The sequence below is a fragment of the Ceratotherium simum genome, chromosome 22 (assembly GCF_057802395.1).
Source record: "Ceratotherium simum simum isolate JZ-2026a chromosome 22, ASM5780239v1, whole genome shotgun sequence".
Lineage (NCBI taxonomy): Eukaryota > Metazoa > Chordata > Mammalia > Perissodactyla > Rhinocerotidae > Ceratotherium > Ceratotherium simum.
In genome coordinates, this window is record NC_141921.1 from 32,877,209 (window position 1) to 32,948,123 (window position 70,915).

General features: G+C 49.9%; 1 protein-coding gene, 1 long non-coding RNA gene and 1 pseudogene across 3 annotated transcripts; 2 read left to right on the forward strand and 1 right to left on the reverse strand.

The window, feature by feature from the left end:
- Positions 1–22,924: 22,924 nt before the first annotated feature.
- Positions 22,925–23,327, reverse strand: LOC101403751 (bolA-like protein 1; annotated as a pseudogene).
- A 31,071-nt stretch (positions 23,328–54,398) lies between these two features.
- On the forward strand, positions 54,399–55,995 carry ID3 (inhibitor of DNA binding 3). Its single transcript, XM_004425716.3, has 3 exons — positions 54,399–54,769; positions 54,886–54,968; positions 55,504–55,995. Exons 1-2 carry the CDS (start codon positions 54,470–54,472, stop codon positions 54,943–54,945), a joined length of 360 nt encoding a protein of 119 aa, XP_004425773.1. The 5' UTR covers positions 54,399–54,469; the 3' UTR covers positions 54,946–54,968; positions 55,504–55,995.
- A 3,406-nt stretch (positions 55,996–59,401) lies between these two features.
- On the forward strand, positions 59,402–64,409 carry LOC147914128 (uncharacterized). Of its 2 annotated transcripts, XR_015555828.1 has the most exons (5): positions 59,402–59,877; positions 60,329–60,531; positions 62,095–62,280; positions 62,448–62,550; positions 63,438–64,409. It is a non-coding gene; the product is annotated as an uncharacterized LOC147914128 (long non-coding RNA). The 2 variants fall into 2 exon arrangements; XR_015555827.1 differs by lacking the exon at positions 62,448–62,550.
- Positions 64,410–70,915: the final 6,506 nt, after the last annotated feature.

A 70,915-nucleotide genomic window follows, 5' to 3' on the forward strand; every position in this document is an offset into this window, starting at 1 on the left:
GAACTGACTGCCGGATTGGGCTGCGTGAGGTCATCGATGACCTTGACAAGATCAGTTTCAGTGGCGTAGTGGGGATGAGAGCCCAACCAGAGGCAGCTGAAGAGAGAAAGGGAAAAGAGCAATCAAGACTGTCAATCGGAACACTCTTGAAGAAGTTTTACCGTAAGGAGAGGCAAAGAAGAGTGTCTGTGGCTGTGTGTGTGTGTGTGTGTGTGTGTGTGTACGACTGGGAGAATTGCAGCATGAGTGTGTGCTGATGGGAACAAACCAGTAAAAGGGGAGGAAACTGATGCTGCAGGAGAGACAAGAGGAATTGCTGGCCGTGTCCTGGAGCAGGCAAGATGGACGGAGGGCGGCGCCCAAGGGGAGGGCGCGGTCTTAGAAGTGCACACAATGTAGCGCATCAGAGGTAGAGAAAGGGCACAGAGCCGGCAGGTGAGCGGAGGGCAAGGTGGGAGTCTGAGGAAGTTTCCTTCTAACTGCTTCTGTTTTGCCAGTACAATAGGAAGCAAGGTCATCCATCAGCTGATGAATACCTGGCAAGTACGGCAGGTTCTTTCTCTGGTGTTGTCACAGATAGCTGTGGCTTCCGCTGACCGCCAGGTGAGATGGTAGGCTTGAATTTAGGGCCACACAGTATAAAAAACCTTTGAATGCCAGGATCACACTGGGTGGGCATGGCGAGAGCTCAGACTCTGCTGGGTATGGGGGGAACTGGGACCGACTGGGGGACGGTGGCAGGTCACATCAGGTCACATCCCCCATCAGGGTGTGAGTGCTCACGGGGTGGGATGGGAGTGTGGACCTCATAGCAGTGCTTTGTGCATATCGCTTCTCCCTCTTCTCTCCTACGTGTGTGTTTAAATGTGTGTAAGTTAAATGCACTGTGATGGGGACTCCGCCGTAAATGGCACAGCTGGAACCTCAGGCCTCCTGACTCCAGGCCAGTTTTCCCTCTACCATCTCTCGTCACATGTCAGTAGGGAACAACAAAATTGCAGGGAAGAGAGTAACAACTCATGCTGAAAGGCGGAAGAGAGGGTCTAAATCAGAGAATTCTGAGACATCATAGGTGGACAGTTCCCTACAGACCATCTGGTCCAACACCCTTATTTTATTTTATCTCTCAGCTCAGGCCGGAGAGGTTCAGTGACTCGCCCAAGATCACACAGCAGAATCCCCATCATCTCCATCATCCCCATCATCTCCATCATCCCCATCATCTCCATCGTCGTCGTCTTCATGGCAGCTGGCCTGTATTGGTCACTCCTTGCTGCCAAGCTGCATCTCATTTCATCCTCACAGCCTCTCTGAGGTGGCCACTCTCATTATTTTCATTTTACACGTGAGGGAACATCACAGAGCAGGTAAGCTGCCTCCTGGGAGACCTCCCTCTCACCCCCTCTGTAAAAATCTTGACCGGAGATCTCACACGGCCAATAACCCTCCGATACAAGGCAGAAGGGGGCTCCCCTTGAAACCCGAAAGCAGTAAATTTAAGACCAATAAAGGGAAGTTTTGCTTTGCACAGAGGGGGTACTGGCTAAAAATACTAGTGGCTACGAGAAGTATTTAGATGAATTCATAGATAGTTGATCTTCACAAGGCAGTGGGAGTGGTCTTTTAAAAACATAAATCAGATCACAACACTTCACTGTCCAAAACCTCCCACTGCACTTGGAATAAAATCCTGACCCTTCAACCTGGTGGCTTCCCGACCCGCCTCTCCTGCCCCTCACCTCCTTGCTCCCTTGGCTCCAGCCATGCTGATCTCCTTGCAGTCTCTTGGACATGCCATGCTCTTCCGCCTCAGGGCCTTTGCATGTGTCCTTCCTTCTGCGGAGGCCGCTCACCTCTCTGCTCTTTGCCTGAGTGGCTCTTTCTCGTCCTCCACACCTCAGCCTAAATGTCACCTCCTCCAGTGGGCTTTCCCTGCATGACCGCTCAGCTGAGTCAGTGTCTGGTCACTCTGTTTTGTCACCTTGTGGTTTTCTTCCTCGCCCTTCTCACAAGCCACATTATTTTATTAATTTATTTACTTGTTTTGTGTCCATCTCCTTCCACTGGACAGTGAGCTCCATGAGGGCAGTGTCGTTGTCTGTCGTTTCATCCCTATGTCCCCAGAACAAGTGCTCTGCTGGCCTAGTGCCTGGCATATGCTGGTTATTTACTCAGCACTGACTGTGCTGGGTAGAGTCCTAAACGCTTTTATGTGAATTAACTCATCCAGTCCCTCACATCAACCCTGTAAGAGAGGTACTCTTGGTATCATCCTTGTTTTATAGAGAAGGAAACTAAGGCTAAGATTGGTTAGAAATTCACCGAAGGTCACAGCTAGTGAGTGACAGAGAAGAAATGAAAATTCAGGCAGAGGGGCTCCAGAGTCTACACTCGTAACCACACTCTCTACTCCCTCTCCAATATTTACTGAGAAGGTCATCAGCAGGCATTTGAGGAATGAATGAATGAATGAATGAGAGGCAAAAGGATTGGTACAAAGGGGCCTGGAATCAGAGGGATGTGGTTTTGGGACCCAGCTCTGTCCCCTGTGAACTTGGGTCTCAGAGTCTAACTCTATTAAGAAACAAAAACAGAAAACTTCCCTGAGAATGCCTCAAAGCAACAAGAAAAAACGAAACAACCTAATAGAAAAGTGGGAAAAAGGCTTGAACAGGCAACTCACTGAGAAAGAAACCAGAATGCAAAATAAACTAATGAAAAGATGCTTCATCTTATCGGGGAAATGCAAATGCAGACTGGCATATTAGGAACAATGAAGAAGCCTGATAATACTAAGTGTTGGTGAGGACGTGGAGCAACTGGAAGGCTCATCCACTGTGGCAGGGGAAGGGGAGAGTGTTCACTGGTATGAGCACTTTGGAAAACAATTTGGCAGCACTTATAAAGCTAAACATATGCATACGTGGTGACCCACAATTTCAATCTTAGGTGTGTGGCTTAGAGAAACTCCTGCATGTGTGCACCAAGAGACATTATAAGAATGATCATGGCAGCCCTAGGAGTTACAGCAAAAAAAACAGAGACAACCTACGTGCCCATTGACAGGAGAATGGATAAAGTAACTGAGGTTTGTTTAGACAATGGAGTACTAGACAGCTGAAAAAATGCAAAATCGTGTATGTATTCTAGAAACATAGTGATGCATGGAAAAATCAAGTCAAGAGGAATGCCCACACATTGTACTATTTATATCAAGGTCAAAAAGCAAACAAAACAACATGTTGTATAGGATCCATCCCCTTATGGTGATACGATTTTTTTTCAAAGCAAGTGAAGGGTGATCACAAAATTCAGGATGGTGTTGACCTCTGGAGGGAGACAGGGAACAGAATTGAGGAGCACACAGGTGGTTTCAATGGTGCCAGTGAAGTTTTAGTTCCTAAGTTGGGGCAGTGGGTTCACAGATGTTAGTCTTCATAAACCAGACATTCATCACACATTTTTTGTATTCATCAAATATTACATAATAAAAAAATTTTAACTTCTGTAGTTCCAAGGGTGGTTGAAAGAATCAAATGGGAGTGTGGATAGAGTTGTTCATTCCTTCAACAAGCATCCACCATATGTCAGGCACCCTCGTAGACACCAGAGAAGATACAAAGAATGAGAACACAATCCAACTGGGAGGAGGTGGCTCAAGATCAGAGCAGTGAAGAGCACCAGCTTCAGAGCTGGAGAGACCTGGGTACAAGTCCCAGCTCTGCTACTTACTAGCTATGTGACCTTGGGCAAGTCACCCAACCTCTCTCTTCCTCAGTTTTCTCATCCGTGAGTCGGGAATGACAATCATGGGAATGCTACGAGGCTGAGATAAAGCTATAAAGATAACTGGCTCTCCATGGTACTGAGCATTTAGTGAGAGCTCAGTAAATGTCGCTGTTTGCGCAAAGCGCCAAGGAGGTGGGGTGCAGAGGAGGGTGTCACTCTGTGAGCGCTGAATGGGAGGAGAAGGAGTTTGGCTTGTATACTGAAGTCTCCGAGGGGTCACTGAAGTTTTGACGCAAGGCAGGGACAGGATTTGTGTCTCAGAAAGATCCCCCTGGCTAAAGTGGGGGTAAGACCAGAGCCAGGAAGGCTGTTTAAGAGGCTGTTAAAACGATCCGGGTGAGAGATGATGGAGTCCTGAACTAGAGGGCCTGGGGTGCACAGGGACAGGAGGACTGGAAAGAAGGGGACAGACTCTAGAGCTATTGGGGGGATAAAATGGATTGGACTGGAAGATTGTATGAGGGGGCAAAGGAGCAGAAATCACCTGGGACAGTATCTGGGTGGTGCCCTGAGACAGGGAACGCAGAAGAAGCAGCAGGTTGGGGCAGAGAGCAAGATGATGAGTTCAGAGTTGGTAGAGCTGAGTCGTGGTGCTTGGGGGTTAGGAAGTGGAGATGTCGCTTTTATACATTGGGAGCTCAGGGCAGAGCTCAGCCTGGAGAAGGTAACTGGGAGTGGGTGAGGTTGTCCGGGGAGGGTGTGGAGGGTGCACAGTAGGCCAAGGTGCCCATGATCCCAGGGGCAGGAGGAGGAGGAGGGGCCGGAGAGACTGCAAAGGAGCTGCTAGGGAGGTAGGAAGAAAACAGGAAGGTGAGGTCCTCCTGACGCTGAGGGAGGTGAGAGCTTGAAGAGGAGGGTGCGGCCTGCCCCAGAGTCAGAAGTCACAGAGAGGCTGAGAAGAGGCCACCAGATCTGGCCATCAGGGATTGTCAATGCCCTGGGCAGGGACATTTTCCTGGCAGGGTGGGGACTGAACTTTGGGAAGCTCCACAGTGAAGTGCTTTTCTCAATCTTCCCACAGCGAATTATGGCCCCTCCGATGTCCCCCCCAACAGCTCCCATCCACCCTGCCTGCCCCTGAGTTCCTTCTCATTATATTCGTTCAGTGTTTTTTTCCCAGTAAACTCCAGGAGCAACCACCAGGAATCTTGCTAAGCCTATTATGTCGTTTGAGCCTTGTTTCAGTCCCAAGAAGTCTGTATTTTTTCATCCCAACTTTACAGACAAGCAAACTGAGGCCCTGAAGTCAGAAACTTACACGGCTAATATTGCCATAGGTTCCATCCCCAACTTGTGGGTAGCAATCGGGGAAAGACAAACCCACATCATCCGAGCCTACAACATCTGAACTCTTGTTCTCAAACTGTAGTCTGCGTACAGATCACCAGAGATTGGTATGAATTCGCAGACTCGTAGGCCCCACGCGGCAGAGATTCTCATTCAGCAGGTGCGGAGCAGCGTCTGGGAACATGTGCTGTTAACCAGCACCCCTGGCCATTCCCATACAGGTGATGGAGGCCACCCTGAGGGAGCATTAACCCAACGGTGTGCCGCGCACACGGCGGGATTGCAGGCCGCGGAGTGGTCCTGGACCCTGAGGCCGCTGGGTTCTGGCGATCATTTAGGGCTCTGGCTGCAGCTGGGAGCTGGGCCCGGGCTGGGGGAGGCAGAGGGTGGTGATAAAGAAACAACAGGAAGCCAGCTTTTATTAGCCCTGGGTAGTCGCAGCTGCAGGTGAGTAATCTGATTTCTGCGGCGTCCTGTTTTCTCCGCTGCCTGGCGGTTCCTCGACACCCACTCACCTGCCACCAGCCACGGGAGAAAGGGCGGGCGGGAGGGAGGATGGGCGTGGGGCTCCGCCCGCCTGGGTCCCTCGCCCGCGCCCACGCGGGCACACCCGCCGCGCCGTGGCCACCGGCCGGCCGCGCACCTGGCGCGCTCCGCTGCAGGGAAGCTGGGCTCCACGCTGCGGCGGGAAGGTGACGCGGCCGCCCACTCGCGGCCCCGCCGCAGCCGCCCCAACCCCGCTGGAGCTGCACCCCCTGGCTCCAGGCGCGCTCCCCGGCATCAGAAGGCCTGGTGCCATCTCCCCGCTCTGCCGTTGACTTCTGAGTCTCAGTTGTCGCCTCTGTAAAATGGGAGAATGTCCACTTCACAGTGTCAGGCTGGTGAGATGGGGGAAGAGATGTGAACGTTATAAACTCTAAAGTGCTGTACCAATACCCAGGCATCAGGAAGAACCTAAGAAAGGCAAATCTCTTAACTGCTCTGTGCCTCAGTTCCCTCATGTGTGAAATGGGAATGATTTACCCTTCCTCATAAGCAGATAATGCTCATGAAGTGTCTAGAACACTGGTCCACAAAAAGGGCAGTAGCTGTCGCTTTGGTTATCATTGTTGTTACTATCAGCCCAACAATGCGTTCTCTCTTCTCACCCAGGGCCTCTGGTTTTCCTTGGTTCTCCGCTACCATCTGGGAAATGGGGAGGTTGGGGAAGGCTTGCATCAGAAAAGTCTGAGGCTCTGAGCGAATCAGGGGCTTACCCAAGACTGGGGATTGGTTCCATCCCTAACTCTCTGAACCAAGTTTTCCATCTGTAATATGGGGTTGATAACACCTTCCCTGACAGTCCGCAGAGATGTCAAGACCAAATGAGAAAATAAACCCAAAAACATTTTGTAAACTATAAAGTGCTGTCCACATGCAAAGAACTGCAGTTACGATTTCTTCTAGGTGCCTTTGTCATCAAGGGTCAAGGATTAGTCAAGAACCAAACTAGATTTAGCCAGTGAGTTTCAGAGGACCCCAGGAGAAGGGCCATTTAGCCCTCGCCCACGCTCATAGAGCCCCCCACATCAGGCCTCGCTGGCACAAGAGTGGAGAGGGCGGTCCTGCCCTCGGGGGTTCATGGTCCAGTTAGCCCGAGAGGGAAAGGTATCGTGGGAGCACAGAGGAGGGAGGAAGTGGACTCCCTAGGGGTGGGGCAGGGTTACAGAGAGGAGGCCTTCTCGGAGGAGTCGTCCTTGAGAGGACTCTTTGAGGAATGGTTGTAGTTCACACGAGGAGAAGGGGAGGCACGTTCCAGGCAGAAACAAATTCCAGCAGAAAAGTCCAGGATCAAGAAAGCGTGTAGCGTGTTCAGGGAAAGGGCGTGAAATGTGGCTGAAATGCAGGGTGGGAAGAACAGAGAGGTTCAGGATGAAGGCAAACTGGGCGGGGCTTCTAGTGCCACCCTAGGGAGCTCGGACTTTATCCTGAGGTTGATGGGGAGCCATGCAGGGTTCGAAGCAGGGGAGCCACGTGGTCAGGTATGGGTTCTAGAAAGGTCACTGTGGTAATAGGTACAGAGGATGGATAAAGGGAAGGAGGAGGAAAGGGAGGACAGATTGATGTCATTGCCTTGAGTTGAAGGTGGCCTGAACCTAGCAGGCGGGAGGAGGGGACAGATGAGCGAGAACTTTCTGAAAGAGAACAGCAGCACTTACAGTAGGAGAATTTGAGGGAGAGAAGGTAAAGATGACTGAATTTTCGGTCTCTGGAGCCTGAGGTAGATGGTGACAGCATTGATTGTAGTGGGGAACTCAGGAAGGGAATAGGGTAAGGTCACCTTTGAGGTACGTGCCAGGCATCCATTTCTTCAAGAGCTGTCTGCGCTAGACCCCTAAATGTGGGAGTAGATAAGACCCAACGCCATCCAGGGAGAAGCTAGAGAAAGAAGCGAATATTGTATTAGTCAGGAATCTTTGGGTTGTAAGTAACAGAAACTCAATTCAAACTAGGTTAAAAAAAATTTAAAAAGAAAAGAGAGAGATTAAGAATTTAGTGGCTCCTTTATCTTGGAGCTTCAAGGGTGTGTCAACTTCAGGCATTGCTGGATCCAGGTTCCCAATAAAGTCATTGGGTTATCTCCCCAGCACTCCCATCAGTCAGCTGTGTTTGTTTCTGCCTTTCTTTAAGAATGGCCCTCTCTAGTCCCCGGGAAGATGCTCACATGTTCACATTCTATCACCTCACATTCCAGAAGGGAAAGCCAATGGTCCTGCTTGGCTCCATCAACAGTTCCAGGGAGGGCCCTGATTGACCCAGCCTGCGTCACATGCCTAGGCCCAACCCAATCATCTTGTCGAGGAGAATGGGGCACTGTGGTTGGCCTACTTGCTCTCCCCAGTGGGTGGGGCCCTGCGATGGACACCTCACCACCCCACATGGACAAGAAATGAGAGGGGATGGAAAAATATGCCAGACAGACAAAATAAAATACATCTTTGCCTCGGTTCACTACGAGGCTTGAGAGCAGAACTCTGGGGAACACCAACATCTAAGGGATGGACAGAAGTTGGGAAGGAGACTGAGGAGTATGAGAGAGGTTCTGGGAGAAGCAAGGTCTTCAGGGGAGGAAAGAAGTTCTACAAGGACAGAACAGTCAAAGCAAATACTGGGAGGAGTGACAGGCTCCCCTGTCCTGGGCTCCAACCACCCACCCTCCCTTGGATGGAGAGGCTGTGGGCCGCGGTTGGGCCAGCACCGGTTCCACCACCTCCCCCAGCAGAGCCTGTTTCCTTGTCTGTGAAATGAGGAACACCCACCCCGTAGGGTGGCTGAGAGGTATGAGTAAGATGGCCTGAGAAATGCTTACCCCAATGCCTGGCATACAGTAAATGCTCAATAAATGGGAGCTACTTACAGTGCTGGTAGAAGAAACAGTAGTACTGGTAGTAATGACATCCAGAATCCTGCTGTCTGGAAAGAGTAGAAAGTGTAGCCAATAAATTCAGCACCACTGAGGCATCATTCATTCATTCATCCAACAATCTTTGAGCACCTGCTGTATACCAGTCCCTATGCCAGACATTGCAGATATCAAGAAGACTAGAGCACAGCTAGTGTGGGATACAGACATGATGGCCAACAGAAACAATACAGGGCGATAAGTGCCATAGGGCCTGGGCTGTAGCCCAGAGAAACTTGGTCCATATGGCAGCACTAGGGCAGCCCCCTAAGAAGGCACTGTTTGAGATGGGTCCGAAGGACAGCTGATGAAGACAAAAATAGCCGATGTTCTGTGCGTGCTCACAACGGGTCAGGGGCTGGGCATGCTGAACACGTCCACGTGTGAGGTAGGGACTCTTGTCCCCATTACATGGATGAGGGAATGGGGCCCAGAGAGGGTAGGTGGCTTGCTCAGAGTCACCATGCTTGTAAGCGGGGGCACAGGCTGGCCCAGGGGCCTGAGCCCACTGGATGAGTTTACCAGGTGGAGAAGAGAGGAGCAGAGAGTAAAGACAGTGTGAGCCCCCGCTCTGGGATGAGGGGAGGGAGCCAGTATGCTCACACCAGAAAGGTGGGGCAGGGCACAGCAGGACAAGGGCAACCTGGGAGCCATGACCTCCAGTAGGTCCTGTGCCTCCTGGAACCTGAGTCTCCTTATCTGTACAACGGGGGTAAGGAAGTCTATTATCTTCATCCCCACTTTACAGATGAGGAAACAGATTAGATCAAGGCCTTCTGGCACGTGCCGGGCCACAACACTGGCTCTGCCAGAGCAGATGAGAGGTGCGAGTTCGCTGCAAACCCTCTCCTTTCTCTCCAGGGTCCCAGAAGACAGTCCTGTGCTCCTTTTCAGAAATTCAGTCTCTTAAGGACCTTAGAGACAATTTCATTCATGCATGTGGGGGACAATGTATGCAACTTGCAAATAGAGAAACTGAACCCAGAAAGCTGGGACTGACTTTTTCAAGGTCACACAACGACTGGTGGTAGAGATCCATCTAGAATGCAGGTCACCTGACACCTGGTCCTGTGCTCTTTCTCCATTCCAAAATCCACTCCTCACAAATGACATCCCACCTTGCCTCCATGCTAGCAATCTCGACCGCTCCTGAACAGTTCGTATGGACCAGGCACTTCACCTATCTTTATCTCTGGTCCCCCAAACCACCCTATGAATTGTTATCCAGGGCACCCATGAAGTCTAGAAACAGAGGCAACTATACATACATAATATATGGTTTATTGATAGTACATTACAAAACATGTAAAATAATAATGCATTCAGACTCTATGGCCACCCTATGAATTATGCAATCCTATTTTAGGATGAGAAAACTGAGGTTCAGAGATATGAAAAGTCTGCCTCAGGGACTCACAGCTAGGAAGTGACAGGGTGAGGATGAGTATCCAGGCATCTCTGACTCCAAAGCCAGGCTGCCTTGTCCCCACCCCAAGCTGCTGTCAGGTAAGAGAAGAGAGGGCCTACAGATGAGAGATGAGCGGGCTTGCAAAAGGAGGCAAAAAGTGATGACAGGAGGCTCCGATCTCCAGTGATGAGGGCAGTAATAGTTACCGTAGTGGCTAAACACACGGTCCCTGAATCGGGTGCCTGGGTTCGAATCCTGCTCTGCCACGTCTTAGCTCTGTGCCCTCAGGCAAGTCACTGGCCCTCTCTGGACCTCAGTTTCCTCATCTGTATAATGGGGATGGTAATAATGTGCTCACCTCATTGGGTGGTTGGAAGGGTTGAATTAGAAGAGTGTGCGACATGGCAAGCACAACAGAAGTGTTGCCTCTTCTTCACCGGCATCTCGTATGGCATTTTGCAGTGACTGCCTCATGTGAGTTCTGGAGCTGGCCACTGGGGCTCTGCCACTTGCTAGCAGGGTGGTCTAGAGCTCAGAGGGAGAGTTAAGGTGAGGCTCATCAAGTTTAAGCCTCAGATCTCTCAGTTGCATGGCCTTGTACCTCATTTTATTTTATTTACTTATTTTGTGTGTGTGAGGAAGATCAGCCCTGAGCTAACATCTCTTGCCAATCCTCCTCTTTTTGCTGAGGAAGACTGGCCCTGGGCTAACATCCGTGCCCATCTTCCTCCACTTTATATGGGACGCCACCACAGCACGGCCTGACAAGCGGTGCATCGGTGCGCGCCCGGGATCCGAACCCGGGCCGCCAGCAGCAGAGCGCGCACTTAACTGCTACGCCACAGGGCCGGCCCCCTGTACCTCATTTTATATTCATAATTTTACATTATTTTTCTTAAAGGCATCCCCCAATGTTGTACAAGCTTTACTGACATCCTGCAAAATATATATCTGCCCTTCTGTGTGCAATGCTTTTAGCCTCTCCCTGTGCCTCAGTTTTCCCATCTGTTAAGTGGGGAGAGTGTTATTGTGCTGATTAAATGAATTAATACGTGTAGAATGCTCTCAAAGTGCCTGACACGTAGGAAATGCCCAATAACTGTTGGCCTCTTGAGTAAATCTCCAGCTAGTAAATATCTAAGTGCTTGCAAATGTGCTAAATGCTTTACGTTGGTCATGTTGTTTAATTATGTGTAATCTTCACAAGGACCCCTCCCATTTTACAGGTGAGAAAACAGAGGCTCAGAGAGGTGAGGTCACAGAGCTTGGAAGCCGAATGGGTCTGACTCCAGAGCCGTGCCCCAAACCCCTGCCAGACTACCTCCCTGTTTATGAGGGGCTCCCTGTTCCTGGCAGCTGAACCCAGGGACTCAGGTCAGACCTCAGGCAGGCACTGCCTGCCGGGCCCCAGTCACCTGAAGGTGGCCCATGAGGCCCCTGCCAGGAAAGAGGCCCCCCGTGTCCTGCTGGGCCTGGGCCCTGCCACCCCGAGCACCCTTGTCCCTCTGGCCCCCTAGAGCTTCCTCTTGAGCCCCCGTCAGCAGAGGCCCTGGCCCAGGTGGGGTGGGGGCCAACGGGTGACAATGACCGATTTAGAAAGTAAAGTTGCTTCTCAAACAAATAAGAAAGAAGAGGAAAGAAAGAAATGGCCTGCCCGCTTCCTGCCCCACTCTCTCTCCCAGCACCTGGGGCCCAGCTGTGAGGTTTTCACTGCCTGTTTGTTCATCCTGCCTGAGGAGTCTCTTCTCAAAACCCCAGGCCCCCTCCCCATGGGCGGCGGGATGATTGTGGAGCCACTGGAAATAAGCACCCTCCATGATTGTTGTATTGTTGTTGTCTCGAGGATTGTTTTGGACAAGAATACCAATAATCATAACAATCTGGGTTTCCTGCAGTTGGGAGAGGAGGAGTACCAGCTTCAACTTAGGAGTGGCCATCCCAGCTCTGCGCTTTCCTAGGTGTGAAGGCCTGGGCAGGTCATTGCTTCTCTCTGGGCTTCAGTTTCCTTGTCTGCAAAATGGGGATGGGATTATGGTGGAGGCTGGATGGGGCAAGCATGAACATGTAAAGCACAGCACACTGCCTGGGGGCGGCTACTCAGTCGATTACTATGAAAGCTGGGATCACACAGGAACACAATTTTTAGAGCCTCCTCAGATATGGTTGGAAAGCTGAGTGTGCTCAGAGGTAGAATAATCATCAAGCCCTTAGTATGTTCTAGCTGCTGGTTTGTTTGTTTTTTTCAGTGAGGGAGATTGGCCATGAGCTAACATCCATTGGCAATCTTCCTCTTTTGCTGAGGAAGATTGGCCCTGAGCTAACATCTGTGCCCATCTTCCTCTATTTTGTATGTGGGAACACTGCCACAGCATGGCTTGATGAGCGGTGCGTATGTCCGCACCCAGGATCCGAACCCGTGAACCCAAGGCCACCGAAGCGGAGCGCGTGAACTTAACCACTATGCCACTGGGCCAGCCCCTCTAGCTGCTGTTTTAGCTGCTTTATGTATAATAGCTCATCTCATCCTTACCACAACCAAATGAAATAGACACATTGTCATCCCTAGTTTACAGATGAGGAAACTCAGACACAGAAAGGTGACTTGCCCAAGGTCAACACAGCTGGTGGGTGCAGAGCCAGGATGACCCCAGCTTGTCTGGGTCCAGAATCATGCTCTGAGCTGCATACACTGCCCTAGGGGCACAGGTCTGGCTGTGTAGCGTCTGATTTGCTGCGTGAACATGGACATGTCATTTGCCTTCTAAGCCTCGGTTCTTGATCTGCAAAGTGAGCAGCCCATAAAACCTGCCTACAGTTATCATACAGTCCTAAGGGAGAGTTGTGGTCAGACTTAGTGACAACGTAGAGAAAGACAATGAATGAACAGGCCAGGGACTCAGGAAGCCGTGGCTGTCACTGCTATAATTATTATTCGTTTCAGGGTCACAGGCGAGAGCCAGCCTAGAGCGTACTGAGGGCTCTGCCCAGCTCTGAAAGTCTAAGTCCTGTGGTTGCAGCTGGAGAGTGACTCCAGGAGGCACCTGGCGAGAGGTGGCTCCACCCGTTAGGGCTAAAAAAATCTCTGAGACCGCCACCGTGCAATCTACCAGTCACCTGCCTCAATTAATGGCAAACCCTCCAACCTTGCTTCCCCCTCCACCCCGCCCCCATGAGCTGTGTGGCCCTGGAGAGATCGCTCGACCTCTCTGAGACAGGAAAAGGACTTGACCTTGCAGAGTTTTGTTGGATTACAGATGATGTAGATAAAGAGCTTGGCATAGTGCCTGGCACACAGTCCCGAAGAGGCAATGAGAACCTGAGTTTGGGGGCCGACCTCTGTCCCAGTCCTGGCTATGCTATTTCCTGTTATGTGATCTTGGGCAAGTTCCTTGGACTCTCTGAGCCTGGAAAACGGATTAGCATAGCACCTGACACACAGTAGTTGCTTCACTAATGATTGTGGCTGTGACCATTTCTTGCACTTTATAAGGATGTCCAAAGGCCCTCAAAGATCCTGGGGGGACAGTGTTCTCTCTAGGGCCCCTCCAGAACTCCTGTCTGCCCTTCTCCATCCTGATCTGTGCCCTGATCAGGTCAAAACAACGTGACCTTTGTTGACAGTATTAAGGGCCTCCTTGGTCCTCTAGCTTCTGGTTAGGTGGGGCCAGAGGGCAGAGGGCAGGTGGAGAGTGGAGACCACATATTTATTCCCCCAGCCCCTTCCTGCAGAATTGTGACAGGTTGGCTGTGTCCCTCACCCAAAGGCTACAGCTCCCGTCAGGCGGCCCTATGCATACATCTCTGGACCTGGGTCTTGGGTCTGGGTAACCTCTCCCTCCCCACCCTTCAGGCCATGGGTGGTCACAGCTCCCCACTGTTGCCAACCCTGGATGCTGCACCATCCCTCCTGGTTTCCCTAAACCCTGCCCACATCTTTGTTCATAGTCCCTTAATTAAACACCTTAAATCACTCAGTTTGAGTGCACCATCTGTTTCCTGCCAGGGTGCTGGTCACGGTTTTATTGTGACGCGTACCCTGTTATATTCATCTAGGATTCCAGGTATGGTAGAGTAATAAAAATTCACGCTGCTCTCCCATACATGTATTTATCTGTTTGACTTTTTGCTGAGTATCTGTTGTGTACCAGGCTCTGTGCAAGGAGCCAGGAGCAGAGGTGACCAAGACACAATTCTTGAGCTCATGGGCTAGTCAGAGAGACAGACCCCTAAACAGACAACCACAGTATTTGCTAAAAGCCATGATAGAGGCGTTGCAAACCCTGCAGCGAGGCAGAAGAGAGCACACCAAGCTCTGGGTGAGGCTGGGAAGCCTGCACAGCGGAAGGACTTTTGAGCAACATCTTTAAAAAAATTTTAATAACATTTTATTGAACCCAATATTTCAAAATGTCATCAACATATAATATTATCAATTAAAATTGACATAAAAATTCTTGAGATTTTTACATTTTTTTCTGAGTCTTTAAGATCTGGTGTGTATTTTACACTTAAGGCGCATCTCAGTTCAGCCTGGCCACATTTTAAGCGCTCAGTAGCCACGTATGGCTGGCGGTTGAACAGCCTCTCATTTAAATGGTGCCCTTTCTCCCATTTTGCAGAGAGGAAGCAGAGACTCAGAGGAGTTAAGGTGCTTGCCCGAGGTCGCCTGGCAGGGCAGGATTTGAAACTGCATCTGTGTAGCTCCGAGGCCTGTTTCTTCCTGCTACCCTGTTGTCCCTGGGTCAACCCTTTCTCCCTAGAGTAAAGCAGCTGATGAAGGCTGAGAAGTCAAAACTTCAACCGAGGTCCTCTGATCCCAAATCCTGTAATGTTTCCACATTAACTGATTCTATGCGACAGACTGGGGGAAGGTAACAACCCTCCAAAGTGGTTCTGACCCCTATTCTTCTGAGGTCCCTGAGATGCAGGGGGATAGGGTGGCAGAAGAGAACTGGGGACCGCTGGTGAGCTGTTCAATTCTTTTTTGGGGGGAAGGGAGTTGCTAAGGGTTGGAAGGCACAGGCTGTACTGGACGAGGAGGCAGTAGTGGCAACTGGACCAGGCACACTGAGAAGTAGTCGGCAGGGCATCTTGGCCTCCCTGCCAGGGCCATAGTCAGCAACTCCTGCCTGGTCCAACCACTAGAAACGCCCACTCCTGGAGCCTAGCAGAGTACATAGAGTTCACAGTGAATCAGTCACCATCCTCTTCACACTGATGCTTCGGAAATTAAAGTGGGATGATAAAGGTATGACAATCTGATGGGCAGCTAACCCTGGGCTCTCATGTGGAGAGAGTCATGGGACGATTCTCAGACCCACATCCACGATTTGGAGGGGACGCTAGAGCGATGGGATAATGGAAACAAGGGGAGTTCCCTGGCAAGTCCAGAGGGTGTGTTTGCTGAGTCCAGAGATATTGTGAGATGCTAAAAATAATGATCAATAGCTGAATATTCCTGACCTATGTACTATTCATCAATTATCCATCCACTCGGAATCATCCATCCAACCATCCATTCAGGCCCCTGTATGCCCGTCCATGCATCCAGCCCTCAATTCCTTCAGTTCTTCATCCACCCACTCATTCATTTTGCCCCCATCCTGTCATCTACCCATCTATCACCATCGACTCTGCACCTAACCCTGTGCTGGATACTCGATGTGCAACAGTGAGTAAGACTCAGATCTTCCTCCAAACCTGGTGAGGCAGACGGACACTTAGTCTAAGCAAGGGAGGTAAGTGTGGTGATGGAGGGTTCTCGGAGGTGCAGTGGGAACTCCGAGGAGGAAATGCCCAAGTGAGTCTGAGACAGTCAGGGAAGGCTGCCCCAGGAAGGAACACCCAAGGTCGTCTTGAAAGAGGAACAGGAGCTTGTGAAGCCCGAAGAAGGAAGCCTGGCTGATGAGATGGGCAGTGATGCGGGCTGGCCAGTGACACAAAAGGACCTGTAGCAGAAGCTGGGGGGAGGAAATGAAGGAAGGCTGGCCTCGCGCCAAGATTTCACCCCAGGTTCTCAGGAGTGGCTTAAAAATGCTGACAGCTCAGAAGTCTGCCCCGCCTTACCTGGCCTTGCCTTCTCTTAGCGCAGCACAAGTTCTGGGATGTCAGACCTGGAAGACCTAGAAAGCATCCGAGTTAGTCTCCTTATTGCATCTTGGGGAAATTGAGGCCTAGAGAGGAGAAAGGACGTGCCAAAGTCACATAAAGAGTCGGGGGTCCCCAAGTCCAGGTCTCTAACTCCAGTGCGTTGTATGTTCTTTCCACTTAATCTAGGCCCAACTCCCCCCAACTTAACAAACACTGGAGTCTAAAAACTTGCAACCCCTCAGTGCCTGGCAGTGCTGGGCCCAGAAAAGGGGACCTTCCCTGTGGTGCCTGGGCCCCTGCCCTGTCCCCACAAATAATCAGATTGGTAGTGCTCATTCGTGCTCTTTCCGTTGTCCCATTTAATTCCCACAACAATCCCAGGGCATGGAATTGCTACTCCTGTTTACAGATAGGGGAAAGGAGGCTCAGAGAGGGGAAGGGCTTGGCCCAGAGCCACACAGCTCAAATGCAGTAGAGCCAGCATCCTGACTCCTCGTCCTGTATCTGGTCTGAGACACCTCACGTAGCCTTGAAAGTTCTGGACCCTGACTGACCCTGTGCCGTTGAAGTCAGGGGCTGTGGACAGGTAGGTTCAGCAGGGACGGGAACCAAACCAGGGTGGGGGGCAGGGAGGTGGGGAAAGGACCCTGGGAAGGAAACCTCGAAGATTGTTTTCACCTGTAACCTGCTCTGCCCCACCCAGCAATGGAAAATGTGTGTCAGAGGAAGCTGCAGGCTGGGGACGGGGTAGGTGTGCGTGGGCGGTATGTGGAGGGGCACCGTGGGGGGCAGGATGTGCTGGGGCTGGGGGGCAAGTCGGGGGTGCTGGAGCAGGGTTCTCGTTCTGCCCCCTGCACCCTGCCCGCTGCCTTATTCTTTCTCATTCTCACTTTCTTTCTCACATTCTCAGAACTAACGGTAAGACTTTCACTTCCAGAAGGATGGGCAGACTGTCCTACGAAAGCTGTCCCCAGGCTCTGCTTCCCAGATCCCCTTGGCCACTGCCCATTCTCTGCTCAGTAGTTCATTCAATGAGCATTTACTGAGCACCTTCTGTGTCCTCAGACACAGGATGGCCCCTTCCCTGCCTGGAGAAGTGCACAACCTGATGAGACAGAAACATGACGAGACAGGCGCACTTGTGGGTGACACAATCCAGCGGGGACGGGGCGGTGGTCAGGGGGTCTTTCTGGAGGACAGCACACCAAGCATGAGGGAGGTAATAGTAACCGCTCTTCCGTGAGCTTACTACAAGCCAGATTAGAGGGCTAAGCGCTTTAAAGGTTTTTAAACCTTTCCATCCTCAAACAACCCTGTGAGAGAGAAACTGCTAGTATTCCCATTTTACAGGTAAGGAAGTCAAGGCATTGAGATAAGAGAGGTCTCCCTGCTAGACGCTAGGAAATGGCAGAGCTAGGATTCGAAACCAGGCAGTCTGCTCTTAATGGCTCCACCAAGGGAAAGGAAGAGGGAACAGGTGTTGGGGGCAGGAGGAGAGATGTGCTGGGAGCAACAGGAGGAGATGGTGTGCTGGTGCTGAGAGAAGAGGGGCAGGTGCTGATGGTGAGGCTGGGGAGCAGCCAGCGCCCAGGCAAGAAGTCCTTCAAAGCATGGCCCTGGGCACTGGGGAGCTATGGACAAGTTCTGAGCAAGGGAGTGACATGGACATGTTTGTTCTAGAAAGATACCCTCCTTTAAAGTGGTTGATCAGGGCCGGCCCCGTGGCTTGGCGGTTAAGTGCGCGCACTGTGCTGCTGGCGGCCCGGGTTCAGATCCCGGGTGAGCACTGACGCACCGCTCCTCTGGCCATCCTGGGGCCGCGTCCCACATACGGCAACTAGAAGGATGTGCAGCTATGACAGACAACTATCTGCTGGGGCTTTGGGGGAAAAATAAATAAATAAAAAATCTTTAAAGTGGTTGATCAGGGCCGGCTCCGTGGCTTAGCGGTTAAGTGCGGGCGCTCTGATGCTGGCGGCCTGGGTTCGGATCCCGGGCACGCCCCAAGGCACCACTTCTCCGTCCAACCCGAGGCTGAGTCCCACGTACAGCAACTAGAAGGATGTGAACCTATGACATACAACTATCTACTGGGGCTTTGGGGGGAAAAAAATGAATAAATAAAATCTTAAAAAAAAAAAAAAAAAAAAATAAAGTGGTTGATCAGTGTGGACCTAAATGGACAAAAGTTAAATGTGATTTTTTTTTCAATGTTTTATTAGTTTCCTAGGGCTACTGTAATAAAGTACCACAAATAGGGTAGCTGAAGATAACAGAAATGTATTCTCTCACAGTTCTGGAGGTTAGATGATGGAAACCAAGGTGTCAGCAGGGCCGTGTTGTCTGAGACTCTGGGTGGAGTCCTTTCTCGCCTCTCCCAGCTTCTGGGGGTGGCCGTCAATCCTTGGCATTCCTTGGTTTTCAGCCGCATCACTCCCATCTCTGCCTCTGTCATCACGTGGCCTTCTCCCTGTGTGTCTCTCCCCTCTTCTTACAAGGACACCAGTCATATTAGATTAAGGGCCCACTCTCCTCCACTATGACCTCGTCTTAACTAATTATATCTGCAATGATCTTATTCCCAAATAAGGTCAAATTCTGAGGTACTGGGGGTTAGGACTTCAACACATCTTTTTTGGGGACACAATTCAACCCATAATAGATGTCATTAAAGTGTTTGTCATTTAGATAAATCTCGAATCTGAAAAAATCCTATGCAGATCGCATGTCCCAGTTTGAGATTCAGAAAATATGGCCTCACCATATCTGTCCCCACCACTAATACTTTGCTCTAGTGAAGACTAAATAAATGTTTGAGAAATACTTGACTTGTGGTCCCCTAAGGCCCTCAGGTCTTTCCTTAACAAGTTAGAGAAATAGAATAAAAGTCCCCAGAGAACAAAGTCAAGCTGCCCTCTGTCCTGGATTCCTGGCAGGCAGTTGCTCCACTGACCTGGGCACCTCCTTCCCCTCCTGCCCTGACACCAGCTTGGAGAATAGCCAGTCTTGAGAAGGATAGAGAGGAGAGGCCTCCGCTCCCTTCCTCCTTGGATTAAGCAGAACCCACTGTTCTCAATCCTCTCTCTTGCTTCCCCATCCAAACAGGCTCAGACTGCTGCATTCAGACGAGTGTTCATGCTCCATCCCTGCCTCCTTGACCCTGTCAGGGCTTTGTCTTTACCCTGTACGGAGACTATTGCCCCAGTTTTTAAACTGCTGTCCCTGCCGCCAGCAGCCCATTGGGTCGCCCTAAACATGAATCTGATGACTGCTCTCACTGCCATAAAACCCTCCATGGCTCCCTATTCTCTCAGAATGAAGTCCAGATTCCTTAGCCTACATTTCAGGCCTGTACAAGTCGGTCCCTAGGTAGCCATCCAGGCTTGTTTTTCACTATTTTCCTACATGTGGTCTAGCCTACAGGCAGTAGAGGTTCCAGAATTTCCATTTAAAGAGATTGGGAATGTACGTTCCAGGCGGAAGGGGAGGCAGCTGGGGGCTTGTCTTGAAGTTGTCTCTATGAGCAGGAACACCTAAGCGTGCTGTGCGTTCCTCTTGTCTGCACCTGCTCCTTGGCACATGCCGTTCCCTCTACGTGGAATGTTCTCTCCACATCTCCGTTTTTCAACATCTGACTCAAAGGACATCTTCACCCTGATCTCATAACCGAAAGGACCTCCCCCTGCTCCAGATACGGAGTCTGTTGGTTGAACTTCCTTATGAAGCTTATTCCAGTCCACCCTGTGTTGACCAGAGGAGGCCCCTCCCTGCCCTTAGAGCTGGCTTCTACCCCAGGCCTGAGGCTGAGTGGCAGGAACAGCAGGTGAGAAAAGTGCCAGAACAGAGACCTGGGGCTGTTCACACACTTTGCCAGTTCTTGCTGCGTGACCTTGGGCAAGTCACTTTCCCTCTATGGGCCTCAGTTTCCCCTCTGTAGAGTGGGATGTGGGGAAAGACATCCAGCAGGGTGAAAGCATGAGCTAAGTTTCTCCCTCCACCCCACTTTGGTCCTGTGAACAAGAGCTGCTGGGGTCCTTTGGTTTTATGTTAATTTGCATATATTTGCATGTGTGCTATAAGAGGCACCGACTACATTTCATTCATAGAAAGAATTGGCACTGTAATCTAATTGATGTCCAGGGATGGAAAAGACCCACTGGCTGATGGTTCCACCCAAATCTTAGCAGTCAGTAGTCTAGTAATTAACCCTGCAACCCCCTCCTTCTACAGATGAGTAACTGAGGCTCAGAGAGGGAAAGTGATGGGCCCAAGGTCACACAGCTAGTGAGGAGCATCAGGCTTCCTCCCAGGCTTCCCCCTGTCTGCCACCGGATTACACTAGGCACCTCGTTTCTCATTCCATGCAGGGTGGAAGAAGGTGCGGGGTGGGGGGGCTTGGTTTTCTTTTGAGGCCTTCTCTGCACCCCAGAATAACAAAGCCTGCAGTCTTGGCAGCCTCCGCAACCACCACAGGAAACCAAATTGTCGTAGAAGGCAGATGGGAGTGGAAAATCCTCTCAGAGATGTTAGATCGTTGCTTTCACCTGTTCTAAAAATAACCCGGTTTATTAGAGATAGATAGATGACAAGATAGCCCAGAAGTTATTCCACTGAGGCTGGGGAGGGAGCGAGTGCGGTTCTGTCTGAACAGAAGGGGAGTGGGGAGATGCTGCAGAGGATTGAGGAGGTGGCTAGACCCATCCAACTCAGGATTTGGCCAGTGTCGATAGAGGGAGCAAGACAGACGTGGAGGCTGCCTTCAAGGGATCCTAGTCTAAGGAGGGGGAAGACAGATAAGGAAAGTCACAGAATAATTGCAAACTGGGATACGTGCTATGAGGGAAACAAGCAGTGCTGAGATAAAGACCAGGATGGGCAGGGAGACCTCTGGAAGGAGGGGACACTTGAGCTGAGACCTGGAGAGTGAGAAGGAGCCAGCCCAGCAAAAAATGGAGGGCAGGGCATCTCCAGGAAAGAGACCAGCATGTACAAAAGCCCAAAGTGGGGAAGGAAGGAGCTTGGCAGTTTAAGAAAGGCCAGAGCGGGGGTGGGGGTGGGGGGGAGGTGCTGACTTGCAGGAGGAGGTTGGAAGGGGGCAAGGCCAGACCTGTGCTGGCTTCGAGAACTTGCGCAGCCTTATGGTTTGGATTCCAGGTCAGTGGGAAGCTACTGAAGCAAGGCTTTGAGGAGTGGAATCCTGGGGCGTGGTTTGCCTCTTGGGAAGCTGGCTCTTGCCTGTTGTGTGGGATAATGCTTGGAGGGAGGGGCACGCCGCAGGAAGACCGGTGAGGCAGCGGACATGGGCCAGGTAGGAGTGCTGGTGGCCCGGACTAAGATGCGAAAGGGAAATCAGAGAGAAATGAAGGGATTCGAAACGTGTTTTGGAAATAAACGTCATGGGAGCTGCAGATAGACGGGATGCGGGCTGGGGTGGAGGTAGAGACAGGGAGGGCACTGCAGGAGACACCGGGTTTCTGGCCTGAGCACCTGGTGGGTGGCAGTGGCGTTTCCTGAGGTGCGGAAACCTGCAGGCAGGAGGGGCAGGTGTGGGAATCCGGTCTGGCTGGCACATGCTAGGTTTGAGAAGTCTGCAATCGCCTAGAGAATGTGCCAGGAGGCCGCTCCAGAGGCCCTGGCATCTCGGGCCATCTGTCGAAAGCAGACAGTTGGTCCTTCCATCATTAACGGAGTCTGGACGGTGAGCGCCAGGGGACCAGGGCCCAGCTCTGCTTTGTTGTAGCTTCAGTATCTAGGAAGGTGCCTTGCATGTAGCAGGTGCTCAACAAGACGGTGGTGTATGAACGAAGCTGGACCGCCAGCTGATCGAATTGGCTCACAGACGCAGTGAGCGCTCAACAAACATTGAAGGAATCTTTGACTCCTCTTCTCTCACCCCCGCATCCAGTCAGTCCAGGATTCCTGAAGGTGTGACTTTCTCAAATCTCCTACTCCAGCCCTCCCACTGCCCTAGTTCAGACCCTCAGCATTCAACTGTATTTACGGCGACCTTTAACTGAGTACCTACTGTGTGCCAGGCCCTTTATGAGTGTTATTCTCATTTAACCTTCAAAACAACACAAAGGGACAGGCCACCTTCCCCTTTTCACTACCCGTGGCAGTAACACACTAACCTCCTCGGTGATCTCACTGCCTTCGGGCTCCGCCCTTCCAATCCATCCGCCGTACTTCAACCGGGGTCGTGTGACAAAAATCAAGATCTGATCCACCCCTCCTCCGCTTCACACTCTCTCACCATCCACAGCATCCTGACCCAACACCTTAACTCAGCCTGCAGGCCCCAGAGCCCCCGCTCTGCCTCGTCTCCCAGCCCGCATCTGAGTCTGCACGTGCAGTTCGCCGAAGCACCCGCCGCTGTGTCTCACCTCCACGCCTTGGCTCACGCCGTGCCCTCTGCCAGGACTGCCCTTCCGGTTGCTGGTTCATTCACGCTCGCCGTTTAAGGCTCAGCTCTTCATCCAGTCTTCCTCGACTCCAAGACCGGCTGGGTTGGGGGCCCCTCAGGCCACCCCCTCCCCACTCCGCGTTGACTTCATCAGCACCTATGATAAGGAGAACTTTTTTTCATATGATAATTTGTCTTTTAATGTACAGGATTATTTCCATTTCATTAGGTCTGGTGGTTCCTTAGCCACAATTTAACATGAAACAGCCAGGCAGCTTTTCCCAGAGAGTCCAGGGCGAGAGCAGCAGCCAGTGATTCCGCTCTCTCCTTGGGTTAGCTTTGATCAGAAATGAGTTGCTACCTCCGGAGAATGTGTATGTGCGGGAGAATGGGGCCTACAGGTCCTCATCCCTTACAACCCTGGACCGTACCGAGGGGAGGAAGGCCCCAGTAGTTTATTCTCACCCAGTGCATTCCGATTCTGGTCTTCCCTCTCTCTTGGGGTTCAGGGGGTTCCTTGAGTTTTCTTACTCCCACCCAGACAAGGGGGGCTCGCTCCACTGGGCACGGGTCTGCTCCTATATGGCCAGCGCGTGGACTGGCCCAGCCACCTCCTCAGACAGCACGGTGTGGACCAGCCGGTGCCCTTGCAGGGGGCTCAGTCCCTCGAAGAGAGAGCTCACCACTGCCACATATCTCGCTGCCTGGTGGGACCGCATGGCTGCCACTCTTGTTGCACAGCTCCAGCACCTCGGGCTTCAGGGCCTGCTCCAACTTTGTGCAAATGGCGGCCTCGATGGGACCGATGGTCCCCAATCCCACGCTGCCCCTTAATCCCGTGCTGCCCCAGGACAGACAGACATGGTTGCCATGGAGAGCAGATTCCTAACCTGCTGCCCACTCAACATAGGCTTCTGTTTGTCCTTGGCAACTGCAGTTTCACTCAAGGACGGGACTCCTGACAATCTGGGTGAAATCCAGTTGCTGCAATAACGACAACTTTTGTTTATTGAGACTTACTGTATGTCAGGCACTGTACTAAGTGCTTTACAAGTATTAAATAATTTAAACCCCACAACAATCTTACGAGGTGGGTAATTATTCACCCCAGTTGACAGATTTAGGAAACTGAGGCACAGAGAGTTTAAGTGACTTGCCCACAGCCACACAGCCAGTAAGTGGCAGAGCTGGGATATGAACCCAAGCAGGCTGGCCCCAGAGCCAGACTCTTGGCTGGTATGTTCAAATGCTTCAACCAATCACATGATGCATATCTGTTTGCTTGTCTATCTCACTTAAGGACAAAAACTGGGTCTTGTTTCTCCTTATCTTCAACACTAGCACAGCAGCTGCACACAGTAGGTGCTCAATCAAGCCCCACCTTAACAGGAACCAGTTTGTAACCTTCCTACTTTGGATAGGAGAGCCCAAAGGGAGAAAACGCTTTTTATTTTACGGCGTTTTGCAACCATCTATCCTACATGATCACATTCATTTTCTCAACACTGCTGGGCACGCGTTAGTAGACCCACCTGTCAAATGAGGGGACTGAGGCTCAGAGAGGCTAAGGAATTTGCCTAAGTCACCCAGCTAAGAGTTGGTGGAGATGGTACCCAGGACTCCTGACTCCAAGCCCAGTGCTCATTCCATACGTCAGAAATGCGGCCACGGAAGATGGTGATGAACCCAAACCCAGTCCAAGGGGCATGGAGGCCCTGCCGTGTCAGGGGTCATTAATCACTCCCTCCCCCAGTGTGGGGGAGACTTTGGAGACAGAGGCCCGCTTCCCGTCCTCCCAGCCCTCAGGGTCTGACACCTCTTCAGGGCAGGAAACTCTTCCTTGTCACAAAGCTCTAGCCCCCCCTCTGCCTCTCGCCCCCACCCCGGGCCACGCCCCTCCCTGTCCCCCTCGAGGGTCCTGGTAAAAGCATCCGCTTGTCAGTGTAAATCTGCAGGGTTCAGACCAGCAGCTGGAGATGGATGGGCAGGAAGCAGTAACAATGGATGAAAGACCCTCTGTGCCCAGGTGGGTGGGGGAGGGAGAGGCAGGAAACAGAAGCCTCCCTCCCATGCAGGCCAGGAGCCTCTGGCTGGCGGGAGGCCTGGGATGCCAGAACCTGCGGGGTTTATTTGGATTCCCCAAGGATCCGAGCTGGGAGCACTTCACAAACATCAGACCAGCTCCTCTCCATGGGGTGCCAGGACCAGGATGTGTGTGACAAGAATGTCGCTTTCATGCATCACTATTTGTCCCCAGGGCCTAGCGCAGGGCCAGCTACACAGTAGGGGCTTGTTTGTTGAATGAAGAAATTCATCTGGCACGACTAATAACTCAAGAATTGCAGTTTTATATTGATTTTTAAAAAATAGAGCGCATCCATGATTATCCCTTTCCTCCTTCAGAGCTTTTGCACATACTGTTCCTTATGCCTGGCATGCTCTTCACTCTGCTTTTTGCAAAGTCAGCACCTTCTCATCCTCTAGTTGCAGCTCAAATAAAGCTCTTCAATGAAGCTTTGGGGGCCAGCTTTGACCCCCGACCCCAACTCAGGTAACCCGCCTTCCCTAGCCCCTGTAGCCCAGCACTCTGTGGATTTCCTTCATGGTGCTTACTGTAATCAGAAATCTTCTCACTTAATATGCATCCTTATTTGTTTATTCCGTCTCTCCCCACAGAATGTCAGCTCCAAAGGAGCTTCTTGATCATTGTTGTATCTCCAAGGCCTGGTACTTAGATGATGCTCCATAAAGAGTTGTTAAATAGATAAAGAGATGAACAACTGAGTCCTCGTAACAGTGTCATTCACACCCGATGCTCTGCAATCTGCTTCCTTGAAGAGAACAAAAGGGAGACTTGCTCTTGCTCTGGGGATTTAAAGCCCCAACTCTCAGTGAGGGGCTGGTTCCCAGGCCCATCATCGTGATGACTGCACGTCATTTTAAGTCTTTGCTTCCCCTACAACAATTTCTAAGGTTCATAAAAATCTGGGTGTGCACAGAGGGGGAGGCTGTATGTGGGAATGTCCACCGTCTGTCCAGCATGCTGCAGTGGACACTGGGATGGACGGGGCTGGTTCCATCAAACCTACCCATTTCAAAGGTGGCAAGACCAAGGCCCAGAAATGCCAGAGTCACACACATCAATCTAGAGCTCTGCCAGCGGAGAGCTCAAGGGAGCTGCAGATTTGTTGAATTCTGAGATTGGTTCATTCATTTAACGTTTATTGAATTGAGCACCTCTTACGTGTCTGGCGCTGTGCTACGAACTGGGGATACAGCAATGACTCAAGATTCAGAGACTCACAGGAATTAAGGGAAACACCTAGCCCACCTGACACCGACCTACTTCAGTGACCTGGAAAGCAATCCCTGCTCTGCCAGTGTGAGAGCAGGGCATGGTGTGGGGGAGTCTCAGGAGGGAAGGGGAGGGAGAGTGGATCTGGGGCTGGACAGAGAGAATCCCCAATGGAGGAAGTGTTGACTTAGGCCAGCTTAGCCTCAGTAGCGACCCTGCTTACGTGCCTGCTCTTGTCACCTGGGGTTGGATTGGTGCCCAGAAATTAGTGCCTTCAGGTGAGTAGTTTGTGCCATCTCAACAGCGTGGGACCCAGCCACCAGAGCAGGCCGAAGGCCACTCATTCACTCGGGAAACTCATGTTAATCACCCGCTGTATGCCAGACCCTGTGCTGAGCCCTGGTGAAGGTGAAGGAGACCAGGCCCTCCCTAAAAGTCCTCAGGACACAGACACGCAGACAGGCCATCACAGTCCCGAGATCCTGGCCACCTCAGGGCAGCACAGATCAGCAAGGAAACCCGCTAGCAGTGCCTTCCCGACTCCCTCTTTTGTCCACACCAGTGATCCTGGGGACCACTAAGAACATCGTGAGGCCAGACACACCTGAGTCTGGTCTCTGCTCCACCTCTAGGTCAACACGTGACCATAAGCAAGTGACTTAACATCTCTGAACCCCAGCTCCCTCATCTGTAAAGTGAGGATGATAAGCGTCCTGCTTATGTGTGCTGTGAGCATTTGTGAAACAAGCACACAGCTCTCGGTGCACAGGTGCTGAAGGAATGGTAAGCCAAAGCCAGCTTCTCTTTGGGGTCGGAACAGTGTGTACTCAGACAGCCTGTGGCCTACTGTCACAATTACCACTATTCAATCTCACGAGCTCCAATCTTGGGTGGAGTCAGTCAGTCATGTGACACACACACACATGTAGGGAGCGCTGGCTCTGTGCCATGCCCAGGGCCCAGCAGGGGGAGCAAAAATGAATGAGACCCAGCCCCAAACCAGGAGCTGCTCACCATCCAGGGAGAGCAGATATGGTAACGTACCTGTAACAACATGGGATCAGTGTTATCACAGACATAGTCCGAGGCACAGTAGACAGTCCTCTGAGGCAGCCTCATTTACACCTCACAATGTCCTTGACAAGGTGCACATTGTTGTCCCCATTTTACTGATGAGGAAACTGAGGCTCAGAGAGGCAGATTCGCCTGCCCAGGGTCACATAAACTCGTCTGCCTGTCTGTCTCCAGAACCCACGCTCTCTCCTCACAAACACCCCTCACACAGCAAATTCAGTTTCTCCCAAGTCCCGTACATCCATTGGCTCATTCAGTCAGTGAACGCTCCTTGCACCCCTGCTATGTGGCAAGCCTGGACCTCGGCATACTGGGGGGGAACGGAACAGGACATGGCCCCTGCCCCACCTCCAGCCAGCACAGAGGTAGATTTGGGGCATGGTGGGGCTCTGCACTGAGTCTTCTTGGTAAAACTGAAGGAGGACTCTTTGGCACTGGTCTAGCCTTTCCCCCATCAAAGTGCACATAAGGCTGCTGGGAAAGGCCCAGGGAGGGAGGCTGTGACAGCCTCAGGCCCCCAGGGCCACCATGTCCGTTCAGCCTGACTCTGACTCACCGCTCACACCTGGTGCTGGCCTCGGGCAGCCACGCTGCTGGAAATAGACCCGGGGCGGAGAGCAGGAGCAGGGGAGGGCAGGGAGGCGGCACCTGCACGCATGGCTGCTGTTCCTACCCTCCCCGCCAGGAAGCAGAGAAATATTATCCAACAGAGCCCCCTGAGATAGCTGGACTTGGGAGTGCTCTGGGGGTTGAAGACCCCAGCCCGCCTGGGAGGCTGTCCAGCAGCAGGGAGGCTTGCCGCAAAAATAATGGTGATGCCTCACTTCCCACAATGCTTGGTAGTTACTGAGAGCTTGCTGTGTTCCAGGCACCAGCCTAAGAAAGTGCTTTGCATGTCTTAATGATTTCATTGAACTCTCACAGCTGCCCAGGAGGTTGTACTATGATTAAGCCCATTTTACAGATGAGGAACTTAGAGAAGCAAAGAACTCAGAGAAGCCAAGTAACCTGCCTAAGACCACACAGCCCCTGTGTTAGGCAACGTGGACTCACCTCAAGCTCCCCACCCAATCCCAGCTCAAATGGCTCATTCTAGGTCACATGTCCAGCTCTGTTCCCACCTGCCCGCCTACCTCACCTTCCCTCTTTGCCAAGGTAAAGCCTCCCTTCTTACCACTCTGGGAAGCAGAAATCAAACCATAATCCTTCTTTCCTTCCTACCTATCTAAACCCTGCTCAGCTTTCAGCCCAAGTCTGATCATATTGCCTCCCTGTCTAAAACCTGCAGTGGCTCCCCATTGCCCTCAAGATAAAGTGTATTCAAGAACCTTCAGGGCCGGCCCCGTGGCTTGGTGGTTAAGTGCACGCGCTCCGATGCTGGTGGCCCGGGTTCGGATCCCGGGCGCGCACCGAGGCACCACCTCTCCGTCCATCCTGAGGCCGAGTCCCACATACAGCAACTAGAAGGATGTGCAGCTATGACATACAACTATCTACTGGGGCTTTGGGGGGAAAAAATAAATAAATAAAATCTTTAAAAAAAAAAAAAAAAGAACCTTCATAAACTGGGCCCTGCCCACTTCTCCAGCCTCATTGCTTACCAATCTTCGCTTGGGCAAGTCAGGACACCTCCCAGGGTTTGCTCTCCTGGTGGGCATGATAACATTTCTTCACAGTGATGAGGATGAAGGGGCTCATGCACATGAAGTACATGTGAAGTACCTAGTACCGATGCACGTGAAGTACCTGGTACCGATGCACGTGAAGTACCTAGTACCGATGCCTGTGAAGTACTTAGTACCAATGCATGTGAAGTACCTAGTACTGATGCATGTGAAGTACCTAATACTGATGCCTGTGAAGTACCTAATACTGATGCCTGTGAAGTACCTAGCAGGGCGCTTGGTGCATGGCTGGTGTTTGGCAGACCTTCCTGCCCTGCTACCAGCTCTGAGCCAGAGGCTGGGGCAGAGCTGGTGGTGTGTGACATGGTCTCTGCTTTCAGCCAGGCTGGGGTCAAGGGCTTTATGGTGGTGCGGCCCAAGGACTGTCAGCACTACTGAAATTCAACATTTTGAGAAATTCTGAAAGGCTTCAAGGCAGTTGGAACTGGGGGAGAAAAAAAGGCAAAGGAACTGTTGGCGGGAATGTAAAATGGTAGAGCCACTGTGGAAAACAGTATGGTGGTTCTTCAAAAAATTAAAAATAGAATTTCCATATGATCCAGCTATCCCACTTCTGGGTATACACCTAAAAGAATTGCAAGCAGCGTCTTGAAGAGATATTTTTACACCTGTGTTCATAGCAGCATTATTCACAATAGCTAAAATGTGGAAGTCACCCAAGTGTCCATCGACGGATGAATGGATAAGCAAAATGTGGTATACACACACAACGGAATATTATTCAGTCTTAAAAAGGAAGGAAATCCTGACACATGCTACAACATGGATGAACATTGAGGACATTATGCTAAGTGTAATAAGGCAGTCACAAAAAGACAAATACTGTATGATTCCATGTACAAGAGGTATTTAAAGTAATTAGATTCATAGAGCTAGAAAGTAGAATGGTAGTTGCCAGGGGCTGGGGGAGGGAGAATGGGGAGTTATTGTTTAATGAGTATAAGGTTTCAGTTTTACAAGATGAAAAGAGTTTGGAGATGGATGGTGTGAGTGTAGCACATTATGAATGTATTTAATACCACTGAATTGTACACTTAAAAATGGTTAATATGGTAAATTTTATGTTTGTGTATTTTACCACAAGTTTTAAAAATTGGGGAAAAAAAGGCAAAAGAAACCAACTTTCATAATAGGGTCTTTTTATCTGCAGCACAATCTAGAATAGATATACCCACTCTATAGAAAGGAAAACTGAGGTCAGAAGGGTGAAGATTCACCAGGATATCAGGGATGGAGCTGGATATGACTCCAAAGCCCATGCTCTTTCCTCCTCTGCACCCAGCACCCCCAGCCTGGAGGACAGAGAGCGTTAGCTTAGGAGAGGAGGACCTAGTGTGTGTGTGTGGAGGGGAGGGCGTGGATAAAGAGCTTGAACGGAGGCCTAAGGCAGGACTGGGTCCAGAACTCGAGGCACATGTGGATGCAGTGAGTAGCGGTGAAGAGCTGGGGTGCAGTCATCTGTGACAAGCAGAAACGCCTGGACTTGATCCTTCCTCCTACTTCCCAGCTGAGGAAACTGAGGACCTTGCCCAGGCCTCCATCACGCAGTGGGCAGGTGAATGGCTGGAGGGGGGCCGAGGGAAGAAAGGAGGAGATCCAGGTTGGGGGACCATACCCCCACCCCCAGGCTTGGCTTGGTCACCTGACTTACAGGTGGGAGTGACTCAGGCCATGAGCCTGCTCTGGTGGCCCTGGCCCCTGGGCCACAACGGAGCTCTGGGCCTCTCAGCTGTGATGTCAGCGTGCCCTTCCTTCCTCCCACATCTGCTTGAAAAGGTCACCTATTTTAAACTCTCTCACCCCACCCTGTCCCTCCCCCCAAAAGAGGATGAGCTTTTCTAACCTGTGTCAACAGCTCAGTTTAATATCCAAGCAGCTTTTCTTCTGGTGCCCATCATCCACGCCTCCACCACCAGAAAACCCAGCCCCGGCGGATTCCCCCAGGTTGCAGGAACCCACCCTAGCCGCTTTTAATTTAATAATTAATTCCTGAGTGTCTGCTGCATGCCAAGCACTGTCCTAGGCCCCTAGGGATAGATCCCTGCCTTCCTGGATCTTACATTTTAATAGAGGCAAACAGACAACAAACAAGTCAACAAATACAGTAATGAGATAATTTCTAACAATGACCAGTGCTCTAAAGAAAATAAAATAGGGCAAGAAGATAGTGACTGAGTGGGTACTTTACAGTGAATGGTCAAGGAAGGCTTTTCTGAGGAGGTGACAAAGATTTTGGGGCAAGAATCCCAAAGAGAAGGAACAGCAAGTGCAAAGGCCCTGAGGTAGGAATGGAAAGGTGTGTTAGAGTAGGGGTTCTCAAAGTGGGGTCCCCCAACCAGCAGCATCACCAGGAACTAGTTAGAAATGTAAATGCTCAGGAAATCTAGCAAGCTGGATTTTTAACAAGTCCTCCAGTTGATTCTGATGCACCTTAAATGTTGAGGGTCACTGTATTAGAGCTCGGGAAGAAAGCCGTGTGGCTAGAGTGTGGTGACAGGGAGAGGGTAGCCCTGATCCTTAGCCTCATTCTAGCCCATCCCATTCACTGCCTTGCCTCCTCCTGGCCTCACCATCATGGCCCACTAAAGGCAAAGCTGAAAGCCCTTCCAAGGCTCCTCTTTGCCCTCTGGGTGAAATCAAAACCTCTCAGCTGGGCTTATAAGGCCCCTCAAGACTGCTCCCACCCACCTCTCCAGCCTCATCCCTCACCCTTCTCCCTCTCAAATCTTACGCTCCTTTAAAGATTTTTATTTATTTTATTTTTTCCCCCCAAAGCCCCAGTGGATAGTTGTGTGTCGTAGCTGCACATCCTTCTAGTTGCTGTATGTGGGACTCGGCCTCAGGATGAACGGAGAAGTGGTGCCTCGATGCGCACCCAGGATCCGAACCCGGGCCGCCAGCATCGCAGCGCGCGCACTTAACCACCAAGCCACAGGGCCGGCCCTTACGCTCCTAAATAAAGCTGTTCCTCCACTCCTCCAGACATACTGTTCCCTTTGTCTAGAATACTGTTCCCTTTGCCTAGAATACTGTTCCCTTTGTCTAGAATACTCTTTCTCCACTTCTTCATCTGGCTAACTATCACCCATCCTTCAAAACATAACCCAGGACTTACCTCCTTCAGGAAGCCCTCTCTGATTGCCTAATCAGGGTGAGGGACCCCTCCTCTCTGCTTCCACACCAGCCAGCCCCCATGCTTCCCCGTCACAGCATTCATCACATAGGTTTGACATCATCTGGGAGAAGAAGGATTGTTTTTTATTTTTACTTTTATTTCCAGTTTTATTGAGATATAATTGACATATAACATTGTATTAGTGTAAGGTATATGACATAATGATTTGATATATGTATATATTGCAAAATGATCAGCATAAGTTTAGTTAATCATCACCTCCCATAGTTACAAATTTTGCTCCTTGTGATGAGAACTTTTAAGGTCTACTCTCTTAGCAACTTTCAAATATACAATACAGTGCTGTTAACTATAGTCACCATGCTGTACGTTACATCCCCAGAACTTATCTTATAACTGAAAGTTTGCCTTTTGACCCCCTTCACCTAATTTCTCCCACCCCCCCAGAATGTTTTTAATTACACAGGTGATACATAAACATGTACTTATAAAAGTTTCAAACAGTAAGAGATCTCCTCATTGATGCTAGTTTGGTGTCTATTCATACATTTTTCAGCGCATTGCACACATACATATACACGTACAGAAGTTAAAGGTTCATTTGTGTTTATTTTTTCCCACATGTAAATGGAATCATATGGGTACTTATTGTTCCACAACTTGTTTTCTTTGCTTAACAATGTCTTGGAGGTAATCCTCGTCAGAACATGGAGACCTACTTTACTATTTTTAGCTACCACACAGTGTTTCCAAGTGTGAAGGTACTGTCATTTTTTTAGTCATTCCCCAAATGTATTAATCATGTTTTAAATTTTCTGTATTTTATGAGGCTTTCACATCCTAGGGCCTTGCTAATCCTGAAAAGACGGCCCCATCTAGGGCCAGCTAATTCCTAGAGAGAGAGCAAACAGTTTGCCTGAGAACATGCCTTTCATTAACCAACCAACCAATTCAAAGACCATACACCCAACCCCCTCCTCTATCCAACTCTCACACACCAAGTCAATATTTCCCTGCCCTGACTTACCCCAGAGCCAGGTACTGGACAGCTAGGGACCCCTCCTATCGCCCAGAGCCTGCCGGCCACCATTATTCAAAGTATCTAATCCTAAACTTGTTCAAACTTACCTACCCTACGTCACCCATCCTTCCCTAGAAAATCACAACAAAGGCTCTGGGCCATGCTCTCTGTTCGGGTCTTCTGCCTCCTGGCCCACGCTGCTGCTTCCCCATGTGGCCTTGTGTGGTGTGGTGTGGCCCCTCCTCTTGGGAACTGTAAATAATTTAACTTCTTTCAGTGGCACTGGCCTCACCGTGTCATCACTCAGTCACCTCTATAACTTAAATCGCAAGGACAATCAAAACACTGAACGATGGATACTTGGAGGTTTTGAAATTGTTCCCCTTTCCCGAAAAAGCTGCATTGATCCCCTTTATAGATGCCACTTTGTACACGTGGGAGTACTTCTCTAGGAGGCGGAACTGACACGTGACAATTACCTAATTATTCATTGATCGCCATGGGCCATGCCCTCCCAAGCCCAGCCTGTGCTCCCCTTGCCTTGTTGGTTTCACAGCTATTGGGTCACAGAATGAATGAGACTCATCCACAGGGGTGGCTCCCGGAATGGTGTGGTAAGCACCAAAGAGGCTCTGCGATGTAAAACATCTTCCCCGTCATCAGTCTACCCTGTTCCCTGAATTTCCTCCCATGGGAGCCTTAGCATCACCTGGCGATTTCCCCTGGAAAGTAGAACATATCCAGAAAGGCAGCGTGAGTTCCATCAGAGTCATGACACACGGAAAGATCGTGAGGAGCTTCCGGATGAGTGAACACGTGGAGATTTGGGGAGAGTGGTGTGCCCGGAGAGGGCATGGAGGCTCCACACCCTTTCCCATATACCTTGCCCTTCCATGTCATCCATCTGGCTCCTCCTGAGTTATATCATTGTATAGTACACCATTACCCATTGATAATGTTGACCCCGCCCACAGGAAGGCAATGGGCTTCCTGAGAGAGATACAGACTGAGCAGCAGGAATCCTAAGGTCAGCCGGTCAGAAGGTTCTCTCTGAGGAATTCGTAGTAATGATAATAACAGTGACTGGATACTGAGCACCTACTGTATGTCAGGCACTGTACTAGAACTTTCATTCATTCACTCAGCAAATATTTATAATGGTACCATGTGCCAGGTACCATTCTAAGCCCTCAGGATACAGCAACGACACACAGATAAGGATGCTGCTGTCTTGGAGCCCTAGGAGATGGGCATCTGCAGTCCTAGCTAGGCCTCGAATAAAGATATTGAGGTCCAAGAGTGCTCAGCTGATAAGTGGCTGAGCCAGGATTCGAACCCAGACCTGTCAGGCTTCCCAGAGAGAATCATCATCTTAAAAAACTACCAGAGGATCAGGGGACAGCTTGGGAAGAGCCAAACCCAACTCTCCAGGGAGAGAGGACCTGGGAGGAGGGAGCCTTGAGCTTGGGGCGGGGGAAGGGGGGCGGGTGCGAGGCTCCCATCTGTATTCCAGACGCCTGCAGTGACTAAAATATAGGGTCACGGGCCCAGGGTGACATGGCCAGGGAAGGACGCTTCGTGAAATGATGCTCCTAGTTATTACTTGGTTGTAATTTCCTTCTTGACGTAAAATTTGTGAGTCACAGTCTCAGAACTTGTCTTGGTTTCACAATCCACATAGATGATTGCAGATGCTATCGTGTCTTCTGCCAGCACATTTCAACAGTCATTTCCCCCCCCCACCCCCGTTTGGGACATCAGGGATTTATTTTGGAAGGTTGGGGGGAGCAAGGCCAGGAAAGGTGAGCTCAAGACCTCATGCGCCACTCAAGGGGCGGTCATACCAAGGGTCTGGAATGGCTAAACTGTTGATCAGAACTCCCTCTCCCCAAACACAAGGAGACACTCATTTCACTGAGCACCTACTATGGGACAGTGGATTAGGTGAAGACGGGCAATGGTTAAAACCATAGGCCATGGATCGACTGGATTCAAATCCCAGCTCCACTACTTTCTGGCTGTGTGACTTCAGGCATGTCAATTTACCTCTCTGAGCCTCAGTCTCCTTATTTGTAAAATGGTGGAAATAATAGTGCCTACCTGACAAAGTTGCTATGAGGATTAAACAAAGCAACACATCTAGATGCATAGCAAAGGACACAGCACATTGTGAGTGTGCAAAAAATGTTAACAATTATTACTATCATCAAATGCAAGTGGGGAAACAAATAAGTAACATGTGCACATCACATTTGTATATTTATAACAATAATTCAGTGGTGATACAGAGGGATACTCACGGCAATAAAATTTTTCACCTGTTGCTCTTCAGCATTTACGCAGCACCTCACTTGGCGTTAATTCTCTAGGTCCTCACCTCCTTGAGATCTCAGTTCAAATATCGCACTTTAGAGGATTTTCTCCAACTGCCCAATCTAGTCAGAAATGCTCTCTGTCTCTGCCTCGTCGCTCTTTTTATTTTCATCATAGAACTTATCATTCTCTGACATTTTCCCATTGACTTATTTTTTACTTATGTAGGATCAGCCCTCCCATAAAAATCTAAGTTTCCATGAGAGCCGGAGCCTGGCGTTCTGGTCCCTCCTTGATTCCCAAAGCCACATAGGCTGCCAGGCACATAGTAGGTGCTTACAAAATATTTGTTCAGAGAACAATGAAGAAGTTCCATCTTCCCAGGAGCCTTCTTTGGGCACCAGTATCTCCTTTTTACAGAGGAAGATACCAGAGGCTCAGAAAGGTGAATGACCGGATGTTGAGCCTCGAGCTTGCCTGTCTCAGTCACTGAGTTGGCTCCACTTTGCATCTGAGCTGTGGCCCAGAAAGTGACGGGATGAGAGGGTGACTGTCAGATATGCCAGTCAGAGCTGTCTGCCCCCAGCCCCACTCCTGGGACCCCATGGCGTAGAAACAGCATCTGGTATAGCAGGAGGCCTGCTTCCCAACTCCATCACTGGTTCGTTGGGTGATCATGAACGAGCCACTTCTCCTCACTTGGCCTCAGTCTCCCATCTAGAAAGTGAAAGGGGCAGAATAGATCAGAGGGTTTTTGAAAAACTAAGATATAATTCACATACCATGAAAGAGCAGAGGTTTTTGAACTTTCTTCTGCCGCAAAATCTTTTTTTCCAAAATTAAATTTTATAAGAAGACCCAATAAGTAAACAAGATCAAAGTGGGGCTGCCCTGAAGAGTGGAGGGGCAGCTTGAGAACCCGGCCTGCTTAGTGTACCCCTTGCTGCCACTGTACTCCCCCCTCCCCAGCCTCAGTGATCCCTGAGGCACCTCCACAGAATCCCAGGGTTTTGGAGAAACCCAGTTTGAAAACCGACAAGAGTCACTCTTTAAGTTCCCTCCTAAGGTGCGGGAGCCCTGGGGAGTGGCGCGGTAGGGGGCTGCTCTCCCAACTTGCAGATGAGAGTTGTTCCTTGAGCCACAGTCCAGCTGCCTCCCGAGGGTCATGAGAAAGAAGGCAAGGGCAGGCTCAGGGCGCAGGAAGTGGAGCCGGCCAGCTGGGAGGCAGTGACAGGCGCTGGTACTGTGGCCTCCTGGATGGGCCAGTGACATCACAACCCCAGGAAGCAGCTGCCCGAGAGGCCCTCGCTGTCCCGCAGTCGTCCTCTGGGAAAATCAGCCACCAGCTGTTGCAGTCCCCTTCTCACTCGCTCGCTGTTTTGGATTGTCCCCTCCTGAACCAGCAGCAGCAGCAGCAGCAGCCATTTCCTCTGATTAACAACCTACTATGTGCTGGAACTGCACGATCCTCTACAGCATAGCTCCATGTATGCATTCCCCTATATCATTTAATTCAATCATCACATCAACATTATGAAGTGGGTACCATCCCCACTTTACAGATGATGAAACTGAGGCTCAGAGGGGCAAGACAGCTTGCACAAGTTCACCCAGCTGGTAAACATCAGAGCCAGGATTTGAACTTGGTTTGGTCTGACTCCATCTACACTCTTTTCATGAATTATCACGTTGTCAGAGTCAGAGCAAAACAATGCCAGGTGGAGATTTCTTCATACACGGCAAGGGGAGATTGTAAATTTCAAACCGAGCTTCTTTTATTAATGATTATTCCTGGCCTGTTGTTCAGGCCGAGTCTTAGGATGCCTGGAAAGGGCTTAGCACACAGCCTGGCACTCTAGAGATGCCAGCGATTACAATGACTCTCCCATTTTACAAAGAAGGAAACTGAGACTCGGAGAAGCAAAGTCATTAGTCAAGACCCTTGAACAGGTAGGTGCCAAAGCCAGGTCTGTGAGACCCCAAAGTTGAAGCTGTTTCTCTTTAAGCCCTGAATTTCTTAGCCAGGATTATCCTCCTGCTCAACCTTAACCCCTGAATTAGTCTCCTAGGGCCACTGTAACAAAGTTGGTGGCTTAAAACAACAGAAATTTAAATTTATTCTCTTACAGTTCTAGACGCCAGCAGTCCAAAACCAGCAGGGCTGATTCCCTCCAGAGGCTCTGAGAGGGTGCCCGTTCCATGCCTCTCTTGTAGCTTCTGGTGGGTGCAGGCAGCCCTTGGTGTTCCTTATCTTAAGGCCTCATGACTCCAATCTCTGCCTCCAACTTCATTTGGCCTTCTCTCCATATCTCAAATATTGCTTTCTTTTCTCTTATGAAGACACCAGTCCTTGGACTTAGGGCCCACTCTAAATACAGGATGATCTTATTTTGAGATCCTTAACTTAATTACGTCTGTAAATACTCTATTTCCAAAGAAGGTCACATTCACAGATACTGGGGTTAGAACTTCGACATATCTTTTTAGGGGATATAATTCAACCTACTACATCACTACCACCACCGCACTTCAGCAAATCTTCATTGAGCACGAACAATGTGCCAGCCGGGGACACAGCAGGCATATCGTATTATTGCATTAATGCTGCCCACAGTCTGGTGGGAGAGGCAGACAGCACAGATAGTGGTGGAGTGGTTTCTAAACTCAGTGTAGAAATAAAGAATATGAACCCACAAAACAGAGCAATAATGTCTGGGATGGCATAAAGCAGGCAGCATGTATGTGTGTTATCATCATCAGTTACTAAGCACTTACTATGTGTAATATATTTTAGGGAAAAATATATATATTTTAAAAAAAAGGGGGGGCCGGCCCGGTGGCGCAAGCAGTTAAGTGTGCGCACTCTGCTTCGACGGCCTGGGGTTCGCGGGTTCAGATCCCGGGAGCGCACCAACACACCGCTTGGTAAGCCATGCTGTGGCGGCGTCTCATAAAAAGTGGAGGAAGATGGGCACAGATGTTAGCCCAGGGCCAGTCTTCCTCAGCCAAAAAAAAAAAAAAAGGAGGATTGGCAGATGTTAGCACAGGGCTGATCTTCCTCAAAAAATAAATAAATAAATAAATAATTTTAAAAAAGCAACACAGAGTAGAAGAATGAACCTGAACTTTAGCTTTGCAGGCAGAAAGACCTCAAATGCAGGCTCTAAACTGTCTGTGCCTCAGTTTCCTCATTTGTAAAATGGGAATACTAATAGCATTTGCCTCACAGAGTCATAATTAAGTTTAAGTGAAATCACTCAAGCATTCAGTCAGCAAATATTGATTGAACATTTTTCTATGTGCCAGGCACATAATGTACAGTAAGGGGCTAGCAAAATGCCTGGCACCAGGAAAGTACTTAATAAATGTCCGTTCCTGTCCTCTTTCCCCTAGTTCACAAGTTAGGTAAAAGTTCAGGACAGAAATAAATACAAGAGAAGTCATAAGGCAGGACAGGCTAGAAGCTGACTAAAGAGCACAAGATCTTTGTGTTTAGGAATAGTGAGGACGTGGCCAATAGGTCTGCAAATGCTTCCTGGGGGAAACAGCTTTGAATCAGACCCTGGAGGACAGATAAGAAGGAGAGGAGGGAAGACTCCATGTAGCAATGGTGGTGTGAACATAAGATTGGGGTGAGGAACTTAGTTGGTAAGAAAAGTAGGTTCAGGCCAATGGTTACCCTTTCTGCAGTATTCTATGGGGGGCGGGCAACTGAAGCATCAATGAAAGTTAGAAGTTTTCTAAATCTAAAACAAAAAACTAAGCGTAAGCATAAGAATGTACTTGACCATATCACAAGTGTTTGCATTTCTTTAAATTTTGCTCCAACTTTGGTATCACTTTATGTAAGACATTTCCTACAGGGAATAGTTCCATATGTTTCTACTATATTTAACTTATCTGCTTTTCCTAGTCAACAAGGCTCCTGAAGGCAGGGGCTGTATCTTAGCACCAGTATATCCCTGGTGCCTAGCCCAGTGCTTGGCATATTGTAAGTGCTCAGTAAGCGTTTTATTGAATGAATAAATTACTTCAATATTTTTAGCTGACATAAGAGCATGAAATTTTGAATGGTGTGCTAAAGTTCATGTTTCCTGGCTGGGGCAAGTGTAATATTGACATGCACACCCCAAGCCAGGCAGGATTGTTTAGTTGGAGACAGCTACTGGAATGGCCAGCCTGGAATCTAGTAGGACAGAGTCATACAGAGGCCTTGCTAAACTAAACTTATGAACTCACAGGCTGTGTGATATACTCATTAGGCTGTGTTACTTTAAACTCGGGTCAGCCAACCAAAGGTGGATGCAAAAGACTTTCTTTAAACAAGCCAGCAGCTTGGGTCTTGAAATAGAACAGAAAGGGAATCCACAGGCCTCAGCTTTGTCTTCTGGCCGGAGCCCTTGAGACCTGAAGACGCTGGCAAGGCTAACGTTGTGTTGAGATAAGAAACGGCAGCTTCTTTAAGGTTTATTTTGTTTTTGGAGCCACCAGATCCAGTGGGCGGATCATGCCTTGAAACAGAAGCATCTCGAAAGGCCTGTGAATCATTTCTTAGTGCTGGCCTGCAAGGTTTCATATCCTGTTCTCTGAGTTACCTTGGGTGCTGTGTGCGTGTGTGCGTGCATGTGTGTGCGTGTGTGGATTGTTTTCAGGCTTGTTTGCTTAGGATTTGGTTTTGAAACTTTTACTTTCTTTTAATAGCTTTTTTTTTTTTTTTTAAGCTGGAAGAATTTTTCAAATGGTTTTTGCGAGAAAGTTCAAACCCTGGAATGACTAAGTCTCTGGAAGAATTTGGACTTTGCGAGGGGAATTTGTTTGTATATCATATGAATCACCCAGTCACTGATTTCTGCAGCGAGAAGATCTTTTGGAAAGGTTTTAGGTCAACCCCTCATTGTCACATGGGGAAACTGAGGCTCAGGGAGGGAAAGGGGTTCAGCTAAGGCCACATAGCATGTCAGGGAAAGTGATGGGAGCAGAATGCAAGTCTGACTCCAGGAGCCAACCTCGGGTTTGCAAGAAGCTCTCAAGCACTCCGTCTACATCTGGGTGGCCACATCTTCAAGATCAGTACAGGAACAGAAAGAGAAAGAGGGTTCTGAAGAGTCAGAACTCACCAAATATAGGTATAGGAGGGTGGTGGAAGGGGTGTTTGAAGGTATCTTACGTGCGTTACCTCATTTAATCCTCCCCAGATCCTATTAGAGTGGTTCTCACCAGGGTTGACTTTGCCCGCAGGGGACATTTGGCAAGGTCTGGAGACATTTTTGTTTGTCACAACTTAGGAGAGGTTGCTCCTGGCATCTCACGAGTAGAGGCCAGGGATGCTGCTACACATCCTATGATGCGCAAGACAGCCCCCACGACAAAGACTTATCTGGCCCCAAATGTCAATAGTGCCAGGGCTGAGAAAGCCTGCTCTACGGAGGGCACTCCTAGATACATCCCAATTTAACAGCTGAGAAACCTGAGGCTCTGAAAGTACAGCCAGTCACCAGCCACGTGGCCCTCGGCAAATGACTTAACCTCTCTGTGCCTCGGTTTCTTCATCTACAACATGGAGCTGACAGTATCTCTGTCAATGGCTATGATGATGATTAAATAAATTAATATTTGTAAAGCACTTAGAACAGTGCCTGGCACATATTAAGTATTATATGAGTATTTGCTTAAAAAATATATAAATAAACAAATTTGTCCAGAATACACAGAAAATAGTGGAAGAATTATAAGGAAAACCTAAGGACGTTTAAGGGCATGGGGGCTGGAAGATGGAAGATCTTCTGGGGGTTGTAGGGCCCTGAAAACAGGTGAGGCACGTGGCCGTCCACGTGGCATCCTACATCCTCCTGGCCACGAGGTTTTCCTTCTTAGACACTGCTACCTGAAATGCAACTTCGTCTTTTCACTTTAAAGTGATACGCACTGTTAAACATGAATATCTTTGGCACGTCTAACACAGTCAGCCACTATCAGTCACCAGTAATTGCTCAGGATCAATTAGTTTATCAGCTCCCTCCTAACAAGCCAGCCTAGTGCTCCCCTTCAGCAATCCTAAACCATCAGTCATGCCCACACCAGCCAGCACCACCTAAAAGAGGCCTCCAGCCTGGACCAACCCTGTGCCCTGCCACACCTTGCACCCCACTTCAGGACCTGTCCCTGATCCTCCCACCTGCAGCTCTCATGGTCCTTTTACCCAGCCTGGGGCCTAGTCCCTGCTTTTCTATTGTGACCCTCTCATTCTGTCGTCAATCAGGGATCAGATTCCTCCACTGGCTGCTGATACCTGCCAACTTTGAGTGGTTGCCATGGGCAGCCCCCAAGGCTAACTGCCCAGCAAAGCTCTCTCAGTGAGCACTGGGCTCTGGGAAGGAAACCAGGCAGAGGGGTGTTATGAGAGAGAGGGAGGAAAAGCCAAAGCAAGAATCACCCATGTCACCCCTCTGCTCGGGACCCACCTTACAAGCCCGTTCCTTATAACAATAGGTGCCATTTATTGAGCATTTAAATTAAGTGTCCTACATACTTACAACAGTTCTCACAGCTGTGCCCCACTCCCCCACCCGCAGATCTCACCAAGCGAAAATCAAGGGGTTGGCAGGGCTATTGCTTTCTGGAGGCTCTAGAAGAGAATCCATCTCCTTGCCTTTTCCATCTTCTAGAGGCTGCCGACATTCCTCGTTTCACAGCCCCTTCCTCCATTTTCAAAGCCAGCAACACGGCACCTCTCTGACCCTGTTTCCACAGTCACATCTCTTTCTCTGACTCTATTCTGCCTCCCCCTTCCACTTCTAAGGACCATTGTGATTACATTAGACCCAACAAGATAATCCAGGATAATCTCGATATTTTAAGATCAGCTGATTACCAAGCTTACCTCTATCTGCAATTTTAATTCCCACTTGCCATGTAATGTAACACATTCACAGATTCCAGGGATTGGGACCTAAACGTCTTTGGAGGGGCCGTTAATCTGCCTACTGCATTAGCCGACAGGGAGTGGTGGGGACCATGACAATCCAGAGAGCATGTCCTCCTTCTAGAGGGGGCAACTGCTACTCAGCCCCAGCTGATTTCATCACGCTTAAGTACAGGTTCAGTGTGGCTGGATCTGCCAATATTTCAAACGGAGCTGGAAAATCTGATTTTCAGGTGAAGCTTTCCAATTTTGAAATCACTGGGCAAGGCCAAAAAAAAAAGGAAAATTCTCATGAGCTAGAGTTGGCCTGAGGCCACCCAGGTGTGACCTCTGGATCTGCCTCCACGCCATCAGCCATGGTGAGATGATGAGATATTCTCTGGCATTTACAGGCTCTGCAGTCTCTGGGGGACTAGCAACCAGCTGGGCCTGGAGGTGGGACGGAATGTGGTCAGGAGCAGAGTGGGTACTGAATGGGGTGCCTCGGGGGAAAGTTTAGAGGGAGAAGGGACCAACCATTTCCCTGAGGGACCAACTATCACCTGCAGGAAGCAGTGGTGCATCAAAGGGGACAGGAAATCAGGCAGAGACCGACCTGAAGAAACCAACCAGAGTAAGGTAGACTTTATGCCTCGTGGCTTCAGAACAAATCAAGCACACCCTTTCTAATTTCAAAAGGTATCAGTTCTTCCCTTCCCCCTGAAAAAACTAGCAATTTTGGCTGGCTGGGAGGAGAGCGGCAGGCTGGGGGATGGCAGGGGCGGGGCTGAGAAGGGGGCTTTTCACCTTGTGCCTTTTCACGCTTTTTGAATTTTGAACCAGGTGAAAGTGTTACCTATTTAAAACATTAAATTGAAATCCTTTTATTCATTTAAAAATATTTCAGAATACAATAGTTTACATCAAATGCAAAACCATGAATGCAGTTGTCATGGTGACTCCACTGCACGTCCATGAAGATGGTATGTGTGACCTCATCACAGGATGGTTTAGAAACAGTGAAAGGTTAATAAATTTGGCCAATTACTTTGGACCTGTCATCTTTAACTGACTGCTGCTTTTCCTTATTCTCACGCACTGGGATTTGAATAAACCAGGCTGGTATCTTCTTGAGTTGTATTCTATTCCACCCTGAAAGGCAAAAAGTTAAGGCTCTGGAGTTCAGTTGGCTTGTCCCTTCCACAACTGGGTGACCTTGAGTGATGTACTTAACCTCTCGAGCCTCAGTTTCCACATCTGTAAAATGAGGGTAATAATAATACCAACCCGTAGTACCACGGGTTGTTATGCATGTAAAGCACTTGAAAGGGCACAAAATCAGTGTCCATAAATGCTGACTCTTATTATTGACTATTTTTACTATTCTCTTGAACTTTGTTTCTTTTGAGTGGGGGAATTATTAAAACCATAACATTTAAGATATATAATGTAGGTGATCTAAAATGAAGTGAATTTACCCTCTGGTCCCCCAAATCCTTACAACCACTCTCTGAGGGGAGTATCATTGTCTCCATTTCACAGATAAGGAATCTGAGGCTTGGAGAAGTTAAACGAGTTGCTCAAGGACACTGAGTTTGGAGATAGAGAAAACAGGGGCTTGAACTAGGTTTTCAAGATTCTAGATCCCATGACTTTCAACTCAAGTCTGTCCTATGGTGTGATGATAAAATAACAGGGCTGAGCAGGGTAGCTGGATTTCGGTTTGCTGGTTTGGTCTGAGGAAAGCCTCTCCCCCATCATGGCCCCAGATCCAACAGATTCCAAGGTGGGGGTCAGGTCAAGTCTCTGGCTCATATTCTGGCCTCAGCTTTGGAACCAAGTTCCTCCCTCCCCTGGGAGGGAGACAGGGCTGGGGATGGGGTGTCAGAGCGTGGGGATTGCCGTGGATGACCCTGGCCCAGCTGCTGCCTGAGTTTTCTCATGAGGGAGGCTCTCCTAGTGTCCCCAATCTACCCCAGGCCCTCTGCGACCTCCCCTTGACCCTCATCATCTAAGAAGCAATTGTTGCAGCTTGAAAATATGTCTGGCACCAAACTTGGAAGTTAAATGCCCCAGAAAGATCGAGAGCACTGCCCAAGCATCCTCCAGCAAGCAGGAGAGCCCAGAGGTCAGGAGCACAGCTTTGCAGGTTTGAAACCTGGCTCCTCCACTTCCTACCTAAGTAGCCTTGGACTTCACTTTTTTGAGGTTTCCACAACCGTGAAATGGGATAATAATGGTATCTATCACAAAAATTGTTGGGAGCATTCTTTTCTTTTTTTAAAGAGCTTTATTGAGGTATAATTTACATATCATAAAATTCACCTGCTTTCAGTATACAATTCAATGATTTTTAGCATATTCACAGTTGTGCAACCACCACTACATCAATTTTAGAATATTTTTATCCCCCCCCAAAAAAACCCTGTACCCATTTGCAGTCACTTGCCTTCTTCCTCCCAGCCTTAGGCAACCACTAATCTACTTTCTGTCTCTATAGATTTACCTCTTCTGGAAATTTCACATAAATGGAATCATACAACATGTGATTCCTTGTATCTTCTTCTTTCACTTAGGATAATTTTTGAGGTCCATCCCTGTGTTGCATATATCAGTAGTTCATTCCTTTTTTATTGCCAAATAATATTCCATTGTACAAACCACATTTTGTTTATCCATTCATCAGTTGATGGATATTTGGGTTGTTTCCCCTTTTTGGCTATAACGAACAATGCTGCTATAAATATCCCTGTACAAGTCTTTGGGTAGACATATGTTTTCATTTCTCTTGGGTAGATATCTAGAAGAATTGCTAGGTCATATAGTCAATTTATGTTTAACTTTTTAAGAAATTGCCAAACTGTTTTCCAAAATTTTAAATTCCCATCAGCAGTGTATGAGGGTTTGTTGAGAGACTTAAAATGAGGTAATTAACACAAAGTGCTTAGCATAGTGCCTGGTTATGGTGAATCTTCAATCAATGGTAGCTAGTACTAATAGAGGTCTTAATAGAATCAGCTGTAGTCATAGTACCCAGAGTACTGCTGCCTCCTTCCCTGAAAAGAAAGTGGATCTCAAAGAGACAGTCACTCTGCAGTACTAATACCCACATTCTTTACACTCTTAGCCTGGCATTCAAGGCTTTCCACACACCCACCTCCATCTACTTATCCAATCTTGGCTAGCATCCACCCCACCCTCTAGCTTCTGCCCAACCAAGCTCATCAGCACCTCTGCTCACACTGTTCTCTGTCCTCCCCCTCCTGTTTTCCCTCTGCCTTCTCTTCATGTATTAAAATCCCAGCTGGCCTTTGAGACTTAGTGTGAGTGTCCTTTCCTCTCTAAGGTCCATCTTGACTTTCTAAGTACTAGACCAGCACTGGCCAATTGGTAACCACTAGCCGTCTGTGGCTTTTGAGCACTTGAAATGTCTGAACTGAGATGTGCTGAATCATAAAATACACATACCAGATTTTGATGACTTACTATGAGAAATAATGTAAAATTAATAGTTTTTTTGTATTAATTCCATGTTCAAATAACATTTTGTGTATAATGGGCTAGGTAAAATACATTATTGAAATGAACTTCACCCATTCTTACTTTTTGAAAATGTAGCTGCCAGAAAAATTTAAAATTATATACGCAGCTCACATTTGTGGCTGCATTATAGTTCTATTGGACAGTGTTGCACTAGAGCATCAGCATCCTAACAGTTGCTATTTATTAAGCACCTACTTCTTACCTTTTTATATCTGTGATCTGATGTAACACTCAGCACAATCCTGTGGGGTAGACATTACAAATATCTCCTTTTTACAGATAAGGAAACAGAGGGAGGGTGTGACTTCCCCAAGGTCATACAGCTGGACACTAGCAGTTTCAGGATTCAGACTCGAGTTGTCTCACTCCAAAGCCCATAGTCTTCCCTGGGATTTTGCTACACAGACTTCTAAAGCACCAAGGGCTTTGGGGGTCTCCCTGGGGTGTCTTGGCTAGAATTAGAACAGCTCTGCATGGTAATGAATCATGCTAATCAGAGACTCTGACTGAATGCTTGTCTTTCATAAAAACAAAATGAGAAAGCAGATTAATTAATATAAGCAATGCATTTGGAATACATCAGATCTTGGGATCTGTGGGTGGAATAAAGGATTGAGGACCACTGATCTAAACAAATATCTCATTTTACAGGTGGGGCAATTGATGCCCAAAGAGGAGAAAAGATTTGCCCAGTGTTGTAAGCGAGTGGCAGAGCCAAGTGCAAAAGCTGGGTTTCCAGGATCCAGGCTGAGCTTCCCGGCATGTTACCTCACTGTCTTTGCATGGAAGGCCCTGCCCCCAGCCACCTGGAAGCCCTTTGTCTAGGACTAGCCCTCCTCCTCCCCCAAGCCTGTCCCAAGGACTAGGGAGGAGGGGGCCAGGAGACCCAACCCATTTCCCATCAGGGTCCCAAGGCCACTATCCGGTCCTGGGCCAGGAATTCCTTTCAGAGACTGAATTAAACTGAGCCGAAAATAATTCTGAACTCTTGAAGGCCTCCAAGAGCCCCTCTTCCTACTTGACCTGGTCTGGCTGCCCAGACCTCCCCAAGTCTCCCCCCTGCCTCTTTCTGGGTTCCTCTAGACTTCCCCTGCCAGCTCCCATCCGCACGCACACGTGTGTGGAGAGAGGGATGTTTAGACAAACTGCCCACATCCCAGGTTCCCTCTTCCCAGCCCTCTCCAAACAGGCAGAAGAAAGGGCGACAGAGACTGCTAAATCCAGCACCATCCCTCTGAGCCTCGGGCTTTAACCTATGAGAGCACTAGCCAGAGGCACGGAGAAGGAGCCACCGAGAAAGAGAGAGAGATACAGACACAAAGAGACACAGAGAGTGTGTCCGAGACAAAGAGAGAAGATAAAGAATGGATGCTTAGATCAAGATAAAGACACAGAGCGAGAGACGAAGAGAATAGAAATGAGAAAAAGATGGAGGAGAAAAGGGGACTCACGAAAAGGAAACTTACAAGAAGGGAAAGTAGGAGGAAGATAGAGAAATTAGCATTTGAGAAAACGGATTGAGGGAGAGACAGAAGGCGCAGGGGCGCGATGGGGGAGAGAGAGACGGAGACGGAGAGCGTGAGAGGAGACGCTCAGCGCGCGAGGGCGCGGGCGGCGCCGGGGTTGGGGCGTAGGGGGCGCCGGGGCCGCAGGGGACGTGGGGGTCCCGGGGGGCGGGCTCTCCTCCCGGCGCCTCGCCCCGCCGCGGCGGTCCAAGCGGCCACATTCCTCCGGGTTTCCCACACACTCGCCATCAAAGAGTCCCCAAAGCCCCAGCTTTTCCCTCGCCCCTCCCCCGCTAGGGCTGGAGAAGCTATTTTTCACCCCCTCCTGGTCTTTAATCTGTTGTGGGGAAAGAAAGCGGCTTTTGTTGGGCGAGAGGCTGCGCGAGAGGCGGGGCGGGGGCGCCGGCGATTGTGTGTCCCGCAGCTGCGCGCCTGGGGCCGCTGGGGGTGGCGGCGCGGGGCCCCGGGCGCGGGGCGCGGGGCGCGGGCAGGGAGGGTCGGACGGGGCCGGAGTAGGGGCAGCCAGGGCGCGAGGTGCAGGCGGGGAGGGTCGCGGTGGGTGAGGTAGTGGAGGAGGCGGCCACCCGGGCGCGCAAGCCCCTTGTCGTCTTGGCCCTGTTCTGCACCTGGCCGGGCACATGGGGAGAAGGCTGGACACCCTGAGAAGATCATATATTTAGGCAGGGGGCCACAAGCACTCAGGGAGACGCTGCAACATTCAGGGAGAGGCGCACACACTCTCACCAGCGGCCCAGACACACAACCCTCAAGGAGGGTCCCAGGCCCAGAGAGAGGCGAGCAACACACACTCAGGGAGGAGCACACACATTCAGAGAAGAACCCACTTTCTCCAAGACTCGAACACACATACACTGCCGGACACCATAAGGGTCTTTTGAACGAAATGGATTTCAAATATGAATTTCCTTGTCCTTCCACCTCCAACTTCTCCTAAGACAAGTCTCCCGTTCTCCAGCGTTTGCTTCCTCTCTCCCTCCAGCCGGTGGCCTGGCTCATGCTTTGAAGCACAAGCTCCGGACTTAGGCAGCTCTGCTGTGCCTCCCAACAGCTGTGTGACCTTGGGCAAGTCACCTCACCTTTCTGAGCTGCAACTGATATAAAGGTGGAGGGAGATAATACATGTAAGATGCCTGGCTTGTTGTTGGTGCTCAACGAAAAGTAATCCTTGATAAGCCACTGATGCTTAACCCACTGTAATGATTCCACTCAGGAACAGCTTTGGCCAGCAGGAGGCTCTCTCTGAGCTGCAGCTGCTGTTTATGCTTTCTGGCATTCCTGCATTTCCAGCTCACTGCAGAGCTCTGGCCTGGTTGGGGGTGGGGGACTCTTTTCCTGGCAGGGTCAGCTCTGTCCCCAGGCCGGATCCCTCCCCTCCCAACCTACCTACCTACCCTGGCAGCCTTTGAACTGCTGCTGAGAGCTAGGCCAACACAAGACAATATCTGGGCAGGGTGATCGTTGCTTTTCAAGGTCTTTTTTTGCTTTCATCTTTTCTTGCGCTAGACTCCATCATTTTTCCAAAGGCTTTCCTGAACCATGTTACTGGGAGCCCAAATCCAATTGTCGGCATCTGTCTGCAGCAAAGAACATTATGCCCGGGAGTCACAGAGTCAGCGAGCCATGCGGCACAACTTGCATTTGAGTTTTAAATCCCCCCTCGAAGTGGTCTTCCAATAGTGATTAGTGGAGTGGAACTTAATTCAGCACATCTTTACTAAGTGCCCACTCTGTGCCAGGCCAAGGAGAAATAGTGAGGGATAGTGAGGCCAAGGAGAAAAATATGACTTGACTACAAAGCAAATGAGCTATATGTGCCCCATAAAGTGGTCAGGGTGTTCAATAAAACCGTGAGTGAAAATGCTTTGGAAATAGTAAAACCTCTGCAATATATTCTTTTTCTTTTGTTATTTGTTAAGTCAGAGTTCAACTCCCACATAATCTACTGATGCTCTCCAAATTCTAGAAGTTCCAAACTTTTCCCTTAACAGAGAAATGAGGTTGTCCCTGTCCATCCTCATGAGCCTAGAAATTCGAGAGGGAGGGAACTAGTCCTTGTGTGTGTCCGGTTGGGGGTGGGGGACTCCTTTCCTGGCAGGGTCAGCTCTGTCTCCATCCTTCTGTGTATCAATATTTGAGCCACAGGCCTCAGTTCAAATCTTGATTGTTGGAGTTTATTTCCTACCAGCTGTGTGGACAAATCTCTTTGAACTTCAGTATCTTCGTCATAATAATACCCACCTCAAAAGAGTCTAGTGCAGATTATACAAGATAGAATTTATAAAGCACCCAACACAGGATAGGTTCTCAGAAAATAAATCCCTTCCTGCTTCCCTGTGGGTGTCCACCCCAGATGCCCAGCCAGCCTGTGGACATCCTACGGCCACTGCCTACCTGCTGAGGGAAGGGGTTAGTTAACTTCAGGGTGGTGCGGCTGAACCAGGCTAGGATGGCTTTGGGTTGGAAGAAGGAGAGAGGGAGGGAATTCAACTCCAAAGCTGACTCCTAAAAACAGGAGTAGTCATTCTGCACTTTGTTTAAGAATAAACATCCCTTAAAGCATGGACAGGAAGGATTTCTTGGGAGGAAAAAAAAAAAGCTTCAAATTTCCAAGAAATTTCTAATGCTTTCTGAGTTTCTCTGCTTAGAAAGCAAAATTTTTCCCCTAATGTCCCAATACCTTAGTGTCTGTCTTCCTACCTAATACATTCACCCCTTGCTTTTCTCTATCCACTAGAATAAAACCCTTTCAGGTCCAAGCTACCTTCCCAGGAGATCCCTTGAGGGGGCAGAAGGAAAAGCTAGGCACAGAAGGACAGAAGCTTTGAGACAGGCAGACCTGTGTGCAAATCTTGGATCTGCCACTTACTAGCTACGTGACCTTGGGCAAGCACATTAACCTCTCTGAGTCTCAGTCTCCTTGTCCATAAAATGGGTCAATGAGATAATGTAAGAGAAGGCAAACAGGACTTGGCAAACAGTGAAGACTCAATGAAGGATGACGACGATGATGATGATGATGGCACCGAGTACTGCTGAACTGTAGAGGAGCCCATCTTGGAGGCCCCCGAAATCCCCACCCCTATAAAGACTTAGATCATGATGCTCCCCACACTTCCCTCCTCAGTATTACCCACATTCCTGAGAACAGTCTCAGCAGGAGCCATTCAACTTACGGGCACCACCCATCCCACTCCCCCAGCAGCTACCTCACACCATAGCACATAAAAATAATTAATTGGTTTCCACTGCATTTTCCATCCCTCCTCCCCTTTGATTCTCCCAGCTGTGAGGTTTGTGGATATTATTTTCCTCCCCATTTTACAGAGGAGATAACTGAGGCAGAGTGCCTGGTCTTGATTCTGAATTCCCTGTGCTTTCCTTGTATCACATGAGTTTCAAGCGATACTCTGAGGTCTAGCCTCACTGAGGGGAGGAGGAGGGATCTGTTCCATGTGTACGGCTGGGAAGTCCTCAGCCCACCTTCACAGGTACTTTGTGAGCAAACAGATACATATTAGGAAATGCAGCATCTGGGGATGTTCTGAGACCACAGCAGGCCATCCGAACGCTACGCTAATGAGCGTTAGTGGGCAGAGCGGTGAGCCAAGTGAGGGGGAGTCTGGATTCCGGCCACAGGTCAGCAGCTGACACTGCAAGTAACCTTGGGCAAGTTTCTAAGGTTCCCTTGATCCCCACTTTACAACATAAATGGGAAAAGATAGAGAGGTAGATAGGTAGAAGCTCAGTTTAGGCAAAAAGACATCTGCAGTTCTCATCATCATTACTTTGGCTTTGAAATCGACAGCTCAGAGACCTCCCACCACTTTTAAAATTTTTAAAGACAAAACAGTATAACTTAATAGTTCTGCCAACTCTTCAAAAAACCAGAGAGCACAGCACCGAGTTTGTTCTTTTTTTTTTTAATTTTGGCAAAGGAAGATTTAGTTCCTGGAAATGCTTACAAAATGATTCCTGACACTAGGAGGAGATAGTTAAAAAAGGAAGACGACGACGACGAAGAAAAACTACATACATATATAGACAAAGGAAGAAGATGGAAAGAAAGAGAATAAACGAAAGAAAAGAGGGGGGGAAAAGACTTTAAAAGGCCCCAATTCAAGGAACGTTATCAAGTTCTCAGCATCTGCAATTCACAAGCGCTGGCGGGTCGGGGCGGCGGAGACCCCGCCCCTTTCTCGGGTGTCGGGCGCTCATTGGTGGGGGCGGCAGTCGCCGACCGGTGACTGCCCGAGGAAAGGTTGCCTGGGACACGCATCCCTGTGTGAACGCATGACGTCCCACCCTGGCGCCAGGCTGTCTGGGGCTGAGTCTTAGATCAACACAGCTGTGGGACCGGGACCCACAGCTGGGCAAAGGAGCGGATTCCTCAACAAAAAATAGGATTGTGAGAAAAGTTCTGAAACAAAAACAGCGCAGACAAAAGCCTTAATGACATCCTTTCATAAAAATAAAAAATGCAAGAGGGGGGAAAAAGCTGGTAAAAGGAGCAGAACTGGGAACAGAAAGTTCAGAGGCATTTGGAATAAGAGGCTGAGGCCCCGCCACCGCTAAACAAGTTGCAGAAGGCTTGAGCTAGCCCTGCAGTCTGCTGTTGGGAAAAGAAGTCTCTTGGGTTCAAACTTTATTCAGTGTTCCCAACTGTAACCTACTTCTTTCGAAATTAGAATCTTAGATGGGAAAGGACCCTTAGAGGTCATCTACTGCCCGCCTTCCCCCATTTTACAGAAAATGCAGCCCAGGAAGGAAGGAAATTCATCCAAGGCCACATTGCAGGCTATTGGCATGGCCAGCACAGAATTCTTTTTTTTTTTTTCCCCCTTTTTTCTCCCCAAAGCCCCAGCAGATAGTTGTATGTCATAGTTGCACATCCTCCCAGTTGCTGTATGTGGGACGCGGCCTCAGCAAGCGGTGCGCCGGTGTGCGCCCGGGATCCGAACCCGGGCCCGCCAGTAGCGGAGCGCGCACACACTTAACCGCCAAGCCACGGGGCTGGCCCCAGGACAGAATTCCACTTGCTAATCCTATTGTATCCTTCTGCCTTATGTTACACAGCCCATGGGCATTTCAGCCTGAAAGCATTCTGGGAAATAATAAATGTGAAGGTGCTTTGCAAACAGCTATCCAAGCCTGAGGCACTAGTGGAAGTAACAGAGGAGGGAAAGGAGAGAGGAGAACCTGTGTGGACCTGTGGACCAAGCACCTACCACACACTTGGCCCCATGCTAGGTCCCCAGGCACCAAGGAGATTAACAGATCTGATGGAGAGAGCATGTCAAGTGCCTTGCAGAGAAGAAGTATTCAATAATTATTTGTTGAATGAATGAGGTAGGTCTCATTAGCTCCATTTTATAAATTGGGAAATCAAGGCACAGAATTGACTTACCCAAAGTTCACATCGTTAGTAAAAGAGAAGAATGGGCATGTGAACGTAAATCTGCCTGGCCCTGATTTTTCCAGAACCTCCTGGGCTTGACCATTTTCCACAAACCCCAGAAGTCTGCATGATAGAAAAGGACAGGGTTTTCTACTTGGTCATTCAAGAGTCTTCATCGCCACCATTTTCCCTTCCCATAACCAAACAGCTGGCACGCTCTTCACTTGACATCTATAGCATATATAAACTGACTTGTCCACTCACAGGTTATTTTCCTCCTCCTTCTTATACTAAAGAGGCTGTCCCTGAAAACACTAATGTTCCAGGAAGCAATCTTTCGAAGACGTCTTTCTTGGGACACAGAGCCCTGCAGTATTATGGCAAAGAATGAGGCTTCAGGGTTGGCTCTGCCATTACTTGTGGTGAGACATTGGGCATAGCCCGTCTCTGGGCCCTTTACCATCTCGCACATGCCTGTCCAAATTTCATAAAGCCTTAGACTTCTAGAGTTGGAGTGGATTTAAAATAATCACTTAGCACCATCTTCCCATTTTATTTACAAGGCAACTAAGGCTGGGGTACCTGGGCTTGTTCAAGATCACATAACAAATGATTGGCAGGGCTGGGATGTCAACCTAGGACTCCTCATTCCCAGTCCAGTGTCCTCTCCACTATGACTATTTTAGCTAGCTCTTCCAGCTCTGAGCTCCCATTGTCCTGCTAATCAGTGCCACATACTGTAGAACTGAATTGTTTCCTGTGTTAATCTTGTCTCCCCAAATTGTGAGATTCTTAAGAGCAGGAGCCACTGTTTTATGAGGGGCAACTTCATAAATATTTACCAACTGACTGATTAAGGAAGCAATCATTGGGGGATCCCACTTGGTCAATTTCAAGATGGAAACCAGCATTTTGAGGCTGCAAACTCCCCAAAGTCCTGGGAAGTGACAAGAAGACAAGCAAAGAATACTGAGTGCAATGTCCTGTTGCAATTAATACAGGGCTTAGCTTGCCTGTCCTCTGGTCCCTTTCCTGGGCTCTCAGATAGAGCTGGAGCCACTTCAGCAAGGCTAAGCATAATCAAGTCCAGGTGGCCTGCCCTTCCATAGCAGAAAGGAACAGACAATAGAGCGATGAAATTACTAAACTATTGTTCTCTGCATAGAGGTGTGTGGAGAGTGGAGGGAAAGGGGAAACCAAGAGTTCGGAGATTCGCTGACCCAGTGGGGAACTCCGAAAAAAGTTTATATAGAACTCATCCCTTCTGTCCCCCCATATTTAAAACCCCGTCCAAAATTCTAATCAAACTCACTTCCAAAACACAACTGGGCATATGTTTAGCTTCTTACGGAGTGCAGGGGGCAGGAGCAGGGGAGCTCTTTTCCTTCCCCATGCAAAAAGCACGGATTCAGGCTGCTTTCTTCTTTTTTCCTTCTTTTCCCCTGTTGCTCAAATAAATAGTGTTCTTTGCTCAAACCCCCTTCCCCTCCTCCTTCTGCAATCTCAGTGCCTAGCCCAAATCTGTTTTCTTCATTGTAACCTCAGCTTCACCGCAATTAATTTTTTTCCCCTCTGGTCACAAGATAATTCCTGACGCCAGTGAGTCTGGAGGTCAGACGAACAGCAAATTGGGGAACAAGGCGGCACTAATTCCTTACAAGTTTCCCTTGAAAAATCTTTTGCTTAAAAAAAAAAAAAGCTTCTTTGCTGTTCAGGGATTTATGACCTCGGAGGAGCTGTGGGTTCGAAACAGTGTTGGGCTGTGGGTGGACCGGCAGGAGGCAGGGGAGCTCAAAGATCTGGGGCGCTGCCAGGAAAAGGCAAATTCTTACAGTTAATGGTTTTAAGTGATTTTTTAAATCCTTGCTGGCAAAGAGGCCCGCCTTTCCTCAGTATCAGCGCTTCCTCATTCTTTGCATCCGCGGCTCCGCGGTATTCGGCGTCAGCCCAGCCGGAGGAAGCCTGTTTGCAATTTAACCGGGTTGTGAACGCCCAGGGTTGGCGGAGGCGGGGCCCAGGCGCACCGTTTTGCATAAAGGGGCGTGCCTTCCAGGCGGGCTCTATAAGTGCCGGCCTCGGCGAGCGTGCGCGCATTGCAAGCTGCTGTAGGGGTTCTTTAGCTTTCTCTGTCCTTTCGGCACTTCCAACCTAAATCCTCACTATGAAGGCTCTGAGCCCGGTGCGCGGCTGCTACGAGGCGGTGTGCTGTCTGTCTGAACGTAGTCTGGCCATCGCGCGGGGCCGCGGGAAAGGTCCGGCCGCAGAGGAGCCGCTGAGCCTGCTCGACGACATGAACCACTGCTACTCGCGTCTGCGGGAACTGGTGCCCGGAGTCCCGCGAGGCACTCAGCTTAGCCAGGTGGAAATCCTGCAGCGCGTCATCGACTACATCCTCGACCTGCAGGTGGTCCTGGCGGAGCCCGCTCCTGGACCCCCAGACGGTCCGCATCTTCCTATCCAGGTGCGCGTGGGCGTGCGCGGGAGCCGGGGCGGGGCTGAGCTTTAGGGCCGGGATGCTGCTGGACCCCTGCAACTCCCAAGGGCCATGTGTAACTCCCCCCCTTTCCCTTTTCTCAGACAGCCGAGCTCGCTCCTGAACTTGTGATCTCCAACGACAAGAGGAGATTCTGCCACTGACCTGGCCGTCCTGGCACCTCCAGGTGAGTATCCCCGCCTTCTGTGGGAGGGAGGGCGGTGTTTAAACGGCAAATCCTGGAGATAGTAGGTCTTTAAGGGATTGCTGCCCTCTCGGTTTAGGGAAATCCAGGCCAGAGAGGGGCAAGTGACGCTGGTGGTCACATCAAATGAATGACGGAACTAATTCCGATCCAGTGTGCGTTTCAATCTTAAACGCACGGTGCCCCTGCCCTCCCCCAGTGGCCAAAGACCCTAGAAAGTAGGCTCAGGTCCGACGAAATAAAATAGCTGTTCTGTTTGCAGTTTGGAATCGTAAAGGGAGCCGTGTCTCCCACAGCCCCCTCCCAACTAGTGTCAGTTCCAAGAGGGTGGGTGGTGCAAGCTCCGCCTGTGGTCCTTTGGCGCCAACTGGGTGGGGGCTGCGTGGGGCGCGGAGTTATCAGCTGGAGGTAGAGACCAAGTTTCCTCCCTGGCGCCGGCCAGTCTGCGGACGGCCCCCGCCTCGGCGCGCTCGGCGGAAACTGACGGCTCCCTGGTCTTCTCTCCTCCCCCGCCCAGAACGCAGGTGCTGGCGTCCGTTCCGCCTGGGAACCCGGGACCCTCTACGGCCGGAAGCCCGAGGGCATGGATGGGCCCCAACCTCGCCCTGCCCACTTGACTTCCCCAAACCCCTGCCTCGAGGCTGGACCTGGCGCCCGGGAGCGAAGGACTGTGAACTTGGGTGGCCTAAAGAGCCAGAGCTAGCTCTGGGCACCAGCTGGCAGCGTCACCCAGTCCCCACCCCACCCCCAAGTTTTAAAGACTTGTCTTGCAGAGTGTGGAGGTGTGGGGAGAAATGGCTGTTCTCCAAAGTCAGCCAAGGCAGCAGTAGAGCTGGTCTTCTGGTCTCCTTGAAGAAAGGCTCTGTTGCCCTGATTATGAACTCTATAATAGAGTATATAGCTTTTGTACCTTTTTTGCAGGAAGGTGACTTTCTGTAACCATGCGATGTATATTATTAAACTTTTTATAAAAGTTAACATTTTGCATAATAAACGGTTTTTAAACACCTGTGTATATAATTTGATTCCTTAAGTGCTAACACTTTCTCACCAGGCTGAATTTAGGGGAAATAATATAAATGTCCTGCTTGGAGCTTGGGAAAGCAAACTTGCTTATTCCCTTAAAAGGAAGATTGGGAAATGCCCAGCTAAGACTGGGTTGGAGGAGGGAATGGAAAGGGCTCATGATGGGAACCCCACATCCATTGAGGGTTGGGTGCAGAGAAGACCCTGGCCCTGGCTCCTCATTTTACAGGTGAGGAAAGACTGGAGAGGGGAGGTGACTGGCACAAGCTCACCAAGCAAGTTGGGAGCTCGGGACAGAAATCAGATCTCCTGAGTCGCAGTTCGTAGGTCCCTTGAGAGCTGTTTTGCTACACTAGCAGATGGGTGTCCTCTTAAATATCACTAATTATTCATGATGTCTTGCTACCAGGGGATGGGGAAGAGTGGACCCTCACCTGGTGTCCAGACAGGGGTGGTGGTTGATAGATCCATTTCAGAGAAGAAGAAACATCACTGGGCCTGGTTTCATTTCCTTTCTCATGTTCTCTGGTTTGGCTTCCTCTTGGGCTTCCAAAGTTGGAAAAAGGAGCAGAGGTTCTAATCTCCAGTTACTCGGATCACCGTTTTGGTGCTTGTTGGAAAATACCGGTACCCATCCCTCCTCTACCAGCAGGTAGTTGAAGACTCTTACCCTGGACTGGTAATTTGAGGAAGAGGCCCTCTACAGCCCTCATTCTTTCTGGTATTTCTTTCCCATAACACCTCCATTGGGAGCCTACTCTGTAAGCATCTCTTTTGTGTGTGTGAGGAAGATCAGCCCTGAGCTAACATCCATGCCAATCCTCTTTTTGCTGAGGAAGACCAGCCCTGAGCTAACATCTATTGCCAATCCTCCTCCTTTTTTTCCCTTTTTCTCTCCAAAGCCCCAGTAGATAGTTGTATGTCATAGTTGCACATCCTTCTAGTTGCTGTATGTGGGACGCTGCCTCAGCATGGCTGGACAAGTGGTGTGTCGGTGTGCACCCGGGATCTGAACCTGGGCCGCCAGCAGCAGAGCGCGTGCACCTAACCACTAAGCCATAGGGCGGGCCCCTCTGTAAGCATCTTTATCCTTAATTCAGAAATGGAGAAACTGAGGCTCAGTGGCTAATGGGCCTGAGCAAGGTTCTCACAGCCCCTTGAGAGGCAGAGATGGGATTTGTCACCTTACCTACAGTGACTACGATTGTAGTGGACAGGAGCAGGGCCTGAGACTGGCCATTCCATGGGGCAGGCCTGAGAGTGGGGCAGAGGGGAAGACCCCCAACCCAAGCTATCCCCTTTTGTCCCCCACCTGGCAGCTCCCCAGGTGGGCTCCACCAGGCGCCTGGCCTCACTAGATTCCTGTTTATGATATGATCTCATCTGTGTGTTGGCCCCTGGCATGAGTTACTTAAATATTTCATAACAAACAGGTCACGTCATCACCCTTCACGTCTTAACCCTGGTGAGCTTTCAGGGGTGAACAGGGGCACGTGGTGGGGAGGCAACTGCTGTCTTTGCCAACCAACCTCCCAGCCGGCCATTATTTCTTGACCTGTTTCCTGGTCTCCTCTGATGATCTGATGGAAGGTATGAACACTCTCTTCAGAAAATGAACACCCGCACACACACACGATTTCGCAGAGCAATAGCAGACCTCCAATTCCTGGGAAGACCTCAGTCTCCATGTGGAACTCTTGCCTCAAACCAAGTAAGTACAAGACCCAGACTGGGTCTACCTTGGATCATTTGTTAAGTGTGCTCTGCTGGCTCTGGAGACAGCCACACAGCATGCAAATCCCTGCTCTGCCACATATTAGCAGTACAACTGCAGGCTAGAGACTGCCTTTCTGGAGCCTCAGTTCCCACATCTGTATAAGATTGCTGATCTCGAGGATACAGTTCTGAGGCACCTGGCCCCACATTACACCATTAATTGCAGCACAGCCAGGCACTGAACTCAACGTCCTGTACCCTTTCTGCCACAGCATGCTGCTTCCTGCTCACTCAGAAGTTGGGGGACTGTGGAAAGCCAGAAAGAGCTGAATCGCTCATCTGCCATGTGACCTTGAGCAAGCCACTTCACCTCTCCAAGCCTTTCTCCTCCCTTGCCCAACAGCTGGTCGTTCTTGTACTGCCGCCTTCCCGGACAGGAGATAATGATGGGAAAGTTCTTTGAAATGCATCACACACCTACAAGGTATTATCAAGCTAATTCCAAGGAAATTGCCTGTCAAGTCCGCTGAGACTGAGCTGTTCAGGTGGCTGGGACAAAAGCTGAAACCAGCACACCAACTCATTAGTCATTAGAGAGTGAAAGCAATTTGGCCCTAGGTCGGAAAACTCAGAAAGAGAATAGTGTCTTCTGTCATAATCACCTGTGGAGTGCCTACCAGGTGCCAGGCTCTATTTTATCATAATTTTCTCTAATCCTCACCACAACCTAGCAAAGTAGGTATCATTATTCCTGTTTTACAGAGGAAACAGATTCAGAGAGGCTGAGTAACTTGATGCAGGTCACACAGCAAAGAAGTGGCAGTAAGCGTTAGTAAACCCAGCTCCATCCAGCTTCAAAGCCCATGTTCTCACCTCTACTCCAGTCCAGCTCTTTCCCCTCGCCATTCCCTGTGCCTGGCGTATACTTGGTCCCCAGTGGTGTTTGCTGAATGAAAGACCTAAGGCCACCTCAGATCTCCCTCTCATTTGTAAAAAGGGGATGATGGTACATCCTTTGCAGGTTTGTGGTTCAGATTAAAGATAACACGCATAAAGCATCTACCAAGCTCCCTGAAATACAAAATTCACTATTAACTGAGTATCTTACATTCATTATCGCAGCAGCTCTGAAATACGGACATTTGGAGGGGATTTTTACTTTGTAAATTAAAAAACAGGCTCAGGACAGGCGAAGTAACTTGCCCGTGGCCACACAGCTCCTAAGTACCAAGGCAGGGATTCAAATTCATGCCCGTGACACCGGAGATGGTGCCCTTTCGAGAAGGCCAGTTATAGCTCTCCCTAGCTGTGGATGCGCCGGACAACCTTCAATTATCTGTCTTCCCGGCCCCATCACCTCTCATGGCCACCACTCTTCTTCATTCCCTAGACTACACCCTAAAGACCTCCTGTCGCTCTCTCTTTCCCGCAGAACTGCTTCTAAAGGTCCCTTCTGCCGGGCCCGGCCCTCCAGGGAGACAGCCGCGCCCCGCCCGCAGCTCCTCGGCGCCCGGGCGGGCGGAGTCTCGGCCCACGTGGCCCGGGGCCCAGCTGGGCGGAGCTGAGCCGGCCCCGCCCCTCGCCCCGCCCCCGGCCCGGCGACCCGCGCTCCCCACGCGGGCCCTGGGGGCCGCTCGCAGGTGTTCGCTGGCGCCCGGATGTCTGAGCTCTGGCTCCACTCTGGCTCCGGCTCCCTCCGCAGCCTGCGGGCGGGGCTCCCAGCCCATCCGGAGCCTCGCGGCGCCCCCTCCGCTCTGCCAGCAGCGCGGCCTCCCGGTTCCCAGCCTCCCGGCCTGGGGGGCCGCCACCCAGCGGAGTCGCTGACCCGACTGCTCTCGCGCTGCCCCCAGCTGCGCTCGGGCCGCCGCAGCCTCGGCGCGCCCCCACCCCGCTTCCTGCCTCGGCAGCTTTGCCCTGGCCGGGCGGCCGCCCTGGATCGCACCCCGTTCCTTCCTTCCTTCATTCTTTCTGGCAACTCGCATTCCTCGAGCGCCTGCGACGTGCCCCGCACACGGCCTCTCCGACCTTCCGAGTGTGGCCCCTGGCCCACCAGGGTCCTCCGGGAAGCCTCTGCCCTCCGCCCCAGTCGTTCTCCCCACCCAGCCCCCAACTCTTCTCTCTGATGTCCTGTTTCACTCCGAGTTAGCGTGTAATTGTTCTCTGATTATTTCTCCTGTGAAGGGTCCGTCTGTGGCAAGGTCAGGGGGTCGCTTTGTGACCGAAATCAGGGGTCAGTCTGAAAGGGTGAGGGGTCAGAGTGTGGCCAGAGTTGGGGTTCAGCCCGGCTGTGGCAGGGTTTGGCGATAAGTGCGGGCAGAAGTTGGCAGCAGTCAGTCTGTGGCCCGGCTCAGTAGACGGGGTGTGAGGGTCAGTCTGGGCAGCATCAGTGGCCAAGGTTAGTGAGTCAGTCTCTGAGTGAGGTCAGTGGACAGTCCGTCAGGGTAGTAGGTCACCCTGAGACCAGGATTTGGGGGTTGCCTTTGACAAACCAGATAAGGGGAGGAGGGCACTGTAGGCCTGTGAACTCAGATTCCTCTCCCTGCTTGCGAGGTGGGGGCATTGGGGGAGGGCTGACCATAGCCTCCCGCTTCACCACCCAGGCTGTGGAGCTGACCTTCCGTGTGGGGACACTCCCTCTCCTCAACACCACCCTGCTCCTCCTTTGTGCCAGAAGCTGGAGGCAGAAGCCCTCACTGGACCAGACGGTGGTCACAGGGAGCCCAGCTTGGCAGTAAGACTGGCTGTGGTAGGGAAGCCTTAAGCTTCCTGGGGACCCCACCCTGGAGCCACCCAAGTTTAACAGGTAAGTTGGTGCTCTTCCCTTACCTTCTGTCATTTGTTCATGAACCTAAAGCCTAGCAGGGGAGGAAGAGCCCTCAGAGGTCACAGTTGTGGCCCAGAGAGGGGAAGGAGCCTGCTCAGGGACACACAGCAAGTTGGTAGTAATGACAAGACTTGGACCCAAGCCTCCCAGCTTCCTATTTGTGATACTGTGCCTACCCTGAGCAGGGAGTGTTATTCCCACTTTAGAGATGGGGCAGCTGAGACCCTGAGAGGCTTAGGGACTCACACAGCTCTCACAGAGTGACTGCAAGGGGCTGGTGGGCTGCACAGCCCCCCACCCTGAGGATCTGGAAATAGGAAGTCGGAGAATGGTGATTCCCTAAAGTATTGTCTCATTGTCATTGCCACCCAGTCCCCTCCCTCCTGCCCTCATTAGGAGCAAATGAAACAAGGTGACCAAGTGTGAGTTGGAAGCCCGGGAGGGGCAAGAATACTTTTTAGGAACTGCTGGGGAGGAGCTTAGCTGGGTCCTTATGGAAACACATGGAACTCATTCCCCTAAGTCCAGGTGGTCGCTGGCCAGCTGGCAGTTGGTTGGTTTGGGGCTAAAAGTGTGCGTTGTGTGGCAATGAGGGTACCCAGTGCACAGCCTATAAGGGATGGAAGAACCCCCAGAGGTCACAGCTGTGGCCCCAGAATAACCCCCCTGCTCGCTGATCCTGGTTCTTACTGCCCCTCACTTTGTGTCTGGCCTAGGCCATTTCTAGCATGAAAAAAAAGGATTTCAAGACACACCTGGGTACTGGGCCACTCTAGGTTATGCAGGGAGGGGACGAGGACTTGGGGATCGCCAGGACAGACAACCACAACCCCCCCCAACACACACCCTGACACACACATCCGTTCCCCACCAGAGCCCCGGGCAGGTCGTGCAGTGGGTCCAGATGTGTGAAGGGTCGATCCCAGCTTCCATCGAGGGTTCATCCAGGTGGCCTCGAGGGGCCTAGATGTTGGTCCCGCATCCTGTCAGTTGCATTTTCCACTGCAGGTTTGACTCTGTATATAAAGAGAGGGGCAAGAAAGTGTTCAAAAGAGGCCATTCACTAGTGCACAGCATCTTAGTCTACGTGATAACAGGCGACTGAGGGGGCTGCCTCCATTTCACTCCTGCAAGGTTTGCAGATGTTAGGGGACCTGCCAGAGGTCACCCTGGGGTAAGTGTCAGAGCCCAGGTCTCCAACACATCCAGTGCTTTTGATGTCTGCAGCTCTTTTAAAACTGCACATACCAATGGAGCATGCAGAATTGGGCTCTCCCAGCCGCTGTGGCCCTCCTGGTACTCTCCCTCTGTGAGTCGGGGAATCAGACAGTTGCTGGTTGAAATCCTAGCTTTGTCTTGTATGAGCTATGCCATCACAGGTAAGTTGTTTAATCCTCTCTGAGCCTCACATGGTTGCTGTGATGATTAAATTGGATGACATAGGGAAAGTGTCTGGCATTTGGTAGGCCCTAGTGACTCCACAACGGAGCTTGCTGGCATGGTTGTTAGATTCCTGACATAATTCCTTCCTCATCTTTCTAGGGTGGCGATGTTGTTGGCATAATCCAATCACAGCCTCTCAGGACTTCCTGTCCAGTATTTGTGCTCTTCAGGGCCCTTTCCTGCACATCCAGGAGCATCGGACGGCCCGGAGTCTTGAGGAATAGCGCAGGGACTGAAAGCAGGGCTCCCACACGGCACCTCCACTTCCAGGCTCCCCCACCGTGGGTAAGCTGCTTCGCCTCTCGGAGCCTCCGTCTCCTCCCTGTAATACTGCCAGAATCCTGGAACCTGTGCACAGAGTTGTGTGAGGATTCAGTCAGGAACTGAATGTGTGCCAGCTTACGGTAGGCACTCAGTAGATCATAGCTAGCGTTACTATTCCTATTTCACAGATGGAGAAACTGAGTCCCGGAGGGGAGAAGTGACTCATCCAAGGTCATGTGGAAAGATCCCATCACGGTCCTGGGGATTAAAAGCCAGCTCTTCATGCTCCCAGTCAGTGCCCAGCTACTACTGTCTCATTATTGGGATTTGTACTTATTTCATGGCAGCTGTGTTATCAGCTGGTGGAAGGATGGAGCTTCAGACCCCGTGCGCCTGTCCAGGCTCAACCTGATCCAGAACCATCTCACTCGTGAAAGCACCCCTTTCTAGAAGAGAAGAGGGCTTGGGGGCGGGGGTAGGAGGGACACGACCTGGAGGCCAGAGGAGGTGTAATCAAGGGCTGGAGCAGCAGATTTGTGATCAGGCAGACCCGTGCTCAAATCCTCTCTGCCACTCCTTAGCTATGTGACCAGCTAGGTGACACCACTTCTCTGAGCCTCAGTTTTTCACCTGTAAAACTCCCAATGGTACCCCTTCCACGGGGTTGTTGTAGGAATTAAATAAGACGACAGAGGTAGAGTACCTGGCACAGGTGAGCTGCTCACAATTGGCAGCCCTTATAATTTTATCAAGAGAAAGCGGAGGGGGAGCTGGCTGCTGCTTCATCGTCGTTCTCATCTGCAAATCTTATTGTAAACCTTCAGTTGCACAAACAGTGGATAATACAGATGTTCTGATATTTGGCTATTGAAATGCCTGCGTGTGCCCACACTCCTCCACTTACTAGCTGTGTGAACTTGGACAAGTGACTTAACTTCTTTTGTCCTCAGTGTCTGCATCTATAAAATGGGGATAGTCAACGTTGCTACCATAGACAGTTGTGAGGATAAAATTAGTTAACATACAGAACTTTCAGACTAGTGCTTGGCACGTAGAACGCCCCAAATGCTGGTTGTCATTCATTATCTCAGCATACCATGTGAAGTTTGTGTTCTCATACATTCTGTAGCCATCTGTGCTTTAATATAACATCATAATGTCTCCATTTTTTTTTTTAGTGAAATTGACATTTCAGCAAGATGTACCAGATTTTTATCACATGGCTTTGTGAAACCCAGCACCCAGCCAACTTCGCACACAGTGACACATGTGAACGTGGACACACACTTGGAGAAGGCTGTGCTGTGCTGCGCGGCTTCCTAAAGGGGCTGAAACAAGCTCTCTTACCCTGGAGAACTGCCTGCCCTCTTCCTCCTGCTCATCATCCTCTGTGGAGTGAGGCAAGAAAGGGTGCTCATCTCTCGGCAGGAGCGTATTCCTTGGCAAAACTGACCTGGGAGGAATTCCTGGCTCCAGCCCTTATCCTGCGTGTCAGAGCATGGGTCCCAGTCCTGGCCCTATCCCCTCCTTGCTGTGCAACCCTGGGCACCTAGCTTTGCCTCTCTGAGCCTCAGCTTCTCATCTGTGAAAGGGGGCTGACCATTTCTGCCTTTCAGGGTTGTTGTGAGGATCAGAGAAGTACATAAAAGGTGCCTGGCACAGAGTCATTGCTCCATAAGTGATAGCTCTTAAAAGTCTGGCTGGTTTTTTAACTCAGTAAAAACTATCTTTTATACATTCTTTAATAAAACGAGGCTGTGGTCTGTGTGCCTTAACACAGTTAGTACACTTTCTTGCTTTTTAACACATCTGTTAATCCAATCAAGGTGTTTTTCCTCCAAAAATTATTTTATTTCATATTTTATTCATATTTTACAATGTCTGGGCAAGTCATTGAAGCCCATGGATCCTCAGTTTCCTTAGCTCTAAAATGGGAAAAATGTCTTTCTCACAAGGTTGTTTTGAGAATTTAACAAGACGCTGTATGTAAAAGTGCTGTGTACATTGTAAAGTGGAACAAGTGTTAAGAGAGATTTTTCTGCACCCCCTTCCCTCTCACCAGGCTGAATTCCCCAAAGACAGGAGAGAATTCTATTTACCTTTATTTATCCGCAGCATTGAATGTGTAGTAATAAATTTAATAATAATGGTGAGGGCGATAGGAACTTTCATTTCTTGAACACTCACTGCGTGCGAGGCTCTGGGCTAAGGGCATGGTAATGGAAGGATGGGTGAGAGGCGTGTAAAGGGTTTGGGTTCCCTCTGCTGATGATTTAAAGGTGAAGGGATTGTTTTACTTGTCCCTTGGGCAAGTTCTGTTTTCCATACTGCAGACAAATTAATTTTATTCTTGGGTCTTCTACATCGTTTGGCCAATCCAGTTGTATAACAATAATGGTAATCATTTGTTTCTTTATAAAATGGGGCTAATGATCAACTGGCATCGTATAAAGGTGGCCCATAAATGACAATAACTTTCCCTTACTCCTTCCTTTCCTCCCCACCTACACACACCCTTCTCTTGGAGAAGTTGGTGACAGGGCAGGATGATTAAACTGGGCAGCAGAGAGCTGAATCCCTTCACCCCTCTGGGCTTTTGTTTCTTTTTGGCACAGGGGGTTCTGAGACCCTCTAAGCAAGCCCTTGCTCCTTCAGAAAATCTCTCTTGTCTGCCACAGCACCGAAGATTCAACTCCTCCAGATACCACATGTCCCCTCTGATCATGTGTTACATATTCCGAGTATCGTTAAGTCCTAGAAAGCAGAGTTGTGTGTTGGGGATTTGATTTCTATTTTTCCAAGCACTTTCTTATCATTTCATTTCATCCTTTATAAGCTTTTTGAAGTCCCTAAGTCACACATGGGGCAGCTAGAGCCCAGAGAGCAGAAGGGCTCTGGTTAAGGCCACAGAGTGAGTGACAGAGCCAGTCCTCTGACCCAAGACATGCCAGGAGCCCATCTGAGCTCAGGTACTCTGAGCCCCTTCTTGACACCAGGCTTTGTGCTTGGTGCTTCTTCACAGCAATTTTATAAAGCAGGTGTTATCCCCACTTTCCAGACAAGGACACTGAGCAGGTGAAATAACTTGCCCAGGTCACGCAGCAGCAAGGGACAGAATCATGATTTGATTGGGGCTGCTTCCAAAATGTGTGCTTTTTATTTAATACCTCAAGGCCTCTGCGGCTTTGCTTTTTCGGAGCCATGAAGATGGCCTCTCCCGAGTCTCTGCAGCAGTCATCTTGTCCCCAAAAGCAAGGAGCGATTACCGAGGCTGACCCCCACGGCCCACTCTCTCAGCCCTGCAGCCAGGGTCAGGGGATTCACAGAGCAGGGCACACAAGGCCCCTGCTGCAGCAGTGATCTGCATGGAGTGCCCCCCCATCCCCAAAGCCCATTATCTCCCCAGGAGACAATACAGATAAAGGACCAGCCTAGTGGGCTGCCTGCATCAATCTGTAACCATGGAAACCCCTAGGAAGACAATTCCAAAGCCCTCCCTGCCACCCTCCACCCTGCAGCTGTGGCTCCAGGAACCCAGCCTCCAGCAGAAGGGGCATTGCTGATAATTGCTGCCCCCCACCACTACCACCACTGAATGGGACACAGCTGGGCTCCCTTCCACATACATCCTCCCACTCCGCCCCCAGAACTGGTGTTGGCAAAGGGGCCTTGGATGCGTTAAGACCTCAACCTTATTTCTTTTGCAAGAAGGTCCATTCTGTGAGGTTCTGCACTGGTGAGATATGTCCTTGATTCCAGGGTTGGGCAGAGGGAAAAGGGCTCCACAGAATCCTTAAATTGGACGCTCAGCCAGGCCCCTGGAAGGGCTTAGGTCTTCAGCGCATGATTTCCCTCTGGTGGCCAGTTGCTGCAATTGTCGGTTGAGGCTCTGGAGAGAAACAGAAATTATTACCTCTTCTTCCTGGGTATCTGCTGTGTTCCAGACGCTCACGTGTATTTGATCTTATCCTCACGACCACCTGTGAGGTGGGTGTTCCTGTCCTCTTTGCACGTGCTGAGGGCAAGCCTTGCAGAGGCTATCCAGAAGGAAGGATAGATAGCAGAGTGGTCGAGGGGGTGAACCAGACGGCCCTGGCCCAAAACCTGGTCCAGCATCAGCAGTCCTGTGACCTAAACTCTGAGTCTCCGTTTCTTCATCTGTGAAGTGGTAGTGATAACAAGACATACCTCAGAGGGGCCTTATGAGGATTATATGAGTTAAGATTTGTAAGCCTTCAGAACAGTGACTGGCGCATAGTAAAGAAATAAATTTCTGGGCCCAGACGCTCAAGCTGTGTGCCTTCAGCATATCATTGAACTACTCCTGGCCTCAGTCCTTTCTGCAGTGAATTGGGGCTAATCGTGGCTTCCTCATAGGGCTGTTGTGATAACTGAAGTGGATTTGGGGTGTGAATGAACTTGCTTTGCTGCCATTAGATGTGTTTTTGATCTGCCTTTGTGGGGAGGAATGATCACGAGGGCGGGGTGGGGAGGAATGAGTGGGATTAGAAAGTGAGAGGTTATGCTTCTGCTCTGTCCACAGGCCAGGAGAAGGAAGCACCTGAGAATTCTGGCCCCATGACCTCTTTGGCCTCACGGGGCCTCCCATTTCCCCCCATGCAGAGTCACACAGAGACTCGGACTTTCCTGGGAGGAGATTGGGAGTAGTCTTTCAGCTGTTCCAAACTTCCCACTGAGTTCAGTTCAATAAGCAATTCTTGTGCTCCTATACTGCAGTGGGCACAGGGCTGGAGAGTGGGGTGTGAAGACCAGGAAGACAAAGAGCAGCTTAAATCTGGAAGGGAGGACAGAACAGAAAAACAGCTGTAGTTACCCTGTGAAATGATGACAGAGATTCCTGACAGGAGGTGGGAAGCAGGGGTCTGAGAGATGGGCAGTATAAGCTCTCACCACCCATCCCTGTGCTGTGGCCCACACCACCTGGCCTCCAAAGGCTGAGTGTCTTGCTTATTTCAAAAGAATTCTGAGTCTTATTTTTCACTGTTAGTAATTGATCTGGATTCTTGATTTTTCTGTCCCAGGTTTCAATTCTGTTAGTCTGAAGAGCTAAAATACACCCATTTTTATTGAGTGTTGTTGAGATCATGTGTGCATATGGGGTACACAGCATTCTCAATGACTTGTGCATCTGAGAAACTTGTGTCTGAGAGCAGAGGTGGACAGAAGCATCCCAAATGGAGAGAATAGCATGGGCAACAGGGAGAGCAGGCAGGTCAGAGGGGGAGTCACAAAAAATGTGTTTGATCAGAGCCTAAGGTCCCCATGTGAAGGGGGCTGGAGATCAGAGGGGCTGCGAGCAGGTCGGGTGGCCAGGCCATGGTGGGGAGCTACTTGCCAGATCTTAAGCTAGAGAGTGACAAGGTCAGGTGTACCTTTTAAGGAGTTCCCGCAGGAAAAGGAGGAAATAAATTGGTAATCACACGAATTGTAGGTGGCGCTTCCCCCAAGCTCCCCTGGGCCCCTCTTTTGGGACCGGAATCCAATTGCCCTTCTCCAACGAGGGGCCACCCCACAGGACCCAAGATCTGTGAAAAACATCTCCAGGGTCTGGAAACATCTGGAAAGGATCTGGCCAATTTGGTGGCCCTGGCCTTCCCAGCAGGGCTGCATCCTTCACATCCTTTTTCTCCTCCCCAAGCCCGTAGGGGGTTGACTTGACCAGAATAGACAGCCTGGCAGGCTTTAGGCAGGTGCCAGAGTTCACCTCTAGATGGCAGCCTTAACCCTGAAACCCCACCAGCTTCCCCAAAGGCCAGAGAGAAGACAAAAAGAACTAATAAATACAAAGGATGCACAACCACTCTCTCAGGTATGTATCATATCTCTATTTTACAGTTGAGAAAACTAAGGCTCCGAGGGGTGAAGCTGCCAGTCCAAAGTCACATAGACAGACGGGCACAGCGGAACTCGGCCTCTCTGAACCTTAGCTTCCTCATCTGTAAGATGAAACTGACCCACCCCTGGCAACACTAATCTACTTTCCATCTGCATGGATTTGCCTCTTCTGGACATTTCACATAGTGGAATCATATAATATATGGGCTTTTGTGTCCCATTTCTTTCACTTAGCATACTGTTTTCAAAGATCATCCATGTTGTAGCATATACCAGTGCTTCATGCTTTTTATGGCTGAATAATATTCCATGGTATGGATATATCACATTTTGTTTATCCATTCATCAGCTGATGGACATTGGGTTGTTGCTACTTTTTGGTTATTATGAATAATGCTGTTAGGAACATTCATGTACATGTGTTTTGTGTGAACACTTGTTTTCAGTTCTCTTGAGTGTAGATCCAGGAGTGGAATTCCCGGGTCATATGGTAACTCCGTGTATAACTTTTTGAGGAACTGCCAAGCTGTTTTCCGTAGCAGCTGCACCAATTTACGTTCCTACCAGCAATGTATGAGGGTTCCAATTTCTCCACATCCCAGCCAACACTTGTTATTGTCAGTCTTTTTGATTATAGCCATCCTAGTGGGTGTGAATCTCGTTGTGGTTTTTTGTTTTTTTTTATATAATTTTATTTATTTATTTTTCCTCCCAAAGCCCCAGTAGATAGTTGTACGTCATAGCTGCACATCCTTCTAGTTGCTGTGTGTGGGACGCGGCCTCAGCATGGCCGGAGAAGTGGTGTGTTGGTGCGCGCCCAGGGTCCGAACCCGGGCCGCCAGCAGCGGAGCGTGCGCACTTAACCGCTAAGCCACAGGGCCGGCCCTCGTTGTGGTTTTAATTTTCATTTCCCTAATGACTAATGATGTTGGGCATCTTTTTATGTGCTTATTAGCCTCGTATATCTTCTTTGGAGAATTTCCATTCAAATCCTTTACCTTCTCAATACATTTTGGTGATATTATCACACACACACACACACACACACACACACACACACAAACAGCACATTCACATACCATCCTAGATTTACTTCAGCTATCACAATAGCCCGATGAAGCAGTCATGCTCAGTCCCTCAGCCCCATTTCACAGGTGAGGGAACTGAGGCCCAAAGTAGTGCAATGATATGCCCAAGAGCACACAGCTTAAAGACTGTCAGGGCTTGGAATTTTATTTATTTAACAAACAATCATATAGTATTTACTATGTGCCAGTCCAGAGAACCCATGAACCTCATATTCCAACAATTTTCCAGCAAAAGTACTATTATGACTAGCAGAACTTTCCTGAAGCAGCAACTTGTTTCTTTTTTTTAAAAAAAAAATACAAAATTTTTCTCTCCAATTACCACAGTAATACATGCTGTGTGTGTGTGTGTGTGTGTGTGTGTGTGTGTGTGAGGAAGATCAGCCCTGAGCTAACATCCGATGCCAATCCTCCTCTTTTTGCCAAGGAAGATTGGCCCTGGGCTAACATCCATGCCCATCTTCCTCTACTATATCTGGAACGCCGCCACAGCGTGGCTTGACAAGCAGTGCGTCTGTGCGCTCCTGGGATCCGAACCTGTGAACCCCGGGCCGCCGAAGCAGAGCACACACTTAACCACTGCACCACCAGGCCGGCCCCAGTAATATATGCTTATTATAGAATAGTTGCACAAGACTATACAGAGGAGCACAGAGAAGATGGAGCAAAGATTTTTCTCCCTCCCTTCCCATGGCTCCCATTTGGCTTCTCTCGGATTTGGGGTTCATGTGAACAGGTAACACACTGGGGAGCCCTGGAACAGGAGGTCTGTGCCTTCAGGAAGCCTCTGTCGAGCATTTTCTATTTTGATAAATAGGACTTGGAGCAGAGAGAATCTGAGGCATTTTTTAGGAGATACACCAGGGATGAGACACACCAGCTGGAATGGACGTTTGCTGTGGTTTAGGGGCTTTTCCAGGGCTTTGGGGCTTGGCTGGGATGGGGCTTCCTCCCTCACCAGCTGTGCAGCCTCAGGCAAGTCACTTAGTGTCCCCCATGCCTCAGCTTCCTCATCTGGAAAACGGGACTAAGTGTCCCTCACTTATCGAGTTGCGGGGCACACTCTTTCCACCCCCAACAACATCAGCGGCACTGGACCGCCTGGTTCATCGGCAGAGCGTACCCTCCTTCACGTGGGGTTCCGGGGCTGAGTTCCTTGTTCAAAATGGCTCAGTGCCTTGGGAGACAGAAGTCTGAGTCCAGATCCTGGTTTCATCTTTAACCAGCCCTTGGTCAAGTGCCTCTACATTTTGAGCCTCAGTTTCCTCATCTGTCTAAATTGTACCCATGGTACAGGGCAGTTGGGGGGTCGCAACATAATATGCATGTGAAGTGCCTGGCTGGGGGCTTTACACTGAGAAGTGCTCAGGAAATGTGAGTAATTATCACCATCACCACTACTGCAGGCCTACTGTGTGCCTGGCACTCTCAGGGAGGAGGCACAAAGGTGAAAACAAAGCACGGGCGCTGCTCCCAAGGAGTTTGAAGTTTCATTGGATGTCTGACTTCAGACTCGGCTCCTGCTGCTCCGCTGTTTGAGTCAGGCCTTGAAGGACGGATCAGATTTGAGAGCTTGGGGAGGGAAGGGAGAAGGGGCCCTGTGGATATGGAGCCACGTAAGCAAAGCCTGGGAAACGGGGAAGTGTAGGACCAGAATGGAAAAACTGCAAGTATTTTAGTTCAGTTCCATGTGAGGGCCTCCTCTGGTCCGT

Bases quoted from the DNA above. Each gene is read 5' to 3' on its own strand.
- ID3 (XM_004425716.3), top strand. From the start codon at position 54,470: ATGAAGGCTCTGAGCCCGGTGCGCGGCTGCTACGAGGCGGTGTGCTGT. The intron at 54,770-54,885 runs GTGCGCGTGGGC...CCCTTTTCTCAG, and splicing joins GTCCGCATCTTCCTATCCAG to ACAGCCGAGCTCGCTCCTGA.